The sequence below is a fragment of the Vanellus vanellus genome (assembly GCF_965231255.1).
Source record: "Vanellus vanellus genome assembly, chromosome: 5".
Lineage (NCBI taxonomy): Eukaryota > Metazoa > Chordata > Aves > Charadriiformes > Charadriidae > Vanellus > Vanellus vanellus.
Genome location: NC_138910.1, coordinates 57,679,558 through 57,740,505, shown reverse-complemented (window position 1 = coordinate 57,740,505; position 60,948 = coordinate 57,679,558). Strand labels below are relative to the sequence as shown.

General features: G+C 36.2%; 2 protein-coding genes across 2 annotated transcripts; both read left to right on the top strand.

Annotated features, from left to right (window-relative positions):
* Positions 1-306: 306 nt before the first annotated feature.
* DDX59 (DEAD-box helicase 59) lies at positions 307-10,798 on the top strand. The gene is made up of 9 exons (XM_082484102.1): positions 307-414; positions 1,674-2,503; positions 4,791-4,958; positions 5,534-5,623; positions 6,026-6,277; positions 7,151-7,303; positions 7,796-7,924; positions 9,639-9,898; positions 10,676-10,798. The coding sequence occupies exons 2-9, from the start codon at positions 1,685-1,687 to the stop codon at positions 10,680-10,682; spliced, it is 1,878 nt and encodes a 625-aa protein (XP_082340228.1). The 5' UTR covers positions 307-414; positions 1,674-1,684; the 3' UTR covers positions 10,683-10,798.
* A 2,980-nt stretch (positions 10,799-13,778) lies between these two features.
* On the top strand, positions 13,779-46,242 carry KIF14 (kinesin family member 14; the record flags this gene model as incomplete). The annotated part of the gene is made up of 30 exons (XM_082484041.1): positions 13,779-14,893; positions 15,278-15,532; positions 16,953-17,040; positions 20,176-20,274; positions 21,848-21,900; positions 22,251-22,281; positions 22,627-22,734; positions 23,809-23,925; positions 24,565-24,680; positions 25,002-25,174; positions 25,541-25,688; positions 25,793-25,856; positions 26,072-26,256; positions 26,990-27,092; positions 27,314-27,474; positions 28,319-28,466; positions 29,192-29,344; positions 29,952-30,078; positions 30,666-30,759; positions 31,811-31,946; positions 32,739-32,839; positions 35,073-35,167; positions 35,890-36,111; positions 36,264-36,448; positions 37,082-37,240; positions 37,795-37,914; positions 40,375-40,449; positions 41,080-41,218; positions 41,353-41,738; positions 46,159-46,242. 30 exons carry the CDS (start codon positions 13,779-13,781, stop codon positions 46,240-46,242), a joined length of 5,040 nt encoding a protein of 1,679 aa, XP_082340167.1.
* Positions 46,243-60,948: the final 14,706 nt, after the last annotated feature.

Sequence of the window (60,948 nt, the reverse complement as noted above, 5' to 3'; positions counted from 1 at the left end):
ACAGGGGAGGGGAGCGCGGGGCTGGCCCACTCCCAGACCTGAAGAGCCGAAACTGAACTCACCGGTGACATCTCCCGGCGCTGCGGCTTTCCCCTCCCAGGCCGAGCACGCAGGCCCGGCCGCCACGGGTCTGGCCTACCCCCGGGACCGGGGAGGGTGTCGCCTCTCGCCCTCGGCTCAGCCCGCGCGGCCGCCCCGCTCCGTTGCCGTGCGGCCGGGAGTCCCCGCCGCTCCTCTCGCTCAGTCCCCGGGCGAGCCCTCCCGGCGGCGGCTGCCCGCTTCCGCCGGCTGCTCGCCCGGCGCTGCCTGCGTGGGACCGCCGCCATTTTGTGAGGAGAGGCGGCGGCGGGGCCGGCGGACGGTGGGTAGCCCTACGTGAGGCGCCGTCCTTCCGTCGCCAGCAAGGAGGAGGAGGTGGGCCCGGGCTCCGCCTCGCAGCGGTGGGGCGGGGGCGGGTGTGCGGGCAGGGCGGCGGGGGAGGCTAGCGGATAGAAGCGGCTCCGCGCCGTCTTGGTCTCCCGTGGGGTGTGTGGCCGCTGCCGGGGAGGAGGGCTGGGGCGGGTGGGGGAAGAGGCTGCCGTGTTGCCCGGCAGCCCCGCGGGCCAGGGGGGGCTGCCCAGCGGGGTCACCGCTGGCGGCAGGACGGGACCCTTCCGAGGAGCCCTTGGGGGGGGGGGGGGGGCGTTCTGCCCGTGTCCTGCCCGCAGGTGTGGGTCAGCAGAGCTCGTCTGACCGGGGAGCTTCGTGCCGCTGCCTCCCCGCTCCCGCTTGCTTCGAGTTAAGGAGAAAAGCAGCTGTCCGTAAACACAGAGGTAGCTTTGTGTGTTTTTAGAAAGCTGACGTAAAAAGAAGTTGACAGAGGCTGGTATGCACGGTACGATTAATTCAGAATAAAATGACGGTATTTTGTGTGCTTTGTTTACCGATTGTACCAGAGCAAACGGTCGGTGAGAACATCTGACGCTTTCAGAGTCAACTACTGAAAGTTTCAGAATATAAAAGCTGCGTTTACTTATGGACACTTAATTCGGCTTCCTTGTGTTACAATAGAGACTTGGCAAATGGATCGTGTAGGTCTTTGCTCCTTCTTTGACACCCCGAACAAAGAAAGCTGGACTCGAAACAGATTTACAAACTTTACAGCCTTTGTAAATTTGAGTGGACTTTGAAAAGGACAGCAAAAGGGGTGGTCTTGGGTGGGTCCTGTACTAAATTTCACATCCTTTTCAAAATTGATGATTTTGTTTGTTTGTTTTCATAGCTTAGAACAATGCATGTTTTGCTTCTGTATCTCATCTTAGAAACAACTAACTCTCCAAGGATTTAAATATCACTGACTCAAAATGGATACATTTCCAGACAGATAGTGAAAATTAAAGTGTTTGTTCAACTGCAAATGTCTAATACTGAAAACTAACTGCAGGTGGATGTCTCTCTGTTGTTCCATGCTTCAGCTGTTATTTTCAAGTATGGCTTTACATTGCATCAACATTGTTAAGACTAAGGTCATTTTTAAACAAGGCAGTTTCTAGATATTTTCAGGGATTGAAAGTTGGTTTCTAGGTTTGAAAATATATTTCCTAGACTTTTTTTTTTTTTTTTTTGTGGTAACAGTAAAATGTATCTTTCTCAATGGTAGTAGTTTCTAACAACTGTAACAATTTTCTTTCCAGTATAACGAAGCATGTTTTTACCAAGATCTGTTAAAGTCAAGAGGACTGCTGATGATGACAAAAGCTGTACAGCTAAGAAAAATAAATTGTCTTCTGGAGGTTCTTTGCTAGAGGAGACCACCAAGCTACAAGACTGTAAATCAGTTAGAACAGAAGCTTCTGCTTCAGGATGCAATTTGAATGAAGTTGTACAAGAACACGCAGAACCTGTAGCTGGAGATCTTGGTGTTGCTAATACAACTTTGGGAAAGGACAACCAAAATACCAATGAAGATAGCTCTTCAGAAGAACCCATAAAATCCTTCAGCAAATCTCAGCGTTGGGCAGAACCTGGAGAACCTGTATGTGTTGTGTGTGGTCGCTATGGAGAGTATATCTGTGATAAAACAGATGAAGATGTTTGTAGCTTGGAGTGTAAAGCCAAACACCTTCTACAATCTCAAGAAAAGGAAAAAAAGCTAAAACCTGATCAACTCACAAAAGCAGAACTTCAAGCGGAAACTCACCTGCTTAATACACCGTATTTCTACAAAGATCATTCCTTCATTTTAGGTTTGCGAGATGAGCAGATTGAGAACCTTAAACTGCAGCTAGGTATTGCTATCCAGGGCCAGCAAGTTCCAAGACCTATAGTAGAGTTTGAACACTGTGGTTTTCCTGAAACTTTAAACCATAATTTAAAAACTTCTGGCTATGAAGTCCCAACTCCCATCCAAATGCAAATGATCCCTGTTGGACTATTAGGGAGGGATATTTTGGCTAGCGCAGACACGGGCTCCGGAAAAACAGCAGCCTTCCTACTCCCTGTTATTATGAAGGTTTTGAAAGAGGTAATGAAACTTTGTGTGTTTAGAGAAAGTGGTTTGCAATTTTGTCTCTTGGATTCCCAATGTAACTGAGAATGTAATTGCAGTGTTTTTTATTGACATTCAGTGATTTATTTTACTTTTGATTGATGGAGCATTGGTTCGTGGCAAGGGGGAGGTGCTGACTATTTTTAATGACTGATTTTTTTCTCACTTTGGTCAGGAGGTGAAGCAACTCTGTTAATATTACTTAGTATACGGTTTCTCCTTGTTAAGAAAGGTAGCTAAATTCTGTGGTAATTTTCCTAAATGACTTAAAATAGAAAGGGAAGATAACTCCAGGCACTCTGTGAGTAGTTGTTCCTATATCTTGATATATCAGATGGCTGAGAGAGATTTTTTGGCATTTGCATAATTTCGGAGAGTAATTTCTGTTGGAATATGTTCAGCTGACCATGAAAAAACTACAGGAATTTGGGGTTATATAACTTCTGAAATCCTCTAGTTATACCATCTCCCCTTTGAAAAAGCAATTAAGAAAACCTTTGCTTTGTAAGGACATGATGTATGATGAGAAGTAATGACAAATAGTATTCTGTACCTGTGTGTGGTTCAGTATTGCTTTTTTGCTTTACTGGTTTTATTCCAAAAGAGATACATAAGACTATATTTGAAAATTCTGGACCTGATTCTAGTTGATGTTTTGGACTATTTAGATGCCTTTATGTATTTTTTTTTCCTAATGGATAATTTAAAGATTATTTAAGTAACTCTTTTAATCTCTAAAGTACTATGGAATTAGTTTTAAGAAAAGAAGCATTATATTGGAACATTTAAGAACAGAAGTATTACTATCCAGTACCTTCTCTGTCTGATTATTAAAAGTCTGCAAGACAGTTATATGCTTATAATAATGTGCACATAAGTATTATTCATTGAGGCTCCAATTAATTTCTCTACATGATCTTTCTAATTCTTCATCTTCAGGGTACTTTACAAGTTAATGTATATGTCAAGAAAGATTTTTATTTTGTTGTTTAAAATAATTTTCATTTTTAATGTAAAAGAGCGATGAGGTGTTAAGAGCATAAGGGTAATCTGGTTATGAGATATTTGACAGTTCTTGGCTTCTCTACATCTACATAGATACCTTTTTTTGTGGTGGTAAGTTGCTCAGTTAAACACTGTTGCCCAGTTGAAAACAATTCAAAAAACCCTTCTTGGTGCAAGTATTTAATTATGTAGTTCCTTTGATGATGCAGTGGGAAAGAAACAACCTTCTATTGTTGGTCAGTTGTAAATATTCCAGTAGAAGACCAGAAGTAAACACCTACCATCCAGAAAACTGTTAAGTGAATTTGTGATTGTAGTATCAGTATGTGAGAGCTTTGTTTATTTGCTGAAGAGGTGACCAGTATTACTGAAACAACATGTCTTGGAGCTATACCGTTATTCTGCGCCCCTCCCCCTGTTTTACCTTATATGCTTTTTACTTTGTTAGTATGTGTCAACTGGAGATAGGAATCTATATTAATCTGAGAGGAATTACTACCTGAATTTTGTGTTTTCTGGGTTGCAGAAGAATCAGTGAGGTGATAATTTGGTTGAAGGTCCTTATATAAGGAACAAAAAAATAATTGAAGACTCTGCCACTTTAATGATTCATTTCTACCTGGCTGACTAATAGTGGGGCAGAGGGGTTATTGATTTTATTTTTAAATTTCAAAGATGTGTTTTTGCTGTATAAAGTTCCTATCACTGCTTATCTTCTCTTGCTAATACTTAATGTTTTTATTTAGTGGTGTGCAAGACAGTAAAGGGAAATAGTCTGTTCCTGTAATATCAAGGCTTCAAAAAACTTTTTTTTATGATCTCTAGATTCAACTAGCATCCTGTGTTTTGAGTTCATGTGGAATTTATTCTGAATTTCTGTTACAGAAGTAGTGCAATAACTAAAATAGAAAAGAGCAATCTTTACAAATGACTACTAGCTTTCTGGGCCTTTTTTTTGTTGTCAGGAAGCTATTCTAACAATGTACTTACACATGCATTAATTTTTTTGTTTTCAAAAGCTGAGTAATTGAGGGATAGACTTTCTTGCCCTGCATTGTTAAAGGTATAATCCCTTTCTACCTTCTGTCTTCAGAAAGCAAGGATATTAGCAGTCTAATTGTATCCACAGTAGCTGCACTATATAATTTATAATTTGGGAGGTTTAGTCTCCCCAAAAGCTTTCTCTCTTAGATAGAAAGCTTTTTATCTAATTAATAAAGAAGTTCCATGTTCAACAGATTTCTTGCCCTCTTTCTAGACAGAAACTCCATCTGCCCTTATTTTGGCACCAACAAGGGAGTTAGCAATTCAGATAGAGAGACAAGCTAAAGAACTGATGGCTGGTTTACCAAACATGAGAACAGTTCTCCTGGTAGGAGGTTTGCCACTGCCACCACAGCTTCACCGTCTCAAGCAAAGTGTTAAGGTAAGGACTAACATGGAAAGAGCCTGTGGAGAGTTATGTTTTCATGACGTTCACAGAAAAGACGAATGTTACTGTGTACATGTATGGATGCACAAAGATGTGTTTTTCCTAAGTCTAAACTACTAAAATAATTGTTAGCTCTTGAAAATTTTACAGTAATACTCTTTTTCTCTTTTTTACATTTTAACATCTGATTAAATATATAATAGCTTCTTTTGGTTTTGAAAAAGTTTCATGCATGATATTGCTTCTTTCAAAGGCTGAAATATGCCATTTTTTTAGACAAGAAGTTGTAATTTACAGAAAAACCAGTTTGGTTTTAATAGAGATTACATTGCTTGTATTTAGACACTTCCATTAAAGTTCTAAAAGGTCCGTTTCCTTTTGAGGCTTCATAAATTATTAAGTTATCCATAAAAGTTTTAAGACTTATTTGAACATAAGTAATTTCACTAATTAGTGCCTTTCTCACCTATGTATTGTAACTATACAGTTTTTTTAGGACAGCCATCTGTCCTTTCATGGGATTTCTAACTACTGGGTTTTTTTGTTTGTTTCTTTCTTTCTTTTGTTAGGTTATAATAGCAACACCTGGAAGACTTCTTGAGATTTTAAAGCAAAGTTCTGTTCAACTGCGTGGCATAAAAATTGTAGTGGTGGATGAAGTAAGTTTTTAGTTATAAGGGCTGTATTGCCTATACAGACATCCTTTAAGAGCCAGTGTGGGTGCATAATCAAACTGATTAAACATACAGAGTGTTCATTATAAATATAAAATGTATTTCTTAAGAGAAAAATTAATTTTTTAACACAATTTGAAATGTGTTTGAACAATGCATGTTCTATTGGCTACGGACGACTCGAATACCAGACAGGGTAATGCTGGTAGACCAGTGTGAACCATTTGTTTTTTAATTTTCTCACTTAGCTTTTACTCTGACTGAAAATACTCATGCATTTGGATTAATACATGCCAATCATACACCTTATGGTTCTTCTGTCAGTTCAAGTTCAGGATTCTGCTGTTTATGGAAAAATCTGGTACAAGTCTAACTTTTTTCACTTAGGTGGATACCATGTTAAAAATGGGTTTCCAGCAGCAAGTGTTGGATATTTTGGAAGACATCTCTCACGATCATCAAACCATACTGGTGTCAGCCACGATTCCAGTGGGCATTGAACACTTAGCAAATCAGCTTCTGCACGATTTTGTAAGAATAACAATTGGAGAAAAGAATCTGCCATGTTCCAATGTTCGCCAAATTATCTTGTGGGTAGAAGAACCGTCTAAAAAGAAAAAGCTTTTTGAAATACTCAATGTAAGTGTAATATTTTTCTCATAAGAATAACTTATAAAATTATTCATGTCTTTATACATCTCTGTCAGGTTTTCATCTTTAATTCTAATCTGTATGTAGTGAAGCGGTGGAGTGAGGTTAAGCATATAACTGCATAACTGCACTAACTAGTGCAGTAGTTCTGCAATGTAGGAGCTTTAATGGCAATTACAGGGCTTATTCCATCCCATCGCTCATACCTTCTTCTGTGCAGCAGCAAACTAGATTCCTGTGTTGGGATCCAAGTTAAAAATTACAATTTTGATAATTTTTTTGTGTTTAGCAGTATGGCATCCCAAAGATTTCTACTGGTTATCTGTGAGTGGTAAAGGAATAGGACTTTAATCTTAAAACTGTCATAGCTGCTTTATGGCCTGGGAGTGGTTTGTCATTTTAAAAGTCATTAAAGCAACCAATGAGAAAGCTAATTTAGTATTTTCTTGAATTTTCTCTGTATGAATAATAATATATATCTTTTATGAATACTTTGGGGGGGAATTTTGAAGTCTTGGCTGAGGTTATCCAAGAAGTAAAGAAGAATCTTTAACTGAACCTCAGAACTTAAAGAAATTCAAAATTATTACATAACATTTAGAGAAACATAAAAGAAAGCTTCTGACTTCTAAAAAATGCATGTATTAGGTCTACAAATCATTATATGTTTACGATGTACAGATTGGTTTAGTTTCACGGTTGGTATCTTGCTCCTTCTTATATCGAGTCTAAAAACATTTATTCATCTGAAAGCATTGTTAATTTTAAGAGATAATGAGCAGAAGAAATTGACTCCAAGTTGCTGATGATAAGCAGCAAATTGTTGTAATACCTTCTTACATAAACTGTTTAATTTTATAGGATAAGAAACTTTTCAAGCCTCCAGTGTTGGTATTTGTGGACTGTAAGCTAGGAGCAGATCTGTTGAGTGATGCTGTTCATAAGATTACAGGATTGCAATGTACAGCTATGCATTCTGAAAAGTCTCAGGTGGAAAGAACAGATATATTACAGGTTTGTGCCTCCTGTTGTTATTTGATAGGTTTAAAATGGCCATTTTTTTAAAGGTGGCTTAATTTGAATGAGTTGGATCATAATTTATTGCTTTTCTGCAGTAAAACCTGAAGTATTGATGGGGAAGAGGAGAGACAGATGGGGCCAAGCAAAACTATAGATAATAATGCCATTTTAAATGCAGATAAATACCGGTGACTATTTCCTAGGTTATTTGCTTTGACATGGAAATGTAAATATTCATTTAGCTTTAATTCATTATTTATTTTTTTAACTAAAATTGGGGGTTTGATCTCTCTTTAATTAGCTCTGTGAATTATATTCCTGTTTAAATCAAGAAAATGGGGGGGGCATTCTCTCTTCTGCAATAGAATAATCCCAATTATACACTATAATTCTTATAGTGTATAACTAACCCTCGCCTATTCTTGGAGAGATTAAAAATAAAATAAGAAAAAAGGAATTAATTTTTCTTTATTCCTCCTTTGCCAGGGTTTGCTTCAAGAGAAGTATGAAGTTATAGTGAGTACTGGAGTCCTTGGACGAGGGCTTGACCTTGTCAATGTCAAACTGGTAGTAAATTTTGATATGCCTTCAAGTATGGATGAATATGTACATCAGGTAAAGAAATAATTTGGTAAAGAAATAATTTTCTAAAGCATTATTTGAAAAGTATATTGAAATATGATATCCACCTATGGAAATTTAAATTTAAATGTAAACATAAAGATTATTTTCCTCTTCAGAATATTGTTTTTATAGTAAAGAAAGGTAGGTGCTGAATCTCTCTTCCGTAAGTCTCTTATGTAAATTACTAAAATCTAGAACACTGTTCTTGTATCACTGTAGAACAATGTTCTTATATTAGTTATGTTTGCAGTATTGTTATTCACGTTTTGTACTCCCTTGTATCATTTTGTGTCTATAGGAAGCAAAGTTTACTTGTTTTTACTATGTGAAGAAAGGCCAAATGCCCTCTTTCTGCTCATCTGCAGTGTGGGATATCCATGTAATACAATCAGGAAACCAGTAGTGAACTTTCTTTTCATTCCCTCTTCCTAGTCCAGTATGTCCTCTGATTATTTTGTTTTTTCGGAGGATTTCTGGCGTTAAAAAAGATGGTGTGTGGGTTGCATGTGTGTATGTATTTATGGATATGTACACACACCCCAACCCTAGTCTGGCTAGCAGATCAAGAGAACTAGTAATTTTGGCACTTAAAAAGCCACAGTACTCTACTGCTGTGTCCAGTTTTGAGACCATTGCTACAAGAAAAGCCAACAAACTGGAGAGAGTCCAGACAAAGTTGGGGGCTAGCACACCTGACAGAGAGGCAGAGGGAACTGGGCTTGTTTGGTCTGGAGTGGAGATGTAATTGCAGTCTTCTATTTGGTAATGGGTGGTTACAGAGGAGACAGAGCCAGACTCTTCTTGGAGATACGCAATGAAAGGATGAGAGCCAATCGTCACAACTTGCTCCAAGGACAATTGTGACCTGATAACATGGAAAAATGTTTTTCACAGCAAGTGTAGTCATGCAGCAGAACAGGCTGTCCAGAGAGGTGATGGGGCCTTTGTGCTTGGAGATACTCGAAACTCTGTAGGACAAGGCCCTGGGCAAAGTGATTTAACTTGGAAGTTAGCACTGCTCTGAATCCGTGGAAACGACCTCTAGAAGTCATCCTTCTCATTAACTCCTAACTTATTCTGTGTTACTAACTGCAGTACACTTCTCTGCTTCTTAATTATCTTTCTGCTAAAGTTTCAATCAAGTAGTAAATAAATAAAAATGGTCTTTCCTACCATCAAAACTATCCCAATAGTAACATACTAGCTCTTCCTAAATAGAAAGTCTTTGTACAGTCTTTTCTAATTTGTTCAAGCACTTTGGATAATGCTGAGAAATAATTTTATGTTACTACAACATTGCAAGTAAAGGGCTTTTTTATAGTCGTGCTTGTACATATCGTGCTTGATACAAGATACATGTATGTGGCCTTGCTATAATAAACATTTTTTTAAAACATTTTGTTTGGACCAGACTTACTGTAAGCCTTTGCCCATAGGCTATATCATACATCTCCGTATCAATATTCGACTTCTGGTATGTCTAATAAGCCAGTAGGAATTTAACATGCATTTAAGCTAAAGCTTCATATCTGCATATCTTGAATTCAGGAAGTTTATGAAACCTTTGTGCTTAGAGGTTGAGATAAAGAGATTTGGCCTGGTCACTTAGGTTAGTTGCTGTTTTATAACAGTAAATAAACTTTAAGGATATTTGAAGGATTTCCATGTAATATCGATAACTTCAAATGAGTGTTTGCTTTTTCAGGTTGGAAGAGCAGGGAGGTTGGGTCACAGTGGAACTGCAATTACTTTTATCAATAACAACAGCAAGAAGCTCTTCTGGGATGTTGTGAAGAGAGTAAAACCAACGGGCACCATTCTTCCCCCACAGCTGCTTAATTCCCCATATCTTCATGACCAAAAGAGAAGGGAACAACAAAGACTCAAACAACTACAGAATAGCCTTGTTACAGGAGATAATATTATGGACATTATTAGAAAACATGACAAAAATAATTCTCAGAGGTAACAAAGATATATTTATAGTTATCTTATGTAATTATAATGAAAACATGATTAAAAATAAACATGCAATAATTATGCCTTGTATATTGCCTCTTTAAAAGAAGTTTGTATGTTCAGTTTTTTAAGCAATCTCATTTTTATCTCATCTTTATTTTGAAATACAGACTATTGTGTGTTTGAATTACAGTAGTGCCTAGTAAAAATACTGTGTAACCCTTTTTCAAAACCAGTAGTCTGAGAAGACACTCTTTTATTTTGTTTTAATATTTCTGAATACTCATTTCAGACTTCTTGTGAAACAAGAATGGTAATTTTCATGTCATTATGTTATATCTTTGCAAAGGACATCCCCCCTCCAAAAAAAAAAAAAGGTGGTGACAGATTGGTCTCTGAAAACAAGCCTCTTCCTGTTAGTTTACATAAAAGCTTCCACAGGGAACATTTCCACTAATCCTCAGTATACTCTCTGGGGTATTTTTGTGAACCTATATGCAAGTTTTGTTTGTAAACAGTACTGAAAGTTTAGTTTCTCCTTTATTGCCTCTGGACCAGTTAAAAGTCCTGTTCAAGTGCTTTGCAATAGCAGAAATAATACTAGTATTAATATAACTTCATTGTAGAGAAATAGCATAAACCACGTAAGTTAAATATGAAATTTGTGTGTTTATTTAATGAAACATTATAGTTAATGCGTAAGTAATTATATGTACTTATTTACTACTCACTTAAGCATAACTTGCCATGCTCTGACAGCAGATACTGTTTAATTTTTTTCAGGAAATGAGACCAAAGCTTCATTAAGATAGTGTTGTATGACTTACCATCCAAAGTCTGAGATAAGGCATAATCAAAACTCCACTCCCCCCCCCCCCCCTTTTTTTTTTCCCCTAGACTGAGGCTTGAGAAATTCGTTTGATCAGATCTTTCATGCTGCTGCAATGCATCATCCTTATTTGGCCAACTGAGATGTCACAGGTTGTCATGTGCCTCCTGTGCTCTATATGTCCACTCTTTGTCCACTCAAGGGACTGGCCAAAGTGATAGACTGACTTTGTTTGGTAGCAAACTAATTTTTAAAAGCTTAGTAGCTGATTATTTTTTGTTCCCCAACTAGAAACAAAAAGAGTAGGTCTTACCTGCTGCAAGACAAATGACCTAAGCGTGGCACTGGTGCCAGGGGTTCTTTAATAACACATTTATATAGTTATTAATGACAGACTCCTACTATGAGTTTTGATAATCTTAAAAACTATTTATTACTATTTCTACTATTTTCTATGCAGTGTTGCTACTACTTTCAACATAATCTCGCATGGGGAAAAAAACCTCGAATTTTTAACACACACCCCCCCACACCCCCCCCAGTGCTTTGTCTTTTGTCTCCCTCTGCTGGAATTTTTTTTTGAGCTTTTTCATATTGGCTCAGTTGCACAGTATCTATGAAATGCCAAATCGCTCATAAACCGCATCTGTCCTTCACCAAGAGACCAACTTTTATTTCTCGTGGAGGTTTCACGAAGCGGTACCCGACAACCTTTCTCATCCTGCACTCCCCGAACTTTCCAACGGTGCCGTTTTTTCCTGAGGGGTGAGTCGCACGAGCGCTGCGCTGCGCCCGCGACTGTGCCGCACGCCGAGGAGCTGCTCCCTTAACGGACCGGCGGGGGGGGGGGCGGCGGAAGCGGGGCTGTGCCTGGGTATTTGAGGGCTCACCGACCGCCGCGGGCTTCCTTAGCGGGAAGGAAACGCTCCCGACAGGAAAGCCGCGGGGCGCGCCTATGGGCCGCGGCTCCGAGCGGGCGGGAGGAACGCCCGTCAAACCCTCCGCCGGCGGCGGGAGCGGCTCTGCGGCGGTGTCGGCGGCGCTCGGGACCGCCCCCTTCTGACGCAATCCTGTCGGGAGCCAATCCCCATGGGCCCGGCGCATTCAAACGGAGCCAGGGCAGTGGTTGAGGAGGGGCCGCTGTGAGGTGAGGGACGGGGATCTCTTTCCCACCCGGGGGGTGGGGGTTTCCCGGGGGCATCCCGTGGGCCCGCGGCGGGCCGTTGGTTCGGGAGCTGCAGAACAGGGTGGCGGGCTCCGGAGGCGTTACCTCGCGGAGTCCCCTCAGGCTCCGTCGGTCGGCCGCCGCTTTCTCGCCGCCTTTTCCCTGCGGCCGCGGGCGGGCTCGGCCGCCCGGCGGGGCTGAGGGGCGCCCTCAGCGGGGCGGCTGTATAAGACAGGTTTGTGGCCGTGCCGAGAGCCTTGCGGGGTCTCGTCCCGAGGAGAGTGGGTGTGCTGAAGGGTGGTAAAGGTATCTATTTCTCCTACGCTTTGGGCACTTGTGTTTCATCTCTAATTGATATTTGTAGTCAATTAAGTATTAGGAAGAAGCGTACTCTTAACAAATCTTGAACCTTATTTTAGACTGAAGGGGCTTTCCGTGGGGAGATTAAGTTTTTTTTTTTTTTTTCAGAAAAGCTTTGTGAATGTAAGCCACAGCTGTAGCAACGGGAGGGGGAGAACAACTGTTCTTGTGCTAGTTATTTTAAAGCTGAGCAGAAAAGATGGGCTTTTCCGAATACGCTAAAGGAATTCACGGCTTACAACCACGTTTCTTTATTTGCTGACTGTTAGATGGAACCACAAAATACATATTTTACAACTCACGTAACATAAATAATTTCCTCTACCAAACTGGATTGAGCAATGATACGCTCTGGTTTGAAATTCTTGAAACTTTCCCTGTAGCTCTTGAGATGTGAAAACTTTGTGCAGTTGTGACGTGTGTAGATGTGGATGTAATCACATAAATTCTGAGAGTACTCCAAGAGCTATAACTTAAAAGTGTAGCATTAGAAGAAACTTCTATTGCAGCAATGGTTAAATGGTTGCTTCTACAGCATTTGCTTTCCTTTTCCCCCGCCCTGACTATCTACTGCTTTTTGTTAATGATATATGCAATTTTTGAAGGATCTAAGGCAGGTGACTTCCTGTTGACTTTTAATAGCAAATTAATTGCAGCTGTCATGTCTGTAGTGGGTAGTGATGTTAAACCTGTAACAACCTGATAACTATGGTGCATATGCAACAGTGAAAGCATACTTTTCTAGACGGAGTGGATATATACAGCTTTCTAAATATTTACATGTAGAAAGGATGTGGAATGCATTTTACAGTTTTTCTTCTATCCCCTAGGCTAGGTGTCTTTTTGTTTTGCTATACATGTATGTACTATAGTGAATGTCCAAATGTATTGCAATAATCATCTTTATTAACTGTCCTATTCTGATAGCGGGTTTTATATATCAAATCCTGAAAAAAAATCTGCTTTCTGTGTTCACAGATTTCCTAGTCAACTTTAATAATTTTGTTGTTGTAATGGAGTCTGTTAGTTGTGAAGCATGAGGAGCATAAATAGTTGTGAGTGGATGGAGGCACAATCTTGAATTCCTTTTCTTTGGGCATCATGGTAGATCATTTGGAAGAAATGTCCATGGTGATTTTTGTTGCTAAATAGTTAAATTATTCTTTGTACCAACTAGTGCTACTTTGCGATGTTTGGTTTACTTTCTGAAACAAACCACTGAACTCAATAAATGGAATCAAATAGCCTGCTATTGGCAAAAGCAGTCACTCACATACAGGAGAATGACGACTTTTGAAAGTGCTGGAAGTGAAAGGGGATACTAATTGTTGTTAATGTTTGGAGACATATATTTACTGCAGTATATGGAAGAACTCCCCATGCACCGAAACATAACTTGTACTGAACATGAGCATCACAAAAAATTTTTGCTTTGTCTCCCCAGATTCCATAAGAAGAAGCAACTAGAAATAAACTTTCAGTAAAGGTGTTGTACTTATTAAAAACCTAATGTTAACTTGCTAGAAGACATAATGCCTATTTACACAGTTCCTGCAAGAAGTTCCTCTGAGGCACGATGTACTACAACTTTGCAGAAGACTTCTTCACAGAATACCTTTACCAGCAGCAAAGCATCTGGACAACAACTGAAATCGCAGGTGTCAGGAGAAGAAAAGGATAGCCTACTTTCCTGTTCTTGGGATAAGACTGAGGAAGTAAATAGGACCTACGTGATTTCAGCCTGTAAAAAAGTGAATGACGCATCAACTGTGTTTAAACCCGAAGGCAGATTAACACTCCAGAGGAGAACTGGAGGAAGCAAAAAATCAGTGTCTAGTAGTGAACAATTGCATACAAACACAACACAAGGCATGGAAAATATGCAAACGGAGAAAAAATTTACTCTGCAGAGGCGTGTGAGGACTGGCTACATAGAGAAGAGTAAAATTAATCAGAATACTGTGCCTGGAACTGAAAATAATGATGTTGCTGCACAAAGAAGTTACAAGATTGCACTTCCACCAACTATTAATAATAATGATACCTGTGATGTTAAACCAAACTTTAAGTTAGCTGAGGGTCAGTCAAGTACGAAGTTGCAGTGTAACCTGAACAGCAAGGATTGCTTTGGCTTTGTACATGGTCTGTGTGAAAATGGTAGCTGCCTATGTTCAAAATATAGGACAAGTGCTGCTGATGCAAAATTTCAAAATGAAGTTCCTAAGTCAGAACAACTAGTTACCTCGAAATATATTAACAGGATATCAGGAGAACAACTGAATGAAAAAGAGGATATAAATAAGCAAGATGGAAAGCAAAGGCTGCAACACTTGATTACAAAACCTAACAGTTTTGAAAGACCAAGGACACCAACAAAAAGTTCAAAAGAGGAGCTTAAGCTTACACTAAGGAACCGCACTTCTCAGGATCAACCATCTCTGTCTGCTTCAAATAAACGAACACCTCATCTTCAAATTCTAGCTAAAAAGAATACTAGTGTCTCCAGTTCTCCTTTTGTAAATAGAACTTCAAAATCAAAAGAGAACACAGAAACTCTAGCTGAGAGCAATAACATTGAGAAAGATGTTATCAAAGTGGAAAACAGCAAAGTGATTGTAGCTGTGCGTGTACGGCCTTTCAGTAACAGGTTTGTATCCTGGACTTATTTCTGATGCTAATGGTAGCTTTTATAGTGTATGTTGATTCCTGCTTTGTATTTTTTTAATTGTTTAATCGCTCACCCAATAAAGATTTAATACATACTTTGAAGTTAGCCGATATTTTGTGCAACATCAAGATAAAGATTTTATTAAGAGATTGAATTCACTTTATAGGCATTTGAGGCTATATTTTACATGTTCATTAGCTGAAATATTTTGAGCTGGAATACTTTGTATGTTTGTCAAACAGTTTTTTTTAAAAATGTTTACCATACTCTCTATTTTCCATAAGGCTGTTGATTGAAATGACTAACTTAAAGCATGTAAGTTATGCTTTTTAATTTTCTTATTTTTTCCCCCTTTCCATTCAGAGAGAAAAATGAAAACTCTCCCCCTGTAATCTCCATGAGTGGTTCAGAGACAGCTGTACGAAATCCAGCCACAACCCAAGTTTACAGCTTCAGCTATGACTTCTCTTTCTGGTCTTTTGATGAGTGTCATCCTAATTTTGCAAGCCAAGCAATGATTTATAAAACTTTGGCAGTACCACTCCTAGAAAGGGCTTTTGAAGGATATAACACTTGTCTTTTTGCTTATGGACAGACTGGCTCTGGAAAATCGTATACGTAAGTTCCTAATAATAATTGTTAAAATTCTGTAGGAGCCAGTTGTTGTGCAATGTGAAGTCATTAAAAGAGATTATATGGAATAGATTTCATAGTTATTGAATTGTGTTAAAATGGTTTTGCATATTTAAAAACAAGTTAAACAAAAATAACTAAAACAATGTTTATAATAATCGAGACAGCTATAGAATATTTTTATGTATCTGACACTGACCTCTTTCTATCTCTGGTGAAGAACATAAAAGCTCTTTCCAGAGACTTTGGTGAAGAAAAACCTTTATTAATGCTGAGAGCTTCTCAGACTCTCCCACTGCTGTTGTTTACCACTGTTTGTTATTTTGTGTGTGAAGTCACGTGTTCTAAAGTATATTATGCCTTTTTGGACAAGACCTTTCTAATTATTGTCCTGTCTGTTTCACAACTTAAATTTAAAAATCCAAATGTTTGTGGCACTGCTTATTTGAAGTCTAGTCTTTACCCAAAATAATCCCAGACAAATAATGTTTTCAGGGTTTAAAGCTGACTTTTATATACCTTGTGTATATTTTTTCAATACAGTGCCCAGTAAATTGTTTTGTTTCCAACCATTCATCTATTAAAATCAGTTCTGTAAGCTTTATAATTCCCATTAAGTGCTATAGACCTTAAATATGTAGTTGAGGATCGGAAATACTTCTATTCAATTTATGGTAGATACAGAACTTATACAGAGGTGGGGTTTTCTTTTCAAGTGGGATATCTATTTTTATTTCTAATGTTTATTTACTTTGGCCTAAAAGGAAGATACACTCAGCATTGCAATTTGTATCCTATTTGTAGGTTGGTTGTGTTTTTTTTTTTTTTTTTTTTTTTTCTTTTCTTCCACCTTCGGGTAAGCAGCTACTTACCTTCAACTCTTTGTATTTTAAGTAAGGCTGAAATTATTATCAGTAATATCTGTCTTCTCAGGTCTAGACAACAAATGCCCGCTGAGTGCAGCTGTGTGTTCCTCTAGACTGTAGCTGAATTAGTCCAGTGTACTGGTGTCCTGCAGTGGCAGCACTACACAGGAAAAAAACTATGCCACAGGTGGAAAGGGGCTTAGGTGACTGTACTGGCAGGGTGCAGAGAATATAAAATTTATGCATGTTAGGGTATCAAATGTCTGTGGGTTTACTGTTTAGCGTACAACTTACTCTTTGGTTGCTATATGATTTTGACTTAGGTTTTCAACCCATTTCTCAGTGGATGAATTGGAAAAGACCTCTGGGCATCAACTCCCTGCTCGAACACCAACACCTTAGATCACATTTATTTCTGTTGCTTATTGCTTCTAAACCTTAGAAGCAGATGGCATTTCAACTTCATAGCTATACTATTCATGTTAAAACCAGCTATAGAGGGTTACAAAACTGAACTAGCAGGTTTTTTGTAACTACAGGATGATGGGATTTGATGAAGACCGAGGAATAATTCCAAGACTTTGTGAAGATCTTTTCACTCGAATAGCACAAATGAACAAGCAACAGGTAGTATGCTTATGCTATTCACCTTGCATTAGTTTCCTCATAATTGAATGTATTTCAGTATTTTGATCTGTTTCATTCTTTCATTTTATACCTCAGTGCTGATCCATTTGTTAATGTCTGTATTCTTTTGCCAATTTAAACATTATTTCTGCTAGTAGCTCTGATTAACAGGGTTCCCTAAATAGTAAAAATCAACACTGTTTTGCTCCCTTGCTAATAATAATGTAAGAAAGAAATGGGCATGATATTTTTGATGTGTTACTAGACTAGGATTCTTACCTCTATATAGCATTTCTTGCAAGATAAGACTTATGTAAGGAAAGGTAAAAAGAAATCCTAGTGGATTCCATAATTTCAGTGGAGACATATAAAATAGAACTCAAAATATGAATTTATCTCTAAACATTGTAATGTATCAAAGCATTATACTTTAATAGTATTCTAATATTCTAGCTCAGAATTCTTGCTCAAATTAAAAAAAAAAAAAAATCAACTACTCCCACCTGGATTTTTTTTTTAAACTTTAACATTTTCATTTTAAATAATGTTTTGTTTTCCTCTCTGTTTTGAGAATAGATCTTTATTTGTACTATATGAAAAAGTGGTCTTCTGAGAGGGGGTGGGAATGTTTCATCTGATCACAATATATTTTGATTGGAATTCCTGTCCTACATTGATAGTACGTGGCTTTAAAAATAACAAAGCAGTAAGCCTTTCCAGAGTGTTTTAATCATAGAATACCAGGTTGGAAGGGACCTCAAGGATGATCTGGCAACCTTTTCTGGCAAAAGCACAGTCTAGACAAGATGGCCCAGTTCAGCTGAATCTTAAAAGTGCCCAATGATGGGGAATCCACCACTTCCCTGGGGAGATCGTTTCAATGGCTGAGTGTTCTCATTGTGGAAAATTTTCCTCTTGTGTCCAATCGGAATCTACCCTGGAGTAACTTGTACCCATTACCCCTCATCTTTTCCATATGACTCCTTGTAAAAAGGGAGTCTCCATCTTCTTTGTAGCAACTCTTTAAATACTGGAATGTGGTGGTAAGGTCTCCCCTAAACTTTCTTTTCTCAAGTCTGAGCAAACCCAATTCTCTCTGTCTTTTCTTCTATGGCAGGTCCTTTGATCCCAGTCCTCTGATCATTTCTGTGGCCCTTCTCTGGACCCTCTCCAGCTTGTCCACATCATTTTTGTATAGCGGGGACCAAAACTGAACACAGCATTCCAGGTGTGGCCTGACAAGTTCTGAGTGGAGTGGGATAATGACTTCTTTATCTCTGCTGGTGATGCCCGTGATGCAACCCAGCATCTTGCTGGCTTTCTTTGCTGCAGTAGCACACTGTTCACTCATATTGAGCTTGCTGTCTACCAGGACCCCCAGGTTCCTTTACACAGACCTGCTCCCCAGCTGGGTCGATCTCAGCCTGTGCTGCACTCCTGGATTTTGTTTTCCCGTGTGCAAGATCTTATACTGGTCCTTGTTGAACTTCATAAAGTTCTTGTTAGCTCATTCTTCCAGCCTATCCAGGACTTCCTGCAGGGTGGCTCTCCCTTCCAAAGTGTCCTCTTCCCCATTCAGGGTACACTTCATCCCATCATCCAGATCGCTTACAAAGATAATAAACAGCGTTGGGCCCAGTATCAATCCCTGGGGGACCCCACTTGTGACAGGTTGCCAGTTTGAAAAGGAGCTATTTACCACCACCCTAATGAAGGGTTACGTTCTGTTTCTGCCCCAACTAGTTGGTGTAGTAATGGTAAATTTAGAGAATCATAACTTGAGACACAATTAACTTAAATTCTTAATTTTTTTTAAACTACTCATTTCATGTCTTAAGAAAAGAAGACCCAAACTGAGAATGCAGGGGGCTTGTTTGTTTCTTCAGGTATATTTATTTTTCTGTCTGACTGTTGTTAAGGCTTTTCTAAGACTGAATTTCTGGTATAAAATCACTTTTGAGGAAACAGCTTGATTACAGTACAGTGCCCGAGATTTGAATTGTGCACCTGAAGCTTTCTATAGTACTAACAGAAATTATAACTTGTGGTTTAGAAACTCTGAATATCTCTTAAAATTGTGAAAAGGATTAGAAACTTGTATTTATGCTCTTTCTTGGGTGAGGAATATCTGATGCAAAACGTGGTGGTGGCAAAGGCAGTTCTTTGTATTCTTTTTCTCTGTACGTTTGTGTTTGTAAGGATTGATTCGCAGGTCAGTAGAGCTTAACATTCAGTTAAACTTTTCTATTTTTAACTATTCCAAATTTATTTATTGCTTTATGCTTGGAGTCTTGACTTTGAATCTTAATACCAGTGAACGTGTAATATTCTGATCCTACAGTAGAATTGATAGACACCGAGAAATCCAAGAAGGTTATTTATTACTGAGTTTGGGTAGAGAGTATAACTTCTAAAAAATGTGGAGCTGCTAGACACGTTTGATATTCCTTTGCTTTTGCATTGTGAATAAGTGATTCTGTTGCTGCAAATTGTCTTGGATCTTGTATTTCTTCAATGTCTTGGGTTTATTGCTGTGATCTTCCTTCTCTTTTAAAGGAAACACAGTTTTATTTAAAATAAGAAAAAAAAAAAAAGGAAAGAAAAAAGACCTGACTGTTTTCAGAGGAAGGAGATGTGTTTTCATGAAGTTTGTTGTTCTGTATCTCTTAAAATTGCTGTAGGTAGTCTCAAAATTTATCTTTCCGTTAGGTCATTCTGTTCCATGTCAGGATGTTGACAACATCAATCTATGCCTTTTCTGTTACATGTATCATGCTGTAGAAGGCCAGTCCCTAAGATTACGGGACTATTGCAGGTACAAACAAAACTATTTTCATGCACTAAGAACCTAACACTGAAACTTCTGAAGTGGATGTATGTACTTTTTACAAGTTTTTTTTTGTGAAGCTTTATAGCTGTCATCTGGGAATGGCTGTGGATGGAATTCAAATAAATTGTATTCTTGGCAATAGCAGATCCCTAGTTTAGGATATAATTTCTCTTGGAAAGTTCCTTCAGTATAAATGCTTCTAACAGTGAATAGCAGGATCTCATAATCTAGGTTAATTTTTGAAACAAAGTATGATGAATATGTTGTGTGGACTATATTAACTTTTTCATTATTAATTTTATTAGATTTTGTATCATCTTGAAATGAGCTTTTTTGAAGTATACAATGAGAAAATTCATGATTTGCTTGTCTTTAAAGCTGAAAATGGACAGAAGAAACAACCAGTAAGTTGCTTACAGAATCAAGTCTACGCATAATCTCAAAGTAGTGGCATCTGTTGTGTAAGCAAAAATGCAGAAATGAGAAGTGATTGTTGTTTTATTATCTAAGTAGCCTTAGATTGTTGTGAATAATGGGATTCAAGTAAAAAAAAAAAAAGAAATTTCACTGTATGACTTCAAGCAAAATGCTTGGCACTTCAGAAATGCTAAGGAAAAAAAAATCTTGCTGAAATAGAAACAAAACAATTTAGTAGAATCTCCCAAAACTATTGTTAACATCTCTCATTACCTGCAAAATGAAGATGACCTTTATAAAAAGTCTTTTGAAATATTATTTATCTAAATCTCCAGATTATATTAAGACTGTTCTGTGCAATATAATTTGAGTTATAATCTTTTAATTCAGATGGAGTTCTAACATGTTTGATCCTTCAGTCCCCTCAGTTCTCAGCACTACTGAAATGTTCATTCACTTCCTGAAATTATGTGTATTGTTTATCTTCTGGGATGCCTGTTTGCTGCTGACTCTATATATCTAATTGCAGTCCATAGTATATTCATTAAACAATGTTAATATTTGCAAAGGGAGAATTTTTCCCCACTTCGTTTCCTCTATGTATTTACATTGCCTAGCTACAGAAAACTACTGTCATATAAGAGCTTAGCACCAAGATGGAGAATGTCTTTCAGACTCTGCCCTGAATGATTTATTGCTTAGAGCCATGGGGCTGTTGGGAAGTTCCTTTTTTTCTTTTTTTTTTTTTTTTTTTTCGTGTTGGTTGGTTGTTTTCCAAGAAGCTAGAGGAGGGAAAAGAAAAACAAACAACCAAAACAAAACAAAACCCAGTGACCTGATTAACTAGTTAAGGATCAGTACCTAAACTAGTTTAGCTAGTTTTTAATGTTTGTGTGTTAGAATATGTAGAACCATAAATTAAAGACCTTTATGTCAAGTAGGGGATGTAGGGAAGGAATTTATCATGTTTGATTTTTTTTTTTTTTTTTTTTTAAAAAAAAGTGCTTTCTGTACTTAGACATCTTGAACACTATAGTGGCCACTTGTGTGTAAACTATGAGTATTAGTTTATGATAAAGGAGATATACTACATTCGACTTGGTGATGAAATAAGTCCTTTATCCTAAACTTGGAACTTATGTGGACTAGTTATATAGAATTAAAGACTATACTGTCTTGTTTGTAGTAGGAGAGCTTTCATCTGAGTTTTGTCAGTGATTTTGAGCTAAGCTATTTAACTTGGAAACATAATAGATTTATGTTGCAGAAAAGTTTGGGTTTTTTTCTTATGTAAATATCTTATAAGATACATGCTCTTGTAGTCAGCTCTGTGAGCAATGGCCTGGTGCTGTCTGCTGTGGTTTCTCAGGCAGCTGGAGAAATTCAGCTGTTGGTATTTGCCTGAAAATATTGTTGTAGATGATTCACGCTAAGTTTTGTTGATGATAAACGTCATACTAGGGATGTAGATAGACTTTCTCTTAATTTAAAGATATTCCTGAGTGCTAGGTCTAACTAATGCACTCCTAATAATTTTTCTTTTAAAATTTTTCTCACCAGCTTCGTGTAAGAGAACATCCAGTGTTAGGACCATACGTGGAAGGCCTGACGGTGTAAGTCTTAACTGTTCTCATTTTAATAGATGTATGGTGTAATCCTGAAAAAGTATGCTAATTATTATCTTGAGGGCCTGTGAAAGCTTGTGTACTTACCAGTTAATTAGGCAAAATCTCAGTATCGCATAGTTTTACAAAAATGGGTACCCATGTCTAGCTCAACTCGACGTATTTACTGTAGTGTGTTGCTTTAGTGAAATAAATGTGTGGAAGTCTTGACAATTGGAGCTTTCATGGTATGTTTGTACTGTGTCTGTAACTGGGGAAATGTGTCAGAACTCAAGCAGTAGGGAAAACTGTAGGAAGAAAACAGTCTGAACCCAACTTTTCTCTTTCCTCCACCTTAGGAATGTTGTCAGTTCTTACTCTGATATCCAGGTAAGAGTTATTTGGTTACCAAAAGGGAATACAAATATTTCTACTTGCTCCTTCCTTCACTGCTGAAAACTAAGTTTCATGGATGGGAAGAAAATGCGTTACAGACTGCCCGGTAGTCTATGATATTTCAGCTGATTTTGTAAAAGGATAATGAAGGCTAGTCCTATATAATGGAGCTAAGTAGGTGCATACAGGCAAGTGTCACTCTCTTCACATGGTTATCTCTTAAGTTTTAATTACTCCCTTATAGAGTCATCATTTGTATTAACTTTACCAGCATTTTAATCTTCAGTTAACTACCCAAAGTAGGTTTTGGTTTTACATCCTGACTCTTAATTCTTACAGAGTTGGCTTGAACTAGGAAATAAGCAGAGAGCAACAGCTGCTACGGTAATGAATGACAAGAGCTCTAGATCTCATTCTGTCTTCACCCTTGTCATGACACAAACCAAGGTATTGCTGGGTATTTTATATCTGTTCAAATCGGGTTCTAAAAATTTGGTCTGTGTGCTGCCTAGAAAATGGTGAGAATATACTTGAAGATTAATGAAGTACAAGGCTTTTTAACATGGGTTTCTACACAGCAAAACTTGTTTTATTTTACTTGCTTTGAGTAGATTCTGATGTCTCTGTGCTACATATATTTATAGCAGCAATATAAATATGTTTAGACTGGCAGATCTAGGAGTAGTTCCAAGCTTCTGAGTGTAAGTTTTGAGAGGTAACTGGAATCCAAATTGAGGCCAGACCTAATTTCACACTGCTGCCAACACATCTTAGCTTCTCAGAAGGTTAGGTTATGCAAGGTGGATAGCTGTGCTGAGTTCCTGCAGGTGAGGAGCTGGTACAATGGTAGGAGATGGAGTTTCTGCTCAGTTTCAACACAGTTTACCAAGTAAATGTTTCCTTGCTTCAGGATACATCTCACCCATGTGTCTCTAGGATATAGGTACTACAAGTCCTTATCTGATTTACAGATGTATAAGAGACAAAACCTGACTTAGTGAGATGAGCCTGAAAACAGAAGTGAAATAAGTAGAGCTTCTCAGAAGTCTACAGGCTGTCAGTTTTTCCATTCACAAATAACTTGTTGGTTTGGGGTTTTTTTTGGTTGGTTTAATTTTTTGGCCAAACTTCCTAATCTTCTCCTTTCTTCCCCTCACCATTCTCACTAGATTATTTCTTTTCTCAGAACTGGTCCTGAGATTTTTTCATGGACTACTTAGCTGATCTTCATTGGTCGTAGTCTGTAGCAGCTTACTGACTTCTATGGGTATTGGATAGCTGCAATAGGCAAACTTCAGACCCAAACCCATACCCTGCTAATCTGTTGTTTGAGCAGTTTATGCTTATACAGTTATTCAACAGCAAGCAATTGATGCTATGGTTAAAAGTCTGAAATTAGTTTCCTAATGTACATAAAGGTATCCTGTAAAAAAAAAAAAAAAAAAAAAAAAAAAAAAAAAAAAAAAAAAAGCCCCGGGCTTTTTATTTTGGTTTGAATGCAAACATCTTCCTCTTTTCCAGGTAGAGTTTGTGGATGAAGAACAATGTGACCATAGGCTTACCAGTCACATAAATCTAATTGATCTAGCTGGCAGTGAATGCTGCTCAACAGCTCAGACCACTGGAGAAAGGCTGAAGGTAAACCAAGATTGAAAATCTGTGGAAAAGGAAAAGGATTGACTCCAAAGAATACCCCTAGACTCCAAAGCATCCTTACCATCCAGGACTCTGGGGCAGGAGCTATAATTATAACAGGATACGTAGCCCTTATGCTTAATAAGTATTGCACTGTATTTGCTAGTGGGGTGGGTGGCCCTAAGAAGCTCTGCTGGCTGTGCAATATGGCAGTCCACATCTTGCTTAGGACGGCACTCTCCATGCTACGCGTGCCTAATGAACCATTAAAAGGAATGAGGAAAAACTGTCCGCATGACTTTCCAAATCATGAATTGGCTATTGCATGGAGTTGGGGTTTGCCCTTTTTTGGGGTGTTTCAGTAAACACAGTTTCTAATAAGAGACTTTCTTTCAAGCTGTCTTGTTAAGTTTGATGGTCTTAACACTGCTTATTTTAAAGCCTGTTCTTTCCAAATGAGGATCTTCTAGGATACTCTTGCATCTTATTGTTGTTTTTTAATCATTGGTGGCATTTAATACGGTAAAGCTGTACTATACATTGAATAAGCACAATAAAATCAACAGTACAGTCAAAAATATCACACAAGAAAATACAACTGTATTATATTTTTTTTTTTTTTTTATTTTTTGCTTTGTGTAGGAGGGTATAAGTATCAATAAATCACTGTTAACCCTTGGAAAGGTTATTTCTGCTCTCTCTAAAGCTCGAAATGGAAAGAAAACTTTCATTCCTTACCGGGAATCTGTCCTTACTTGGTATGTACACTTCAGATTTTTTTTGTATAGAAGTAAAGGTTTTCTCAGATTGTGGATTCCTCTCCTATCCGGGAGGCATCACTCTTCCTCCCTGTCGCACACCCCCACCCTCCCCCCAAATGACCTATGGAGGGAAGAAATTAGCCTGTTGCATCAGGTGAAGAATAAACAGGACCTTGGTTTGTATTTTAAGTAGCTAACAATCACTCTCAAGTAGCAAGACTCTAGGTATTTTGTATTTAATCTGTTCAGATTGAGAATTTTAATTTTTATTTCAATGTGGGAGCTGGGGATTGACTTCTACTCTCCTGTCAAATGAAGGCTGTTAAAGGAAAGTCTTGGTGGAAATTCACAAACTGCTATGATTGCCACAGTAAGTCCAGCCGCCAGCAGTACAGAAGAAACTCTCAGCACTCTTCGCTATGCAAAACAAGCTTGTTCGATTTTCAATATTGCTAAAGTAAATGAAGATGTGAATGCCAAGCTAATCAGAGGTGAGGTTGACATCTGCAGTCTTTTAGGGTTTTTACATTTGCATGTGTGTTTAACTTATTGCTTCATAAGCATTGTTACTACTAATAATCTATTGTGTTGACTGACCACTTGTCAAATAGGCTAATACAATCTAGGATATTTTCCTTTTAATACTATTCTTCTTTGTGAGTTTGGTTCTTTTGTTGTTTTTTTTTTTTTTCCAAAGTTAGATGATATCTTAGGCTATACTTGAGAACCTGGAATGGGGAAAGGTGTTTAATTTTTAATTAAATAAAAGGATGATTTTTCTAGTATTGTACTGAAATGTCTAAACCCTATTTTGTCTTCATTTTTTGTGTACTGTGTATCTGGTTTGTCTAATGTAGAATTGAAAGCTGAAATTGAAAAACTGAAGGCAGCTCAGAAAAGCGCTTTGAACACTGATCCTGAAAAATACAGACGTTACTTGCAGGAAATAACATCTCTGAGGGTAAAATTGCACCAGCAGGAGAGGGACATGACTGAAATGCAAAGGTTGGGCAGTCATTAATGTCTTAATTAAAAATAGAAATTGTAAAACTTATATGCTGTAATTTTTCTCCTAATATGTTGTGTTATTTTCTCCTTGATATATTAAGGGCCTGGAGAGAAAAATTTGAACAAGCAGAAAAAAGGAAATTAGAAGATATAAAAGAATTGCAGGTATATTTTCTTTCTTTGCTTCAGTTTCTATAGGAGATAATACAGAAAATATTACATCAACAAGCCTTGCAGGAGAATTAGAGTAGTTGTAAAATTTTGTTTCCTTAATACTATTCTTTTAACAGACTACTGTCACTTCTCAGGAAAAAGTTAATATAGATACTTGAACGCACAAAGTAAATTGTTTTTTTATGCAAAGCTCTCTTTTTATCTAGAAAGCAGGAATTGCATTCAAAATGGACAATCGTTTGCCAAACCTTGTCAATCTCAATGAAGATCCTCAGCTTTCTGAGGTGCTGTTGTATATGATCAAAGAAGGTGAAACTACAGTTGGGAGGTATACACCAAATTCGAAACATGATATCCAGCTTTCTGGAGTGCTAATTGCTGATGACCATTGGTATGTAGTGTTCTTTCTATACTTGAAGTGAGAGTATGAAATATTTCTTCTCACCCTTTCCTTTCTTTTGGAGTCACTGTTCCTTCTGGCAGTGACAAAATACCGTGTTCTAACCAGGAGTATACTATTTAGTGTTGATTAAGGTAACTCTTTTCTGTTCCCTCTAGAAATCTGTTAACCAAGGTACTTTTAGTTCCTTTGTTCACTTCATTCGTGTAGAAAAAATTTTCTATTCATGCAGAAATGCTGGAGAAAGATCTGATCAAATGATGCTCTGTGATAGCATTAAGTTCAATGGAAAAGTGAAATGCCTTGACAGTTCTCTCCTAAAACTAAGGAGCAACTTGGCCATATTGCAGAAATACTGTTTAAGTACATTCCATGCAATTGATCCCAGACAAAATGCTGGAAGAAACTTAACTAATCAATTACTAAAAACATGAAAGAAGTGGGTACGTTAGGAAAATAAGCGTTATCAAAGAAATACTCAGGTGACACTGTATTGCAGTAACTTTTTAGCAGCAGATTCTTCTTGGATTTAAATATTGATTGTCTTCCAAAATATAGGTTGTCGCTCATTAATTATGTATGTTGTAACTAAATAGTATGAAGACAATCCACATCTGGAAAAACAATAAAAGGATAGTATCTAAAGCATGAATTTTAGTCTATTAAGAAACATCATTTGTAACTAACATGAGCTACTGATATCACAAATATTTCTTGTTTTCAGTGTTATAAAAAATACTGTTGGCAAAGTGAGTATTATTCCACGGAAAGAAGCAAAGACATACGTAAATGGGAAATGCATTTTAGACCCAACAGTTCTGCATCATGTAAGTAATTGATAAGAATAACCTGCATGTGTGGATTTCTTAGCTTTGTTACTATTACAGCTTCACACTGCAAGTGTTCTTAGAAGGCTCCAAAACTGTAAATATTTGTCTCTTCCTCATTGATTTCTAGCCCCATCTGTTATGTTTTAAGCAGTGTAAATTTGCTTATAAACCTAAAAGTTATAGGACTAACTTTTTTTTTTATTATTATTTCCCAATAGGGTGATCGAGTGATCCTTGGGGGAGACCATTATTTCAGGTTTAATCATCCAGTAGAAGTTCAGAAAGTTAAGAGACCATCTGGTGGGACCATGTTTTTGCATGATTGTACAAAAGATTTTGAATTTGCAAAGAATGAGCTTCTTATTGCACAGAGGAAACAGTAAGTATTGTATCTCCTTATTCTAATAATAAATTCAGTTGTTAATGCAACTGTGCAGTAAGTTTTAAGAAATAGGAAACTTAAGATTATTATTTCACAATAAGGGGAAGTTGGAATATAGGGAGGTTATTGTTAAATACGTTCATAAAGGAAATGGAAGTCCCAGACTTAGCTGAAATGAATGTATACCTCCAATCTAATTGTGTGTGATCACCACAATCTAGTCCAGTTTTCAAGAATGTAAACCGCTATTGAAGAAACACTGAGCTCGAGAGGTCCTCAAAGTAGTGTATCTCTTCAGTTACACTCCTCTCCAAGCATGAGTCTGAAATTGACTTTGAGAGACTAGAGAGATTTTCCCAAGGTGGTGTTTTTTTTTTTCAGGCTTTAAATGAGAAGAACCTGAGGTTATAACCCTGGTCTTCTGTGATGGTGGAGAATTTGAGAGACAGCGTTATTTGTGCTTGCTTTGTTCTTGGGAGTTATTAAACTGCAAGACTCATTGACTTAGCATTAAGATGCAGAAAAGTAAATTTTATTTAGTGAGCTTCTATTACAGTTCTTAATTTTGTGAAAGCTGTATAATAAAATAAATGTGGGAATCAAGTAGATCTTAAAATTCTGGAACGTTTTCCATCTTTACCAGTGTCTGTGTTCTCCTTATGAAATAAAAAATATCTAGGTAAAGTATAAAAGTTGCTTGTAAAAAACCAAAACAGACCCTCATATTTTTACTGTTAAAACTGTAGGGTCCTGTCATGACAGAAGAAAAGATTATAATCTCTATGCAGCCTTTTAAGAGACTTAAGCCAGCATTCTAAATATATGATATTTCCACTTGTAGACTTGAATCAGAAATTGAAGAGGCCCGACTCAAGGCCAAGGAAGAAATGATGCAAAGTGTCCAAATTGCAAAAGAGATGGTTCAGCAAGAACTGACCTCACAAAAAGAAGCTTATGAAAGCAAAATAAAATCACTGGAAGCGGAAGTGGTAAGTTGCCATTGCATTATCATTAAAGATATCAATAAAATAAAACAGAAGTTGTAGTATGGGGTTTCTATTTGTTTGTTGGTTTGCTTTTTGTTTGGGTTTTTTTTTTTTTTTTTTGGTCTTGCATATTGTAACAGTGTCTTAGGGAATGCTAAGCCTCATTCTTTTTAAAAAAAATCAGCCTTACTAATGCAAGATGTTATAAAGTGGGTATCCATGTCAGAATTTCAGAATTACTCTAAGGATTTTGGTTTATAGAATTACCCAGGAACTAAAACGTTAATCCAGTGTGAATTTGATGAGGGTGTAACTTGTATGTGAAGAAAAATCCCTACAAAATCTAACTTATTCTATGAGACTTTTAAATTACTATGGTGTTTTAGTTAATATGACTTTTTTTTTTTCTTCCAAGCTTGCATGCTGTGTTGTTGTTAGTCTTTTAAATACTTTTACAATGTATTATCCTATGTAGACTTATATATATCTCAGTAAAACAATAACAACAATAGAATATCTTATTTCTTAAATGGGCTATAGAAGACATAGTGTGAGGTTTGTGAACAGGGATATAACCTTTCATTGCTGACACTGGGCTGAGTAGTCTGCAGGGGCTGCATGTTTTAAATGTATTGAAGTGAAAATAAATCTTAATATCTGCCTAAGGGATGGATCAGAAATGCTGTAGAAGTGGTGTACCTCCTCTCATCTGCTCTTTTTTATATTAGAGAGAAGAATCTCGTAAGAAGCAAATCCAAGAACTGAATAACCAAAAAGCTGCAACTAAAATACAGGAGTTAGAGAAGGCAAAGCAAAATCTTGAGCTTGAACTGCACGTCAATAAAAAGCGTTTAGAAATGGAGACCTTAGCTACCAAGCAGGTAACTTTAAAAAATAATTTAAAAAAAGGCATCTTTTTTGGCAATAAACTGTGGTTTGTTTTGTGGGTTTTCTGTGTTGTTTTTTTTCTTAATAGTTGTAAATAATTTCAGAAGGGTTTTTTTTTATTTGATCTTATGCAAAAGATGATAGAAGGGCTTTGTTTACACTCTGAATATGATATTGTATTAAATTTGGGAATAAACTTATTTCTTACGTAATGTGGACTATTTTGTTTATGTACCGAACTCTAGTGACCATTGCCTGTGCCAAAAGTTATGACTCTAAGCATTAATTTAAATAATGATGACTGTTTTTTGGCTGGTGTTCATATATATGTGCCTGCTGCAAGAAATATCACAGGTTTTTTTTTTTTTAAGAAGTTTTGATTTAATTCCAGGGTTTTTTCTTAAGCATGTCAATATCTAAGCAAAACCAGCAAACTGTCAAGAGCTTGAGGATGAAGATTTTCATATCAATATGGCAGATGTCCAATATAAATTTTATTCTGTTCTGAGAGTCCATAATTACAGCAACATAAAATTTTGCTTAAATCAACAGCATTAAGAGTTTGGGATTTTTTTTTTTTTTTTTTTTTCCTTCCTCCAGGCTCTAGAAGATCATACTATTCGTCATGCAAAGATACTTGAGGCTCTGGAAGCTGAGAAGCAGAAGATTGCTGAAGAAATACAAAGCCTTCAGAAGAATCGTGGAAGTGGGAATAAAACTATGACTAGTATGTATATATGTAATGTTGCAAGGGCAATGCTGACTTCTTTTGCTTGGTGGGCTTTGACTTAGTGCATGTGGATGCAGAAGCTTTTTCTTATTTTCTAACACTTGTTATAGTTCAGCATCATTAGAGAACCTTTTGGCTGCTATGATCCTTTCCACTCATAAGCCATATATATGAGAGATATAAGCTCTGTTTTAATCGTGCTCAGGGTAGTTAGCTGGATACACGTGTAGTCTGTATTTACCCCAATTACTTAGTTCTTCCCTGTCTGGTTGAACTGGCGAGGTGTTAATTCATTGGGGAAACTGGAGTAACAGAATTTATTCTGGTTAGTTTCCTATCTCGGATTAGTCTAAAATATAGTGTTTGGTGTTATGCCTCTATTTCTGAAATACCCTTTACCTAACCTTTTATAAAGGGTTCTTGACTGCAAGAGTCACTTTTTGCCCAATGTATTGAGAATTCACAGAACTGTTGTTGACTAAATTCCATTCAAGCTTTTTGGTTGTGGTTTCTTTTTTTAACCTGAAGTTGTTGTATCACGTTGTTTGAGCCACTTAATCATTATGTGCTATATTCTTTATTAGTTCCACTTAACTGGAATTCTCTGAAGCTATCTGTGATGATCAAAGAGGCCAACACCATTAGTAATGAATTGGGGAAAAACACGGTTTTCTACAGGTGAGTATCTAAGTTAGTTAATTATAAGGTAGTATATATAATATGTGTGTGTGTATATATATAAAAATTGGGGGGTGGATTCTGGATGCACGATGAGCTCTTGTTTTTCTTTTCATGGCTTTGTTAAATTGAACATGACAAAACACTTTTCCAAATTATCTTTAGTTAAGTGTGTAGTTTATTCTTGTTAGTTTGAAATGTGAATTTCCAATTTGAATTTTAGATCAAGTCTTTAAAGGTAAGTCTACAAGTAATTTTTGGATCAAGTGTGCTTTGGAGGTGAATCTTCTAATGCCAATGTCCATCCTGCTTTGGTTCACATATTAAAGTGGTCCTAAAGCACACTAACTGCATTTCTTTTGGACAAACTAAACCTGGGAATATGCGCCAGCCACTAGGAGGTCCTCAGTTCACAGGACCACAACAGAAGCAGTTCAAAGTAAAAACCTCAGAACATGTAAATGGTGAATATTGAGTGCTTGGAACCAGTTGTTTCACTCCACAGATCTCTTGATATGCCATGCTACTTGCTAGTTGTAGCTGGAGAGTGTTCTAGAAGTGGATCTGTATATTGGTCAGGTGTTCTTGGTGTGAGCAGAGATATATTACTGGAGAGGAAACTCCATACTGTTTCAAAAAAAATGCTACAGTAAATGCAGGTAAGCTAGGACTTTCTAATAGGTGTATGCATTACTGTGTTTTTCAGGTGTTGTCTTTTCACATCCTTCAACAAGAACTCTGCCAGTTTCTACTGGCATATATTCTGTAGCATATATTTGGTCCCAAGTTTCCTGAAAGCCAGGAATTTGTGTGCTAGTATCTACTTCTACCTCTGAATACAGGGTTTCTTTTTTTCTTTTACATAAAAATAATTTCAATGGCTACAATAATATGTTTTGTGAGATACATGATGTCTCAAGCAACTTCTGTGTTTGTAATCAAATTTTTATTCTGTGTATAATCCTATCTACAAGAACCTTGTTTATTTTTGCAACATGAATAATGTTGTTTTTTTGTTTTTTTTTTTTTTAATATTTTCTCAAATTCTTAGGCATGACAAAAATGATAAAACAGGAACAGTGTCTTCTGTTCAGGTGCAGGTTCGTAACATCAAACTGGGAATAGCAACTTTCTGGAGCCTGGAGAAATTTGAATGCAAACTAGCAGCCATGAAAGAACTCTATGAGGTCAGTAACAACAGAAGAAAAACCACTAATAATCAGTAATATCTTGTCAGAGATAAGGTTTTGATAATCATACAGGAGGAAAACCTTGGAATGTTTTTGTTTCTGTGATCTTAAACGCTAAGACGTGATTATTTTTATTAAACACATGTACACACATTTGTCTACCACACAGAAAGACCGTAGAAATCAATTATTTTATTCAGGTCGTTTTTTGTACAGACTGCAAAGTAGTAAAACAAGGACTGCTTTGTGGTTCTTCTGGCTGTTCAATTGTTTATCTGCTCTAGAGGAATACTTGACCTTTTAAAGGTATCACTTGAGTTTTCATTACTACGTTCTATGTGTTTTCCTTTGATTTTGGTAAGTTAATTTGCTACTGGTTGCTTTTGTCTGTATGTGCTTTAGGTTCTTCAACGGGAATTTTTTTAAAGGCATTTTTTGTCATTTTTATATAATAAACTGACAATTAAGATGCACATTAATCCCCTTTTCTAATCCCATCGCTTTTAAATGGACAAATTGGGTATTTTTGTACTGTACCTCTCTAAATGTGCAGTACTTTATTTTGGAGCATATCATACTATCTTTTGTATTGAAGAGAAGGATGTAAAATAGAAGAAAGGGAACAGTACCTACATCTGATTCTGTATCCACAAAAAAACTTATAATCATCAGATAAAATTTTTGTAATTACATAAAGGTAGACAATGGTTCCAGTGGTTCTCACTCTATTTCTGTTTAACCCTCCTCCTCCCCTGTGTTTTCTGTTTTTTGTTTTGTTTTTTTTCTCAGAGTCGTGATAGCAATAAAGCTGCTGATGTATTTTATGACCCTGCTGATGAGTGGGAACCTGACCTTTCAGATGCCTCAGTTTCCTCTCTTTCCAGAAGAAGGTGATACTAATTTGTAGCTCCTTCATCTGCACTTAAAGCAAAAAATAGTTTCTGTAACTATCTAAACGTGCTTCTTTGCCACTAATGTAGTCTTTTATTTATTAATTCTTCTTTTACCTTATCTTAGAAATGAAATGAAAAGCATGTATACATTTGTGAGGAGCGGGGAAAGTTTAAACTAAATATGTTACCTTACTGTGTTTTACTGTCTTCACTTATGAGATGTGTGTTAGTATGCAACATGTTGCTAATAAAAATTGCACGCCCACTAAAGCAGTTTGGCAGATTAAACAGCAATATTTTTGAGGTCAGGAACAGCATATATGTAATAGCATGTATGTCTGATCGGTGCCAGAGAGTTTTACGTATGGCTACTGACAATGAGCTGGAGGCAATTAAAGGCTGATACCTTTCTGAAATAATTGGGATCTTAGAAATGGATTCATTTATCTGTAGCACAGGACTTTAACCTGCAGAAGTTATCGATACCCATGTATTTAATTAATAACACAAGTGATGTTAAGTAGGCACTTGGACATCTATTCCCATCCTTACTTACCCCATACACTGTGCCAGCTGATGAATTCTTCTCTTCTGTTCATTCATTCTTTTATCTTTCTTCATGGACAAGAAATGGGAACAAAAGTTCTTCCAAACCCAGAAGTATACTTTGTCAAAACATGTAAGGCTTTCTAAACCATGCATCTAGATATCATCAGTGCAGAGTGAAATGTGTAGTTTTTAATGTTTTATTCATGCTTCTATAATATGAAAGCATTGTTTTTCGGGACTAAATTGCAGCTGGTCTGAGACCTTGTATTTGAAGTTTTAGCCTTGTAGTAATATTTATAAGTGAATTGCAAACTTCTGCAAGTTGTAGCTTGTGAAGGAAATGCTAACAGATGCTTAATTATAGCTTTGCTAGTGGGTAGCAGCCCATATTATTATTGTTATTCTGCTGTAAAGCAGGTCAGTTTTCTGACTGTAAGTTTTGGAAAGCATTCCTGACCATTCCAAGTAAACAGAAGTTATCCAAGAAGAATGCAATGGATAAACAGTTTCTTTACTTTTAGTCTAAATACTGTTTTAATGATAGAATAAGATTGGAATACTTTTTTTTTTTTATCTGATGCTGCCTTCTGGACAGTATTATAATGTGTTGTCTTGAATCTCAGAAATGTATTTGGTTTTGATCTGCCTATTTTAAAAGGCAACAATAGAAGCTGAACTGAACAAGAAAAGGTACTGGAAAAGGGAAATGGGCGTTGCATGCTGCATTGACAACAGTTAACTGATGTAAATCGATCACGCTGGTGAAATAAATTGAATTCCGTGTGGTACTTTAAGATTTGGTCCTTCTGATGTGTAGTGTCATGGAGCATAAAGGACAGGCCGTTCCAAAACGGAAGGGCAGTTTGGAGCTGAATTAGACAACAGGGTAGACAGGACAGTGGCCTTGTGAAAGAGTTTAGCCCTGCAGTACCTGAGTGAGGTGAGCAGAGTAGGTCTGGCGATGATGTCCAGGGTCAGCCAACAATCCAGATCCACAGCTAAATATGTAATGATGAGGCAGGTGTGGTTACAACTGCAGTGTAAGTCAGGCAGGGCCAAGGGCAGGAGACTTAAATACAGCCTCAAGGAAAGTTGGGGAGCCCCTGTTGAGTCTCCTTCCAGCTGTTTCTTTAACAGCTTCAAGGCTGGCTGAGGCTTCTCAAAACAGTTCTCTTACCAAGAGCTAGCCTTGGGCACTGACAGCTAAGTACCCAGAGACAGGCCAGAGTAGCTAAGTTAGCTTGTCTGACTGACAATGGAGAACTTTACAGAACATCTGCCTTCTACCAAGAAGAAAAGCAATTAATTCTTTCCAGCAAGCAAGATCAAAAAAAGCCAACATGTCTGCTTTCTATGGTCCCAGTAGGTAGGAAAGAAATGTGTTTTGTCTCAAGTTCTAGATAATAATAATCCAGTAATAAACCAGTAGCTTAAAAATGGGAATGTGGTATGAAGATCCTGCTATAGTAGCAAAAACCTGAGGAACATAAGTAGGATCTAGCCTACAGGCTGTATTGTCTTGCTTTCACTCTGGTTTAGGCTTTGCGTTCCATTAATTAAAAGTAGACATTTGTTTTGTTTGCCTGATGTCTGTTTATTCATTGAACTTTCAGTGGGTGCTGGGGGGAGAGATTATTTTTTACAGTTTTTTTCATGTTTTCACTCTGTCATCCTTTCCTAGAAGTAGAAGTTTCATGAAGAACAAAAGAATTTCTGGATGTTTGTCTGAGATAAGATTGCAACCAATTCAGAATATACAGACTTCCTGCATATCAGGTACTTACTACATGATGGAACACATTTCATTTCATACTGAGAACTTGAAACTACTACATGTATAAAACATATCCACTTCAAATAGTCATTAAAGAAGTGTGGGTTGGAAAACAAAATTAAAAATATCCTGTTTATAATATCTTAAGCTTATGATGTCAAGCTGTTAACAGTAGGGTTTTTTTAGAAACTTCCTGACCAGCACTTAAGACCCTTATTTGAGAAAATTACCCGCTTAACTATGCGGGTTAACTGGAGAAAGATGATAGTTCATGTAACAAATTGCCAGAGGCTGAATCCTGATATAATAATTTGGGGACTTTGTTTGAGTTGTTGCTATTCACTCAACTTACTGAGGTTCCCCAAGCTTTTTGTGAGGTTTTATAATTTTTTTTTCTGAAATACTAGATGTTTCAGTCTTCCAAATATCTTTATGCATTCAGTTATTTTAGATTGTCTAGATTTTGTTGTTTTCTGTCTCTGTAGGTTTGATTGTTGAAAAAGACGGATTCATGTTAAAGAATTTCCCTATGGAATTTGTCTTTGTAATAACTGGATCTAGAAACTATGTAGAATGTTGTATACACGTTTTTCCTGACTTGCTATCTTGAGTAGTTGAAGATTGCTGTGAAGAAGCAATACAAAGTAGTTATTACAGAGACATGCTGACTGCTCACTCCTATGAAGAGTTTCTTGAATATATGTTTTGCTTTTACATCATACAGGTTCACAGAATAAGTCCAGCATATGCCCAAGATTTTCTGAATCGTTTCTTCCTGGAATTTGCAAAGAATCTATAAGTTCAGCTTTAGATTTACTGGAACAGAATCAGGAAGGAGGAAAGAGCATACCAGATAGTCTCCTAACTAATTTGTTTATAATTTTCTCTGGAGTTTCTGCCATTTTGAAAGCCTATGAACAGCAAGATGAAGAATGTCAAGAAAACTGTAAGTTTCATTTTTGTAACAGGTTAAAGTAAACATTACTAATGACTTGTCTTTCAGATGCATAAGCATTCATATGTTTGCCTATCAGAAGAATTAATATTCCTACTTTCATATGCAAAGGAGACCTTCTGATAGATCTCTCTCTCTTGTAGTTTTCTCTCTTGATCATGCTGCTCAGTCCTACAGCATCAGAATTATCTCTGCTTTTGACCGGCTTGTGGTTCTAACCAAGCTCTGGCTTAACAATGTCCAAAAGTGCCCTGGATCTATAAAGGTTGATGAAGAAATAAAACAGGAAGTAAAGAACTTGGGAGGTTATTTACAGTTACTATTGCAGGTAAAGTATATTAAAGAATTAATCTGTGTGTAGAGGAGTTCTGTACATTAATGCAATATTTATTACAGACTTGTTTAAACACTGTGAAACATCCAATGTATATATGCAATGACAAATGGACACGCCTAAGGTAGATGAACAGCAAAGGGTGCATTTTTGCTTGCTAAACTGGTACTTCAGTATGCCAGTTCAGACAGATGCAGACCATTCTGTGCTCTGGCCCTGACAATAGCATAGGTTCTTAAACATCAAAGGGGAAAATAAAAGATGCAGCAACAAAAACAAATGCTAGTTTAGATTGTGAAGTGCTACTCTTTATATATTGGCCAGTAAATGGCCAGTAAATATTAAATTAAATATAAAGCAATGGCCAGTAAATATTATTCTTGTTCATGCTACAGCCTTGTGAAGAGTAATTTTTTTAACTATGGAAGTATAATGATATCATTTTTCTCTGTGGTTGCAAGGTATGGTCTTTTAGCTGTGGTAGATAAGCTATTGGAAGTAGGAATATGTAAAGCTGAAAATGCCTCATGCTACTGTGTGCTGCAAACTCTTGCGTTAAAGAAAGCGCGTGTGCTTTGACCAGAGATGCTTTCTAGCTTCAATGAATTGTATGCCTTTATTTCTCAGGGGTGTTCTTCAGATATATCCTCGATGGTAACAGAAGCATGGAGCAAAATAAACCAAACAGTAAAACAAACAATGAAATACATAGGACACTTGGCAATAGTCACAAGAGCTGATATTTCCTTTTCTGAAGATAACAACATTCCTGCAACTAGTCAACAGGTGAAAAAATGTTTAGTAGAAGTAGTGATTGGAAATAGTAATTTTAATGTTGACATCACATTTATTTTCAGTAACTGTGCTCAGAAGAAAACCGTTACATGCAACAACTGAATTTGATCAACTGAATTAAATCTTTTCAGAGTTTATCTAATACTTCATTTTTACAGTGAAAATAAATGTGTGTTAATACCATTGAATTTTTGTTTCCTTAAAAAACCCCACACTTTAAATCTGTAAAAATTCTATATATAAAGAGAAAGAAATACTATGCTTTTAGGATTCTGTCTATGCTGAGATCGTGCAAATCTACCTATTTCATTGAAATGCAATACTTATTTCAATAATAAAACTTTCAGAAATCTGAAGAAAGTTAGGAAAAGGAGGTTAAAGTGATGACCACCTGTGGTCCAAGAATGCCACGTTACTGAACAGACCAGCACTGAACAACTTGCTCAAAACAAAATTACGTTTCTAGCCCACTACAGAAAATCTGTTTTCATTCAAGGCCATATCAATTCATTTAATCCATTGTTTTGAACCTTTTCTTTTAAAAGGATTTTGTACGTGCCATTTATGATGGAGTAGGCTCAGGGCTGGAGTTCCTCGTTGATATTGTACAGGAAAAAGCAAGAATGGTGCAGAAAGAACTTGTGAAACAACATGCACAAAACGAGGTGAGATGAAAGTAAAATTAAAAACTATTGCTGTACCTTAGAGGCACCTTGATCATACCCTTTTGTTTTTCAGCAATTCTGTCTAGAAAGTTGATAGTTGGAATACAGTTATGATTAGTAACAGAGGTTTGAGATAGGTGGTAAGTGGGAATATTGACTGCAATCTTGCAGAATTTTTTAGTGTTTAGACTTTCACCCATATGTAGACTGAACATTTAAGTGTATTTTATTTAGAATAGTTTCTCTGTGTATTGGAGGGCATTTCACAGTGTAACCATGAAAGAGAGGAAGAGTATGAAAACAGGCACAAAGGAGGAAGTGGACCTTTTTATTCTGTCTACTACTGTGAAGTCTGTTTTGTCAAAAGATTGTGTATTTAATAGGTAACACTTTATGATCTTGAAAGTTAATCGTTATTTTATATTTATAATAGTAATCACCTCTGCTATTACTACACACAGTATTATTGTCACAAAGATTATTAGAAAGTTTGAAGACTTCATTTTGTCATACATTGTTCTTACAGTCCTAGTCCCGTACAGCACGTTATCTTGCATATTAATTTTAAGAGTTAGTCTTCTCATGTGCTTAACGCTTGGGGTATGCTGAAGCACTTGCATGAATTGGACACTTCAGAGGGAAGTTGGTTGACTAAAGTAGCTATTTAATAGCACAGAAGTTAGAGATGTTCTGCTTGATTTTTGTCATTCACAGAAATCATAGCTGACCCTCAACTACTTTACAGGTTGATAAGCAGCAGAGGTATTTTAATTTTGGCAACTTCTTTATTATTTATAGGAAAGTTACAGCAAATTATTTGTATTAATGAGTTGTTCCTGTCATCTTCCAAATTTATTGTAATATGAAAAGGAATTCCATCAATGGGAAGCTTTTCTCTCTCATAAGACCTCAATTTAATTATTCTTGTAATTTTAAGGAGAGATATTCCTACTACTTCATAATAAACAGATGTGTGCAGAATTCCACCCACCCACCCCACGCCCAGTTTAGCAGTTATATTTTATCAAATTGAATGGGTTTGGGGGTTGGTTCTTTTCAGTATGCTGAAGCCAGAGTTCTTCTGGGGAAGAGTTGCTCTTTCATGAAACAAACATACTAATACTGGTGTGTCTAGTGTATTTTGACACCTAAAGCAGAACAGACCTCATTACATGCTGAATTCAGTAGGTGGGTGGTTTGGTGTTTTTTGCCTGGAGGGGCTGCTTTTTTAAGCTACAGCCTGCTATTTTCTGCTCGTATTTTGCTTAGGTGACAAATTATGAGGAAGATGATACTATAGGGAGTTATGCAAAGTAGAGAATAAAGTATAGAATAAAGTATAAGGAATAAGTTAAAAATAGTTAAAAATATTTCAGTGAATACATGAAAATTCCAGTAGGCAAGCTAGAGTGCCCCTTAGAAATATGACACTTTGTTAGTGGGTGAGCTGTTTTGACAGAAAGCTTGGCTGAATTCCAAGCAAATACTTTGGAAAGGTTGAAATGTTCTTCAGCAAGGTAGTAGGTGTATAGAGTGTACATGCTTCCTTTCAGAGTTGGGATATATAGACTTGTTCTGCCACTTTTTCCTCTGAATAAATGTTTTGTACAGATACTGTGTAAGGCCAAAGGTGACAGTTTACCTGTGTCTGAGAAATCTTGTCTTCTGCCTCATGAGTTTTTATTTTTGTTCTATTTCTTCAAAGTTGAGAAATTTGCTGAACTGTGTCCAATAAGAAAATCTCTTTAATGAGCTGGGATATATAAAACACTTATTTCTCAAGAATTTGTTACTACTCAAAAATCTGTAACATGTGGCCTGTGATAAAAGGTTCAAATCAGTTGGAGTGACAAATTGCTTGTCACAAGAAAAGCAAAATGTTATTCCTACTCTGGTTTTCACTGTTGTCATTCTTAATCCTACAGATAATAGTGAAACTGTCCAAAATCTTTTATGTTCCTATCTGCTTGCTTAACTCCCAAATGCTTCCTGTTTCCAGCAAAAGGAACTGCACAGTCTGCTTTCCAGATAAGGCAGTTCACTTGGAGCAGATTCCTATGTATCTGCAGGATTCCTGTATATGCTTGTTGCTGGTGGAACTAATGTGAAGTCAGGGAGAGAACACGAGGATGCCAACTAAAAGATTACCTTTGCCACTTAGAATGACAGCAATGCAAAAATTACAGGACAATCTTTCTTTAGTGAATACTTATATTTGCTCATCCAATCCTCCTGTATTAAGGCGTTATTTAAGACCTTGCATATATAGTTAACAATGTTTTCCACCAGTTAACATTTAATTTGAAAAATTGCATGTTATGTTGCAGTAAATGTTACTTCTGCTTTTGAGTGTTTGTCTCATTAGTATACCAGCGTTCATTGTTGTTCTTCTAAAATATTAATGTACTTTTTACTTTGTCTTGAATCAAGTGTACAATATAATTAAAAGTTTTCTTGTAGATTCAAAATCAAATAAAGGATAATGTTATGGCATTAGCCAGATTCCTTGAAAATAACATCTCTTATTGCAGAAAGGTAAGAGAAACTTTCACCAAATGTCTGCTTTGAGGCTGGGGTTTAAATTTAAAGGGTGCCTTTATTGAAGAAGAATTGAAACTACCTTCTGTATATTTACAATTGCATGATAACACTTCCTATCTCCATGGTGTTCTTGTGACTGGAATGCTAACTTTTCTGGCTATTGCATTTCCACTCCAAACTATTTGATTTTAATTTTATTTAAAGTATTTCTGGAGGTACTTGTACTTTACTTTCCTTCTTTTCATGCTCATCATGAACAGCCTAACCACCTGTTTTGTCGTCTTTTAAGCTGAAAGCCTCAAGTTCACTAATGCTAGTGTAATTATAACTACTGAAAAAGTTTATGACCATAGTTATTGGTATTTTGAATTAAAAGCCAGGACAGATGATTTAATCTATTTTCTAAGAGCCAAACCTTTTCTGGATTTTATAGTTCCACTTGCTTTTTTTTCTTTTAACAATCTGCACTTCTTTTTGGGGCTATCTTAGAGTTTGTAGCTTGGCGTTGCTTTCATTTTGTGTTTCAGCATTAACCTGTTTTATATGAATCCATAATAGGCATGTTTAATAGTTAATATACTGTCATGTATTTAGTTCTTTTTAAATTGCTTTTTACTAATACAGAAAGAAATAGAATCTCAGTTACCAGAAGAAGAATATCTATATCATGAAATAAAGAAAAGCACTAACATCGCTGTGAAATATTTGGAATTGGAGCAGTGCCTAGCTGAAGTCTGTCAAATTGTTTCTTCTACGTTACAAGGTATTTAGTGGGATTATTACCTGTCTTGATAGTAACCCGTGGACTACAGGACACGTGTAAATCAAGAGGGTGGGAGGGCTACTTGATCTCTCTTTGCTAAATACTTTATTTGATTCTTTCTTTGTTTTTCATAGGGTTGTACAGAAACACAAGCCCTCTCAGGAGCTTTGCAGAAAAGATTTGTGTCATAGCTGGGTATTTTAATAACTATTTCAGTTTATTTGCCTTGTCTTCTACTTCTGCAAATAATCCTATCCAGAAAACACCTATGCCTTTTATGAACTTGGATGAACTGGACTCTCTAGTTGATTCCCTTATTATGAATTTTGAACTTGAACAAGGACAGCCATCATTGAAATCTCCAACTCTTTGTAATGAAACTGCTGAGGCTCAAGGAGGACAGGTTGAAACAGGTGAAGCTGAATTTGTTTGGAAACAGAAGGGGATTCCAAAACACACACACAAACTCCAGTCTTCACCTCCATTTCCTGCTGAGCTTTCACCTGGTAGGATACAGTGGGTATAAAATGCTATTATCAAGAAATTCAGGGAAACTCTTTCCCTTTACATGAAGGGAAAGCACTATAGCACAAAAAGCTAAAAGTTATTGCTAATATTATTATAAGTGGTATGAAAGTAAATGACATGATTGTATGAGGATAAGTACCCTAAACTTCATAAGAAAAAATTGAATTCCTTAAGGGGCTTAGACTTTAAAATATAGTGCCTTTTGTTTTAATAAAAGTATTATTACCTAAGCTTGTAAGAAACAACGCAGTAAGTGGGGAAAAAAAAAAACAAACCTATTGGAGATAATATGAATGGACAAACTGAAAACTGTGGGGGAATAATTAGGAAACACAGTAAATGCTTAGCAGGACATTCACACCTCTTCATCTTAAACCTCTGACAGGACTCTTCTGTAACAGTGGAAAGAGATTCCTTTGAAGGGCATTTGTAACATACATTTATGTTGCATACAGTTAGATAAGACGACTGCCTTCCTATCTTAGGCATTTGAAAGGTAGATGATGTGGGCACCAATTTCTTTGTGAACATTGTTGCTTCATGATATAGTAGTGCTGCTGCAAATTTAAAGTGTTGATGGCTTTCATTTTTTTATATGTAAATTTTTTTAAAAAACAAAGCAAAAACTTTGTATTTATTTCTGTAGGGGAAAACTAAGAGAGATGGTGAAAGAACTTTACAACCTTATTTGAGTGCTTTTTTTAGGGGTTTAGTAGTCCATTGAAAAAAATCTGGCCTTAAAGTATAAATGATGGTGGTCTTCAACTCTGTCTGCAGTAAGTTCACTTTTGAGTGTTGTTGCTAGCAAATTACCTTTTGATAGCTCAAGTTCATATCGCTATTCATAGCAGATTAGAAGCATAGTTCTTCCTAAATAATATGTAAGTCATCCCATGAGGTTGTAGACAACTCTTCCAATCACCTACTTTCTTGTGCTTTTTACTGTAGTCATCGTTTAACCTCTTACCTTTAGTCTGCTGGCTGAAGCCAGTGAAAATTAACAGCAAGGATGAAAATCAATTTGAGTTCTTTAATACTGAGTTCTAGGAGGCCTGGACCTAGCACGTTTTACTCTCAACAGTGCTGAGAAATTCATAAAGTAAAGCTTTTTTTTTTTTTCCTATATATCAGAGCTCCCAAGCCAGATATTCAGAGCTATCATCTTTCCTGCTTAGGGAAGATGCTCAACATATTGAGAATTTCAGTCTTTGGGAACATGTCAGGCTCTTAGAACCATTTTTTGTGAAAAGACTACAGTAAAGAGAATCAATCATCCTCTTCCTTTGAAAGCTTTCACATTATAGTTATAATTGATGCTGGTTTTCAGCAATTTTATGCTTTTATTTGGAGGAAATGGAGAAAGGTAATTATGCTGAAGCAGTAACCCACATGTTTTTCTTAAGACTGGTATGCTTGAATACTTTGTCAAAAAATGTCTTGGAGTACAGACCTACCATCAAAAATATTAGACAATTTTTCCTGTGGCTAATAATTTCCTTCCCACATGAGGTGTGATATTGCTTAATCACCTTCCTGCTGTAAAGGCCTTTACAAGTCTGCTCAAGGGTTAACAAAGTATATTCAGTTGTTCACATTTTTATGCTTTAAAAGTGAAGAGAAACCTGGTATATTTTTACTTCTGTAAATGTATTATATTGTATTTAGCTGAAAGTTTTAAACATAACTGGTTCTTCTGAATCATGTATCTAAGTGTGAGCATTGTAAAGAGTAAAACTAGATCATGTAACTGATCACCAATTTTTACAACTTCAAGTGTAAATTTCTTGTCTGTCGGTCATCTTCTGTATACAGTTGTTTTTGAGACCTTCCTTTGTCACTGGGAGTGCTGCTTCCTTGCTAAAACAAAGAAGACTTCTTCACCTAAGTTTCTTTCCTCTATTAAGACACTTAACAGCACACATTTAGAGGCTGAATACTCATGAACTAATCTACACCTAATAATGTCACAATACTTAATCGCTTCCAATTTCTGCTAATAAACATAGTAGTGTTATGTCAAGTCCCTATTACAAAATTACTCAAGTGTGTTACTGGTGCTCCACCTGCCCAGATGATTAATTGTGTTTGCTTTTGTTCATGTATTTAATGAGAAGCATTGCTTGGAAAACATCTTGGGTTTTGCAGTTCTATGTGTTTTCTTTCTAAAACTGAAAGGCAAGTTCTTCACAAACTTGGAGCTCAAACTGACTTTCATTTTTTAACCTTTCTGAACTTCAGGAGAAAGAAAACATGCAAATAAATGGGCTTCTGGTAGAGTTTTAACTGAGGTATCAGATGGGTGCCTTTAATCATATCCAATTTAGCTGTTGCAGGATGAGTGAAAATGTTGCCAATAGTTTCCAGCTGCTTGGTGTTTTTTGTTGTTGTTTTGGGTTTTTTTTTGCCTCCATGCTAACTAACCATGCTAATCAGTCAACTAATTGATCTCTGTCTTATTCACATCGTTAATACTATATTCACATTTTAGAGTAATATGTTAACAGAACCTACTTCTGCTAGTGTTTTCTTCTGCTTGGTGCCCTTGTTACAGTTATACATCATTGAAGTACTTCATTCTTACGATATATAGGATGACTATACATCATCAGAGTGAGCTACTGCTCTCATAACATATTGCATTAATACATCAACAAGCCCAGCCGAGGCTCCAGTAATCTATTGGTGTAATATACCATAAGGTAAGGTATATTTATAACTATAGGCTAGTCTGTCTATAAATTATGAATGTCAACGAATTGGGATCATAGCAGGCAGATTTTGGGATGGATTGATTTGAATGGTACATTATTTTACTAGTCTTTCCAAGGAGTTGGAGGTAGGTGTGTGGGTTAAGCCCAGGTCAGCAGAGGAATTGATAGGGCTGAACGCAGTATCTAGGCGTAGTGGTGAAATGAAGCAGACCCTAATATTGCTGATAGAGGGCTGTGCAGTACAGTCCAGATATTTTCACCATCTTGCACTTTTGCAGATCTGGTTGTAAAGTCAGGGTCTGGATAGCTTCTGGCAGATAGTGGTAATACACAGAAGAATCTTCTTGTGAATAGTACCTTTGGAGTTTCTTCTAAACCATAAACTAAAGCAGACACCAAAACAGTGTAATTCAGGTAGAGTTACTTTGGCATGTCACAAAATTAATTAATTAATGTAAATCTCTCTGATGGGGAAATTGGAATGGGAGTGGGATCACAACTAGTATTTAGTAAAACACTTTTTTTTTAATTAGCTTATTAATAGAATGTAAATGTTTTCTTCCAGCAGATAACCGTTCACACAGTACATCCACTTATTTCTTCACACTTCACTTGCACCCACACATAAATTGCTCATAGCTACAAGGTTGGAGCAACAACTGTGATCTGACTCTGAAGTGGAGGCTCGTGTTGGCTTAACACTGAGACTTTGGTGTTCTATACCCCTCAGCATGTAAGCTTCTTACCTTCGGTTTATTTTTTCTAGTTACTGTTTCTCCATCCGCAGGCAGAGGTACCAAAAGAGCCTGTTTACATACACTTGCCTAGACAGGGCTTTTATGGCTTTGGCTGAAGCTTAAGTCACTATAGTAGCTGGTGTCATGCTTCTGCTAAGAGCACTAAATTTGGTCTTGAAAGGTTTTCTCTGAGGTTCTCAAGCCTACAGTCTTCATCTCTGTCCCTGAAAAATGTTGAGTGAACAGTCAGGAACATGCATGGGGGGATGGAATGGGAAGTGTTATGAAGAAATATTTAGAGACCTGAATGGGATGTATTGTTTCCTGAAGTTTTGATGGCTTTACTTTGTTATGTGTATTGATGTAATCTGTAGCTTGTGGGTAGTTTGTTGTTGTCTTGGTTTTATATTTTGGGGTTGGTATATTTGTGTGTTTCCTTTAATGTCCTCTTTTATTCCCTCAGGAAAATATTCTTTGGTCAGATTTCAGGTAAAAAGTAATTAGAACTTTATGTATTTTATTGACTAACATAAAAGAAAAAGAGGGGAGGTGGGATATTCAGACTTCTGCACCCTAGTTTCATTTGAAATTATGAAAATAAGAAAAATCTAAGTAATGAAATAAATTATCTTCATAATAGAAGTTACTTAAAGAAGTTAAGAAATAGGTATTTCTTCATTTCAATACTTTATTTGAAAAAGAATACTATATTAATAAAAATACATAATTATTCTGAGTGTTGATCTACTACTTTATTTTTTGTTACAACTCAGCCTCCAGTGTTATTTGTTTAATTGCAGGGAAATAAAATTACACATTTTAACATCATCCAGCATTAACATACAAGGTAAACTACTGCAAAAAATATCATGCAAAGTGATTTTTATTGTGGAAATAGGTAAAGCCACAGGATTCAAACTAACTGTGATTAGTCACTAAACTGTTCATCTTTATCCCTAATCAGGTACAAGAAACACCTTTATTTCAGGTAAAGATAACAGTCGTGGGAGGAAGTATATCTTCAGAATATGAACTCTGGATTGCTTGAAGCCTTCAAGCAATGTTAGCCCTTTTGTATTGAGACATGTATGTAAATGCGCTTTTAGAAAAAAGCGCATTCTAGCTATGCTTTTTAAAGAACACGTACCAGTGCTAGAAATTAAGGATAAGTAAACTCTTGTAGCACTCACTGACTCATGAGAATACTCTAGAGTCTTCTCTAGAGAAGACTCTAAACTTGCTGCAGTTTAGATTTAATTTGATCCACTAATGGCATCTGCAGGCAGAAAAGGAGACTACATCTGATTCACCTCTGCAAATACAAGATATTATTTTTGGACAGGAAACTTCATCTCATTCTTTGTATACCATAACATACTGTGATTAGATGAGTTCTGTTGCTTTTGCATTTTTTACTACTCTTCTAATTTCACGTAAGGTAGGGTTTTAGTTTGTTTTGGGTTTTTAATTATTATTTTAGGACAGCATTTTAATTCCCTTCCTAGCTTTCAGTAGGGTCTGTGGTTGTTTATGCATTTTCTCAAGGAAGGGCTGTTTGCTTTTTTTGAAATCCTAATATTTTATTTTTATATATTAAAAAAAATATACTTGCCATCTCTTCTTTGTTTTCTGTTCTTTTTAGGACTTGAAATCGGTATGCATAGCAAGATCTAGTTACTCTTGACTTTTTTTCCTGCCCTCTTTTTTTGTTTGTTTGTTCTTGTTGTCTTAATATGTTTATGTTCATGGTAGTACTGGTTTCTAGAATAGGCAATGGTCGATGGTGGAACAATCCAATCAACATTCATGTAATTTGATTGTTGCAGTGAAAAAAAGACAAAACTGCCAAAGAGGTCTCCTGAGCTAATGTTTCATCAACAACAAGCACCACAGACAACATAAAAATGCTGTTTCAGGTAGCTTTCAATCCACGTTCATTTTGAATACCTCTATTAATTAAAGTAAATCTAAGTAAATTCTAATAAAAAAGATGTATGAGTAGTTGAGGGAAAGGGAGGAAAGTACCAGAAAAAAACTCATGGTAGTCCTCTAATTAAAAAAAAAAAAAAAAAAAAAAAAATCCAAACCACAAACAAACAAAAACACCAAACCTGCCTTCCCCATATTCATATATAGTTAACTATACTCGATGTCTTTCATGCAGATTCCTTAAGCTTATTGCAACTGTTACTTGATTAATCTTTATGCAACTCTAGTAACTTAATGCCAAATACTTCACTTACATTGGTATATGCTATTATCTGAATATTTAATTTTTTTTCTCCTAGGTATGCATAACAGACCAACTTCAAAGGTTAAAGGATGCAAACAAATTAACGATCACTACTTTGCTTTATATATATTTTTAAAAGTCTGTGGATTTGTTCAAATGCTATTTGTAGTGATTTATTTAAATGTCAAACTACCAGTTTAAGTGCATTTTAACTCTTACAGTGCTGGTTTTGTTCTCACAGCATACCTAACTATTTGTATTACATAATGGTATAAACCCCACTTTTACTGAATTATGTTAAAGTGATATGTGTGTTAATTACCTGTGGTAGAAATTACATCGCACTAATGCATTTCTACCTCTCCCCCAGTGCGCAAATGATGGTATTGATGAAGAGATTGTTTATCTTGGAAAAATGAGAAGCTGTGTTACATACTGACATATAAAAAAATCTTGCACTGAAACATGAAGGTATCTGTGTAGCTAATTAGATATGCATATACAAGCATAGAAGGCACACTTGCAAAATAGTAATCGTGCAAGAACCAGTTATAGATATGAGGTAAAATTTATTTCCCAAAAGCTGAAGAATAACTTTTACTACTTTGAGCTCCTGAAAAGGAAACAGGATGGCTAATGTTCGGTACATCTTTGCTGTGGTGATACTTTTGTTACACCTTTGTATCAGCTAGTTGTGTCAATAAGTTTGGCTGCTGTCTAAGGATTTGTTCAGGCCTTGGTATTGAGTTTTTAGAGAATCTTTTGAATTTTTACTCTGAACATGTGTATTCATCCACATGAATGCTTTGCCAGTTTTCTACTAAAGTCTACTGCTTTTTATTTTAACTGTACTGTTTATTTTAACCTCCTCATGCCTAGTTCTGGGTACTTGTGCCCTATTCAAACTGTAAACAACTACCTGTACGAGAACACCCTGGTTTAGTAAGTAAGCTTTGCAATGGAAGTTTGATCCTCTGCTAAGGCTGTGTGCTACTGCAATAGCTCTTGTAGCGCGTTCCATCAAGTTGATTTGTGGCTAGGTGGAGTTTGAGTATTTTTTTCTGTATAGCAAAATATTCATGCTGGCATTCTTTGGGCATTTAACATCACAAAACACAGTTCTGGGATGGAATTCAAATTGTATTCACGAAATACAAAAATATAACTAATGATACAACATTCTTAAGAATTATGCTTTTCAGTATTGTTGTTTGCTTTAATCACAGAACTTTTAAATGCACTATTTCATTTTACCTTTATAGAAAATGAAAATCTTATCGCTTAAAAAATGAATGCATAATGACAACTAAGTATGGCTTTCATGAAGCATCAATTATTGAAGTTGATGATCGACATACATGGGAGAGGGAAAGAAAATGTAAATGAACTTTCTAAGCACCAAATTGAATCTGAAATTCTCTATTGGTAGTTTATATCATAACTTTACTATCTGTATATGGTCATGTACACAAGGATACAAAGAACCTAAGGTTAATTGATTAAAATGTGTAGTTGAAACGTGTAGCTTAAATGATACTTAAAGTCAGATATTTTGCTTCAAAAGTAAATTGTTCTGTAGTTTAATTCTGGAGTATGCTGGAAGTAGGTGTCCTGAATGCTTTTTAAAAGAATGCTTGACCACAAGGGACTTGAAAAAGTCAGAAGGGTAAGTGCAGAATAAAACTAATGTTGTTTTTGAACTCTTGAGCCTTCTTCAACGGTAGATAGCAAAGTTGATAAATAGGACTCAGTTTGTTGGTCTTCTGTTTTCCTTTCCCCTTGCAGAACTGAAAGAATTTCCTTGTTTCTTTACACCTAAAATACCAAGCTATATTCTTAAAAGCATTTGTTCAAATATTTGATTAATGAAGATAAAATAAGAAAAGCTTACGGCAGTGTTAACTTAGCTGGCCTTCGGTTCTTGTTTGATTATGACTAGTAATATGCAAGTTCCATCTCAAACTTGATCTTTCTACGAAATGATTAATCAGGGTGTGAAGTGTGTGTATAGAACACATAAACGTTTTATACTATACTTACCCCACCCTGAGCATGTAACACACAGTCTGAGAAGTATGCAAAGGTGTTCCTTTGTACTCCTCATCCCGCTGTGCAACAGTGCATTAGTTGTTCTAATTTTGCTGGTTATCAGGAGAGGGAATCCAGATTTATGTAAAAATGCTCACAGAGCACTATTAGGTAGCGCTGCGAGGCTTGTTGTATGTAGCAAGAGAGTGATAAGTAATGGACTAATGCAATGAGTGTATCAGATAAATTTCCTGTTTGCATAAAACTTTTGCAAATGTGTCTCTAAGACACATTTGGTTGCCTCAGGCAGCTGCGGCTAAGATGCAGGATTGAACCCATGCTGTTCCCTCTACTGCTGCTATCATTAGAGGGTCATTGGCTTCTGGGATTACTCCAGAGAGACTGCAGGTGGTTGGCTCTAGCTTCATGTGGTCTGGGGGATCCATACAGAGTGCTTTCAACATAGCTTTTGTTAGATTGAAGACCCCTAAAATACTTCAGCAGCAAAAGCTCTTGCTGGTGTTCTCCTGTGTTTGTGTGCTGCCAAGTCCCACAACTATTTCAGGAGATACCTGGGATACTTCCCTGCTTTGTTCTACCATAAAATAAAATAAAACCTCCCACTACCAGGGCCGATTCAGTAATTCTCTATGCAAACCCATTTGCCACTTATTAACACTTCTTTCATGACTCTCTTAGCTGTTTTAATTCTGCCACTTGCCAGCACAGTCCCTGAACAGCATTCTCACAAAAAGATGGAAGGTATCAAAATTTTCTTTATAGTTTTGGATTTTTTTTTTTTTTTTTTTTTTTTAAATAAAAGTTCTACTTTGTGTTTCCTCTACCATGTGTTTCCGGAAGAGTGGTTTCAAGATGGATATTTGATGTGGTGATTTTTTTTTTTTTCCCTTTCCCCTCTGGTAAGGTGATGGAAAAGCTTCGTCAAATAGTAAGCCATTTATTAGAGGACTGTTTACTAGAAGATTGGATCAGCTGTTTGTATTCCATGTCGCAATTTACTTCAGCAGTTCGTAGTATTCCTATTGCAGCCACTAGATGGAAGTGTTTCACAAGGGTGTACTCGTTAAGAGCCCTTTAGGCAGCATCTCCTAACCAGGCATGGAAGGAATCGTGTCGCAACCTAAGAATTGACACTCGTACCACATTCGTAAGAAATCAGTTCCTATAGAAAAATCTGTTTGGGGGCTTGTATAGTTTATAGGATAATTTTTCTGTTACATATTCCCTTAAGTAATTATATGATAGCTATAGTATAGCTGTAATGAAGATAACTGCTATTATATGCAAAAACACGTACTACCCTAGGCTTACTTTTTCTCACTGTTAGTTTAGGATTTTCAGTGTATTAAAGTTACTATTAAAAAAAAGTATGTAATATTGCTTGTGCAAAATAACCGTTTTTTGTCAATATCACAAATACATTTCTAAAATAGTTGGCCTAACAATATAAACAATCTCAAGGAATAAATTTTCCTGTGATGTTCATGTGAATAGCACAAATAATTTTATTATCTCAGATTTAGTATTGGCAAATGTAAAGCTAGGAGACATGATGGCCTAGAAAAGCAAATCTTATGCCTGTTTGACTTCAAGTTCATTCTTCATCCACTTCTAATAACCAAAATGCTTACAAATAAACCAGTATTTTGCTGCACAGGGGCTTGGAAGGCTCCTTATATCTTCTTGTCTCTCCCACAAGTCACATAGTGGGTTGAGAATGAAATTCAAAAAGGAACTTAGAAATTCTGGTGTTTCCTATTGTAACTGGTAGGTAAGAAATAGTTTACAATCTTGTTTTTTAACTAAGGTTAACTTTGTAAACATAAGTTGTTGTTAATGTGTTCTAATGGTGAAACTGAGGTTTATTAAGGCTTGTTTGCACTGAATAAGAAGTATTATTAAGAAAACCTGTCAATGTCTTCAGAGAAGCTCAATACTAAAGAACTAATTATTTAGTAAATTCTTTGTTCCCTGTTTAAAATAATCCTTGGTGTTTGTTAGCATGCCTTACATCATAATTCCAAGCAGTATCCAAATGTCTAAGAGGATCTAAGACAAACTGTACTTGTCTTTCTCCAGCCTTGGCTATGTATGCTTCTTGTGAAAGTGAGGTTGTAAATCAGATACCAAGGGGGGGGATGGTTTTTTTTGATAGAGATTGCTTTTTTTAATGAGCAAGCTGTTTTTACTCACAATCCCACCTCTCCAATAAAAACATAAAAATGGGCATGAAGCAATCAAACTTGTCAATTATCATGCTTGCAAAACCTCAGACCACAGGTTTAGAAACTATTTTATTAACTGTGTCTTGGTAGCATGGCATTCTTCCAGAATTGTTTTGTCTGCATTTTAGTGGCATTGCAATGGAATAAAGGGGTTAACAAAACCTATGAGCAAATGCGAAATGAAAGCAACAGTAGTAAAGCAGTGCCAGCTCTTTAAAAAAAAAAAACAAACAAACAAACAAAAAAAACAAAAAAAAAACCAAAAACCAAAACAAACAAAAAAACCAACAAACAAAACCACCACCACCACCAAAACCAATTTTTTTTCAACTAATGAGCAATAATAAATAGTATGCATTTTGCAGACATGTGCAAGATCAGTATTGGATATATCTATATATCAAGTCTTACTCTTAAAGTTGGGGGTTGCTTTTTTGTGGTGTGTCCTTTTTTTTTTTTTTTATTTGTTGTTTTCAGAAAGCCAGAAGACGGTATACTTCTTGATTAGATATAATTTAAAGAGAGGATTTCTCTTTGCAGAGTACTAATGTACTTCAATCATAATAGCTGCGGCTTGACCTCTCCAACTTCTGATGCTATTGAGTCATCACAAAACTACCTCCTTTTCTGCTGTGGCTGGAATCGCATGAAAATCTACAGTGTTTCTCATCTAGTAGATCTCAAAATGCTTTGCAAAGGTGAGAAACTATTTCTCATTCAACAGATGAGGGGAGAAAGTATTCAAATAGATTAGAGGCTTCCTATTGCTCAGTTGCAAAGAAAATCAGTGGTCTAATTAGATCTTTATGAACAGCTCTTAGTGAAGAAAAAGATTCTTAGCTTCAGGAGGATCTGCTTAGCTGAAGTGCTATTCTTTTAACCTTTAAGGAATAGCCTATGTGTAAGTTGTTTTAAGAATTTAACTATTAGTGCACACTTTGGACATAGTTATAATACTGTAAAGGAACTTACAGTTAACTACAAACCAACTACAGACAACATCCTTGTATATAGTAATAAGTGAAGTTGGCTTTATTACTTGAGCTTAGGAGCACTGTATGTATGTGAGCCCTGCAGTTTTACTTGCCTGTGCTTTTTATTATCGATGTTAGATGAACATGTGTGGCTGTTCTTACAGTACCTAGAACCCCAGAGGAACCTGCTTTTTAATCTGTCAGTTTAATGGTCCCTCTCCACTGTGCTTGAGACTAGACTTCCATGCTATTAGTTTACAGCAGTGGTCTAGGAAAGATGAGACTTCAGTAAGATATACAATACATAAAACACATTTATGACAGGTTGCACTGGCAACACTGTATTGGTACGCTATGATGTCCAGAGAATAAAGATTGTTCCCTGCTATGTGCTTTAACCAAGCGATGCTGTGTCCTGAGAGGGCATTTACAAGCATTCTCTGCACAGAGAAGTAAAGACATCACTGACCTGTTCTTTGCAAATGCGCAGAGATGCAAAGCAGAACAGTTAGCTTTTCTCCTGATTTCTCAAATGATTGAAGCTTTCAGAGAAAAACAACATTCTAAACATGGAAGAAGACATCTTTGAAAGAATTTGTTGTTCATAGTGTTTAAAAAACTTCTTTAAACAGTGTTGAAAATCATCATAGCTTTTTTGAAATGTTGAACATTGCATAAAAGGAGTTGAACCTAAAAATATATTCTTGTGGCTGGTACACTTAATTTGGGAAGTTTCTTTGTGGCTAAAGGCATAATGTGACTTTGAAATATTTCTCTGCCTTGTCTAGGTGTTAGAATGTGGAAGCCATGTATTTAACAGGATGCTGATCCCCTTTACAGCTACACAGTGTTAGGGTGATTACTGCTTAAATGAAATTTCCCTGTTTTGAAATGTCTTCATTTCCTATGTGTTTTGTGAGGAAGGAGTCATCTGCCAGCCATTTTCAATAGAAACTTAATAATTCAGTAGGAAGTGCAGTGTACAAGCTCCCTTTCCCATTTCTGTTTGGGCCGTATAGTCACAATAAGATGTACTAGTAAAACTTCTGTTACTACAGAACTGAAAATATAACTGAATGTACCAAGTTGGCTTTTGTGTTAAATAAGATTATTTTATTTTTGTGGTCACTTTTTCTGCTTATAACATTTGAGTATTTGTTTGCCTGAACTGGGAGCCACGTACATTTCTTTTGAAAGCTTATCAATGTTCTTTTTATGATCAAAAGAGGTCAATAAAAAACATATTCGTGTAGCATAGTGGTTTATGACGGAGTTATTAGATTCCTGTTAGATTTTTCTAAACCTGGTATGTAATGGATTTCCATGCTAGTATGTTTTCTTTATAAATGAAGAGTAAGCACATTCTTATGTGTGCACACATCTGATCTGTTTTCTATTACTTCTGTACTTTTAAATGTCACAATATTCAGAGCACATGGTATATTCCATCTTCATGAGATGCAGACCTCTAGGTTGATGCTGTCTGTTTCTTAGCCTGTGCTTTGACTGCTGGAAGCAATTTTTTTTCCTTCAGTTTTTCTTGTTTATTTTACATGAGAAATATATAGACATTGCTATTTTAGTGTAAATGCAAAATCAGATTGTAAAAGTAGTTTGAAGAAGGTGAAGCTTTTTTAGTTTGCCACTGCAGAGGCTGCATCAGGAATTTGTTTAGGTAAAGATATATGTTATTATTTAAATTGTATAAATGCTCACTGTTTGGTAGGCATTTTTCAAATGTAGTGGAAATCTCTGTCCCAAAGAGTTTAGAGCAGAAAACAAGTGTGTGTGTGGAAATTAATTTGGATATTATAGCGGGGCCTGAGAATCAAAATTCCTTTATATTATACAGGTAGTCTTTTTACATTATGCTATTGTTCCTAGAAATGCCAGCTAGAAAAAGAGTGAGGTGTACCTGTTTTGAAGGGACATCAAGGAAGGAAAAAAAAAAAAAAAGTATACATTTAGAGCTCCAATGTGATGAAGGTGACAGAAGGTAGGAAGGTACTGCATGTTAAAAGGAATAGTAGTTGTATTGTACTTAACAAAGTTAGAAAAGTACTTACAAATGCTATATCACTTACAGGACTTGATTATAAATTCAGAATTTCCCCAGCATGTTTACTGTGTCCATCCTGCGATGCCAATGCATGTGGTAAAGTCATTTATTTGTCAAAATAATTTTAATAATAAGCATAAAAGTAGGTCATGTGATATTACATGATAATATGTATAGAATGAGCATATAAGAACTCTCAGAATTTTATTCTGGTAACAGAAGATATTTAAAATTATCATGAAAGACTTCTTTTAACACTTTGACACCATCCTATTAAATAACGGAAGAATTCAAAAGTTAAGCAAATTACTTGCCAGTGGTAATTGTGGGCTACTGCTCCCTTGAATGAGTAGTATAAATTTTGCTGTCTGATGTTCTGTGCTGTTGTACAGCAATTATGCCTGGCTCTTTCTTTTGCTTGTATAACAACTAGAGAACTGTTGATGCTGTGTAAATAATGGCAACTCTCAGCAAATACGGATGTTTTGAAGCCCTATAAATTGCATTCATTTGTAATGTGGTCTTTGGAAAATACCTGTGCCATTCTCTGGTAATTAGTAAAATTTCACAAATGTCACAACTGGCATCTAGCTCTTGTAAACCCATACCACTATTAAAATATCCAGCTTTCTATAAAAGGATTGAATATAATTCTTCAATGACATGACAGCTGCATAAATAAGGAAGCTGTTAAAGTGGTATATTACACTGGGAGATTTTCCAAAACCTGCCATGTTCTTTGGGTGTGCAGGTACTACTAGGTAGTAAAGGGACTCCGGCTTCTAAATCTATTCGGTTATTCTAAAAACCTCTTTCCAAGCTTTAAACTGACATTGCAAAGAGATAGACAAAGTGCACTTAATCCTTCCAAGTGGTAGCTTTAAGTAGCCAGGCTTCTGATTAAGTGATTTCTTTGATGCCTAGTCAAGCTTAAAGCTCCTGGCCTGTCAACACCAGACTGAATTCTGTGCAGCAGAGAGCGCTGGGGGCCAGAAATTCAGATATCCCCACTCCTTGCTCCAAGAGATATCACTCAGATCCACCTTCTAAAATCTGTCGAAAGGTGTTCCTATGTTATCTTTGAACATCCTGTGGAACTTCCGATGGGCAGAAATATTTTTCTTTGTTTTGCTTTTAACTCATTGATGTTATATTCTCTGAAACGGCAGCTTCATTTTTGTGTGGATAGACATGGGGTCAGCAAAAGCAGTAATTGTAAAATGCATTAATGACTAGAAAACTTGTGAACAAGCAAACAAATTACAGTACCTACTCAGTTGTTCTAGTGAACAAATATTACTGCAACTTAGGTACTGAAAAAACTAGACTACTCCTTCAAAACCTGCAGAATTTGCACATCCAGATGAGCTGGTGATGTACACGAAGTGGTCAGTGGTGTCCCTTCAACCCTTCCCTCAGAATAAAACTTGAATTCATGGTAGCTTTAATGTTAATGGGAAGTACACTTATTAAAGCAAACTTCAAAAATAATAGGAAATCTACCATCAACTAGAACATATCTAATTATGGTTCAGTTAGTGCAACTTGGTACATTCTGTGTATTTGTGTATTCTGACATTTTTAATGTGTATTCTAGTTTTAATTTTTGTGAAAAAATTAAATGAGAATAATGAGAACCATATTTAAAGATACTCTTTTTAAACGATAGGGTAAAGACTATTTATATTTTATGTTGTCTTGAAGATACAGACCTATCAGCCTAATGTTGAACTTAAGTTTACTAAAATTAGCATCTATGGCACAACTTAGAGAAAGCAAGAGGGAAGTGCTTTCTCTTCATTTAAAAATCACACACACAAAAAAAATAAATTAAGTGAAATTTCGAACGCTTCCAGGAAGAAAGGCCTGTGGATATTTTAACTGTTGCTTAACTATTTATTTTTTTAAATAATGCAAATATAATAGAGGGGTTTTTTAAAATTAATTAAATAACATACTGTCCCTCTGACATTTTTTCAGATGAACAATTTTTCAGGAGGATTACAAGGCTGAGTAGTCAGTTTTTGAGAGGTGGAGTACAGTTTAGTTGGTGGGCCTGCTGTGATTGGAATTGATTAATGGATGTTGTGATAAGCATAGAAACAGATCAGTGGCAGCTTATCCTGCTTTCAGCTGTCACAGCTGTGCCTCTTCACTCTTCTTCTAGCCCTATCACACTCTCTGGCAGCCTTTAAAGTACCTCCTTCCCTGTGGAATTTCTGCAAATCATTTACTCAAATGCCAAGATACCATAGAAGCAGCTGTTTCTGAGAAAATTTGTTCAGGCTTACATATTTTTTTGTGATGAAGAATATTACATTAGAGAATCCTTTCCTACTGCACTAGGAAGCACACTGTGCTATACCCTGAAGAGAAGGTTGAACAATGGTTCTGATGGGCAGGTGCACTCCTTAGTCAAGAACTTTCAACCCTGGCTCACACTGTGACACCGTTTGCAAACCTGCTGGCTAAGTGATATCACTGTTTCTGCTTGACAGTTGCAATAAATAATCACTGATCGTTAATTTTATTGCTAATGGCTTGATAGAAATAATGTTACTATATTTTTAAAATCCTGGTAGCTGCTGGTTTTGTTGGAATGTTCTGAAGATTTTATAGACACTTATAAATGCATGCTTTGGAAATTCTGAATACATTTTGAAAATATCCTGTTGGTTTCCTTATTGGGAACTGTGGTGTCCAGCGTGATCACATATCAAGCTACCTAGCTGCGTAGGAATCACTCAGTTTTAACATAAAACTAGAGGTATGTGAATTTTATACAAAACAGGCTGGATCCAAACTTTGTACGTAACTTCATAGATTTTAGGAGGATTGTCTAGTAATGAAATGGTTTGCAGGATATGAGACTTAACGTTCTGAAAGATCTCTCCTCTTAGTTACAAAAATATTTTATTCATTTTATTGGAAACTGAATAAGCCTAGAGCATAAAAATAATTGTACTACTTCTGGGCATTTTGTAGATTATAATACTTGAGTGGTAAATAGTCTTTTTATGAAATCTTGTGTGTGATGTAAATCATTGTTGGCTTATCTGTATGCTTTAAACGCCTGAAGCAGCTGTATCAGCATTATCCATAAATTAAAAAAAAAAAAAATTGAGCAAACTCAGGCAAATTAAATCTCAAGTTCAAAGCAAATGGTGTGCACAGAAGATCTCTGGCTAAATCTGCAGGATGTCTAACTGATTCACTAAGATAGCATACGGTTTATGTGCTGTGGCAGTCTATGAACAAGTTTAGACAATTTGGGGACATACTTAAAACCAAAAAGAACATTTGTTAAGTTTCTATTTTATGTGCATATACAGTTCCTGTATTGATTATTCAGAGTCAACTACGTCACATTAGGGGAAAACTACTTCCCAAAGATTAAAAAAAAAATAAATCTTTTTCTTTCCATTTAAAAATGTATATTACAGTTAGGAACATTTCTAAGAACCTTTTTTGTTTTAAAATCATGCTATTTATTTATTCTACAATTATATTGCATGTCAGTTATATCTTGTAATGTCTTCTGTCACACAAAAGCAAACAAAGTCATGTTACATTAATGACTTCTCTGAGATCATATGACTGCCTGCCTATAATTCCATGCTCCTTTGCTATAGAAAAAACATGACCCTGAATCTTAAGCAGCTTTTGAATGAAAGCACCAACAATTGTGATATGGTAAAAAGTTCATAGCATTTATGACTTAGTTATTTGTTTTCTTCATTTAGTGGTTTTAGGTTCAATTTTCATTTGAATGTGACGCAACTGAAAAAAAATAATTCTGAGAGCACTACTTATCTTTAGAATGTTAAAATAATATTAAAATAGTGGACAAATAACATCTCTAAACTTGTAGCTGTGCTTACTCAGTAGCACGCTTTCTTTTTTGTACAGTGTTTTAAATACTTGAATTTGGTACAATTTGAAAATATCCTGTTTGTATATTGTCTAGTGCTGTGTAAAATGAAGATTTTAAGTAAGAAGTGATCAAAAGGAAAGAGTAAATGAGATGAAATATTGTTCACATGAAGTGTGATTGTGGAGTTTTCCACATCTTCATCTGCTACAGGGGAACTTGTTCTTTGGGGATGCAGCCTGCACTTTTGTCCTTCCTGTGATTTCTTATTTCAAGCTTGATAGAGAAAGCATCCACTGTTGTATCGTTTCCTTCAGTGCTAACAGCTTTTATTCTCTTCAACAAGTGTTTACAGAAAAGTGTTGATGCTTATTAATCTGTTTCTTGTCTTACAAATGTGCTTATGCATGATTCGTGGTAAAATTGGCATTTCTGACAGCTCTCAATGTAATCTGCATAGCACAAGAAGATTGTTATATTGAACAGATGTGGTTTGGAGTTGTTATTCTTTGTAATTACCATCATTAAGTGAAAGCATGTGTCAATCAACTTGGTACTTTAAACACACCAATCATTTGCAAGAGACATGCATCTGCATTTCAAATACAGATATAAAATATTTTGTTTTTAAATTTATTTCTGTTGTTTCTATTTAATACAATACTCCACAAAACACATGATGACCAAAGATGTCAAAGCAACAGATCATCAAATTAAGAAACACTTTTACTGGGAGATCATCTAGAGATTTTTTTTATTTTTTTTTTTAATAGACTCATCCTGCTTTTCTGATGTAAAAGGAAGGCATTAAGGTTTAATTTCATAAATTTCCAAAGTTACTACGCTGCCTTGATCTTGGACTATGACTTTCTTATTTGAGGGAAGGAGGTTCTATAGGCGAGACCCTCACTTACCTTTTTAGGAGTATTTTTAGTGTGATGACTTGGCGGCAAAAAGGAATCTGCATTAGTAAACTGACATGCTGCCCTTTTAAGAATTAATGTTTGGGACATTAATGTTGCTAGGATACTTTTTAGGATCAAAAATGTTCACAATGGTAATAAACAGGATTAGATCAGGAAATTATATTTTGAGTGGAGTTGAAAACTCATCTTATTCTGATTGCACAACAAATGACAGTAGAAGTTTGACCAAAGCACACAAAAGCAAGGATGTTTGGAGCTGATATTTATTTTCTCCTTGTTTCCTTGTATATTGACTTCAGTTATTTGTGTTAGAGGCAGTAGATATGATGGCACCTATGTATTGGGGTTTTTGTGGGGTTTTTTGGTTGGTTTTTTTTTTTTTTTTTCCCCCACCCTGTGCTGTGACATTTATTCCCAGTGCAAAATAAGATTAACTTGTATATAAGCCACTAAGTGTAGTTTATCATGGTAAGGTGGAATGGCTTCAGTCTTTAGTCTTTGAGGGTATATTACCTTATACCTTTACAATGAAAGTGGCTGTTCTGTGATTTTTATTTTTTTTTTTTTTAATACCCCCCCCTCCCCTTAAGAAAAAATAAAAGCTTTTACCCTTCAACTCCCCCAGGACAGATTTTTTTTTTAGAACTTTGCCTGCTGTGGTAAAGATTATTCTGGTATTCTGTATGTGCTGTGTGACTTGTATTTGCCTTACTAACAAATAAAGCATTGTCTAACTCGCCTTTGGTAACTCTAACGAAAGTATATTGTTTAGATCCTGCCAGAGGCACTTAGGATTTCATATGGATGTTGATTATTTGTTAGACCCTAATCATCTGATTCTTAGTGAATCTTCTGCTAGAAGTACTGAAACAGAAATTGGAAAAGTCTGCCTTAAATTTAGAGGCCAGATAAGCTACATCCAAAGAATAAATGACAGAGAACTAGGAAATAACTTTTCAAGGAATTGTAAAGAAAAAATCTAGTGAAAGAAAGAAAAAGTCTAGTGCATATATAAAACCAGAAAAAACATGGAAATCGCACAGGGAGCACAGCACTACAAGCTGACCAATATTAAAATATCTGTTATAATCTCGGCACTTCCAGTTACAGAAGAAACTTTGTCAAAGTAGCTTGCAAGTTATCCAATAGCTGTAGAAAACCAATTACTGGGACACATGAAAACCAGATCTGCATGCTGATTAGTACTTAAGTGGTCCCAGACAATTTTGAGGTCCTTTTGTGGAGAAATGGTGTTTGGTAATTCTTTTTGCCTTTATTTTCTCCACCTGTTAGTAGAGATAATACTTGGCCACTTGGAGTTTATAACCATGCAAAGCAGTTTAGAAGTGTTAAAATTCACACAAATGCATTTCTCAACCTGGGGGCAGAGGAAACTTTCACAGCTTTAGTGACTTCT

Excerpts from the sequence above, each read along its gene's own strand:
- DDX59 (XM_082484102.1), top strand. The coding sequence starts at position 1,685 with ATGTTTTTACCAAGATCTGTTAAAGTCAAGAGGACTGCTGATGATGAC. Across the intron at positions 2,504-4,790 it reads TTATGAAGGTTTTGAAAGAG|ACAGAAACTCCATCTGCCCT; the intron begins GTAATGAAACTT and ends CCCTCTTTCTAG. Across the intron at positions 5,624-6,025 it reads AAATTGTAGTGGTGGATGAA|GTGGATACCATGTTAAAAAT; the intron begins GTAAGTTTTTAG and ends TTTTTCACTTAG.